This window comes from Balaenoptera acutorostrata, chromosome 6 (assembly GCF_949987535.1).
Source record: "Balaenoptera acutorostrata chromosome 6, mBalAcu1.1, whole genome shotgun sequence".
NCBI lineage: Eukaryota > Metazoa > Chordata > Mammalia > Artiodactyla > Balaenopteridae > Balaenoptera > Balaenoptera acutorostrata.
In genome coordinates this window covers 53,949,398-54,021,486 of record NC_080069.1, presented here as the reverse complement: position 1 = coordinate 54,021,486, position 72,089 = coordinate 53,949,398, and the positions used below count along the sequence as shown (strand labels likewise).

Genomic DNA, 72,089 nt, shown 5'->3' with positions numbered 1-72,089 from the left:
TTGCTTGACTACTTTTCCTTTCTGTGTTCCCCATCTTCCCTAATTAGTAACTGCTTGAGTCTGCTCTTTGGAACTCAGGGAAGGTCTAGGAGACTAAAGCTTTCTTCTACAAATAAGAAATAGGGGACATGGAGGGGTTTTTGTACCCAAGAAGACCCCACAGGGTCTTGCTTGGTTTCAATCCCCCCTTCTCTTTGATACTCCTCAATCCTGAGGGGAAAAGGGGTGGGACGAGAAAGGGAATAAAGTTTTGGATAGAGAGGTTAATCATAAACTTGGCAGGGGAACTTGGTTTTAGGGGCACTCGATTTCAAGAGTAGTGGTGAAGGGAAATGCAGTGAGCCAGCTGCTAAAATCGTTCATGCATGAAACAGAATGACTGAGTGGATAGGAAATGAAAGCAGTCTAACATAATCTCAAGGGAACTAGGGTTTCTGAAAGAAAAGTAATGACGAGAAGCAAGGAGAATACCTATTTTTCTACGCCTACCTCCAGGATCTGGAAACGTGGAGTGTGGAAGCAAAAAACAGCCATCATTTGAAAGGGCAGCAGGTAAGCAGGATGCAGCAGAGAGAGTCAGGTCTTAGAAGGTGATGGTATTCAGAGAATAATTGAGAAGAGAATTCAGAGAAGACAATTTAGGGAAGAGTTTGAAGGTAAAAGAGGTTCAAGCTCTGAGTTCCAAAGGCTGCACTGGCAGGGATTGCAGTTTGGGAAGGAATGAGAGAGTGGGTCAGATAAAGGGATATACAGAAGTGTATGGATGAGAGTCTCTATGTTGATCTGAGAGGCTTGGACTTGTGGTAATTAGTCCCATGTCCTCTCAGGGAAAGGTGGAAAAATTAATTCTAAGTATACCTTCCTTCTTGGGATAGGTTGCCTAGGTAGCATGTGGTGATGAAGCAAGTGGAGGAACTGGGTAGGTGGAGTGGGAGCCTGTGAGTCTCAAGCCCTTTTAAGTTGGACCAAGAACAGTGTCAAAAGGGGTAGGAGAATAGTCCTACAAGGTGTAAACTATGAGCCTTCCTTAAAATCTTTGATATAAGCAGTTAAATGGTCTGAATCTCAGAACTTAACGAGTTATGTTGCATTATCTATTTATGTGCCTGTCTGCCATTAGGCTTTAAATTGCCCTAGCAGAATCTTTTTTTATTTATCGTTTACCCCCTGCACCTAGCATAGTGCTAGCTACAAAGGAAGTGCTTAATAAATGCCTGATGTACTGAAATGAAATGCTTAAAAAGCTAAAGACAAGGTTTTATTGTGTCTGGAGTTAAGTATCCAAGTGAGGCACAATATTTTGTTAGCAATTCTGGATTGTAATCTTACCAGGCTGCACCTATTGCTAAGTACACTTACATTTCTAACCACAAAGAGCATTTTTTTACTTGTTAAAATAATTAAATTAAAATAGTTTCTGCCAGGAATTGGTGCCACAATATATGTCGTTAAGTAGCACATTAAGAAATCAATATTTCTAGCTTGCACTAAGTACGTTAAGCATCCCTTAATTTAGAAGCATGAACAGCGTATGCGCTTAAGATTCATTTCACAAAAAGAAAAATTAGATCCGCTAACTCAAGGACACAATGAGACCTCGACGTTGTCTTTAGTTCTAGACTTTTTGCTCTATTTGGGGCGCAGGTTTTTCCGTTTCTTTGGAATTTTGTCGTTTGGAATTGGGGCAATCTAACACAAAGCAAAAGCAAACAGAAGAGACTCTCTGCTCAAAAAATCAGCTGTCTGCTCTCAATCTCTTGTGGTAGAACCCTGTTGTATTTCTTCTGTATTTATAATAATGTGTCTCGAGAACCCAAATACCAAGTGTTTAATCTAACATGGTGATTTGCTAGAATATTATTTTTTTAAAATCTTTTTTATGCTGTATATCAAAATAAAGTTAAGAATTTATTTATGGGGAAAAAAAGAAGGAAAATAGAACAAGATCATCCTATTTGGATGCAACCCAAATGCAATAAAAATATTCAAAGGAAAATATTCAAATATACAAAAATTTATAAAATCACAAATATGTAAATCACAAAACAACAATTGAAAGAAAAAATATTTTCATCAAAAGTGAAAAAGGGTTAATTTCCATATTAAAGTGTATAAGAAAAATAACCCCAATAGTTAAATAGTCAAAGGATATGAACAACAACTTCACACAAAGAGAGATATAAATTGCAAAGGAAATAAACTTAAGATAACAATTAAAATATTAGATTACACTTATTAAATGAGCCAAACTAGATTAATAATAATCCAAATTCTAGTGAAAGTGTGGTGCAAAATATTTGCACAAAACATGTAATACTGTAATTTAGGGTAATTTTTAAAAACTTACATTGAAATGTTATTATTGTTTAACATTCATACCTTTATATTTAATACTTCTAGCTCCTTAGTAAAAAAAAAATCAATATAGTGAATACAAAATTTTCCAAGATGTTCATTGTATATTATTTACAATTGTAAAATCATAATAGGAACAATCTGTACAAATTATAACAAAGGGATAGTTATAGTATTATGAAAGGTATATGGAATCCTTGGACTACTCTGCAGAAGTACCCCCCTTATCTGTGGTTTCACTTTCAATTACCTATGGTCAACCGCAGTCCGAAAGTATTAAATGGAAAATTTCAGAAATAAACAATTCATAAGTTTTAAGTTGCACACCATTCTGAGTAGTAAGGTAAAATCTCACGCCATCTCACTCTATCCCACCCAGGATGTGAATCATCCTTTTGTCCAGCTATCCTACCTCTTAGTCACCTAGCAGCCATCTTAGTTACCAGATCAACTATCGCAGTCGCAGTGTTTGTGTTCAAATAACCCTTATTTTACTTAATGATGGCCCCAAAGCACAAGAGTAGTGATGCTGGCAATTCGAATGTGCCAAAGAGAAGCTGTAAAGAGATGCCTTTAAGTGAAAAGGTGAAAGTTCTTGACTTAATAAGGAAAAGAAAAAAATGTATGCAGAGGTTGCTAAAATCTAGGTAAGAACTAATCTTCTCTCTGTGAAATTTTGAAGAAAGAAAAAGAAATTCATGCTAGTTTTGCTGTTGCACTTCAAACTACAAAAGTTATGGCCACAGTGTGTGATAAATGCTTAGTTAAGATGGAAAAGATATTAAATTTATACCATAAGATATTTTTGAGAGAGAGAGACCACATTCACATAACTTTAATTATAGTGTATTGTTATAATTGTTCTATTTTATTATTAATTATTATTGTTAATCTCTTACTGTACCAAATTTATAAACTAAACTTTATCATAGGATAAAGTTTCTATGTACAAAAAAAACCATAGTATATACAGGGTTCGGTACTATCCATGGTTTCAGGCATCCAGTGAGAGTGTTGGAATGTATTCCCCATAAGGGACTACTGCAGTACATGACAGTGGAACAATGTCATGGAGCTATTAAAAGTAAACTTATGAAGTCTATGTAACACATGAAAAAATACTTAGGCAGATCAATGAAAAAATGAGTAAGTTTAAACCTGTATGTGCACTGAGATTATACTCAATAAAAATATGTGGAATTTGGATTAAGATTAAAAGGGACTAACATTTTTAATATAATTATTTCAAAATTAATAATAGTAGTAGCTAATATTTACTAAGCATTTACTAGTGCCAAGCACTGTTCTCAGTACTCTATGTATTTTACCTAACATAATCCTCAAACAAGACAATTAAGTAGGTATTATTAATATCTCCATTTTATAGATGAGGAAATTGGAGTTCAAAGAGGTTTAATAACTTTTTGCAAGGTCACTCAGCTATGGTCAGAAGGCACAGAGTCAGAATTCAACCCCTGGCAATCTGGCCTCATGATGACATAACAATGAATTATTCTTCTTTTTCAAGCTGCTCTATACTATGGTTGAGATATTGCTTAAATGATTAACAAAGAAGGAATTTTCTGCAAACTTTTCTACTCAGACAAAGCTAAAGGTGTGGAAAATAGATCTCTTTAATTCTTTGCCAAATTCCATGGGGTTTTCTCTAACTCTTAAGAATTATTTATTTAAAAGGAGCTTGGAAAACAAGGACAATTCCCTGTTTCTCCATTCCTACTATAGTTCCTAATAAACCAGTCTCCACTATAACTGCTTCAGGGAGAGTTAATACAGCCAGCTCTCGGGGACAATCAGCTCTATCGTGCACACTGAGGTAAAGATAAGGTTCATGTGTTCTCATCTATCTGGTGAATACTGCTACAATTCAACTGTAGAAAAACTACAATCAAATCATAGGAAATCATGTTTCCTGGGTGAATAAATGCAAAGACACAGGCTAAAAAAAGATATGTTACAATACCATATGATATCACTTATATGTGGAATCTAAAATAGGACACAAATCAACATATCTACGAAACAGAAACAGACTGACAGATATAGAGAAGAGATTTGTGGTTGCCAAGGGGGAGGGAGGGTAGGAGAGGGAAGGACTGGGAGATTTGGATTAGCAGAGGCAAACTATTATATACAGGATGGATAAACAACAAGGTCCTGCTGTATAGCACAGGGAACTATATTCAATATCCTGTGACAAACCATAATGGAAAAGAATATGAAAAAGAACATATATATGTATAACTGAGTCACTTCGCTGTACAGAAGAAATTAACACAACCTTGTAAATCAACTATACTTCAATAAAATTTTTTTAAAAAGATACGTTACAATGATTGGGGTTTTTTCCCCTTTCATAAATAAAAGCCTGTAGGAAATCCCTCCTTGAGCATTTTTGCCCATTGTCATAGCATTCTTTTTTTGCTTTCACTCAAAAACAAAGGTAAATCTGAGTGTCATCCAGCAGACATAAGCAGTTCAGATTCCTTTTAGGGGAACAATCCACTGATTTCTCTCGCATAGCCTGAGACCAGAGGGTTGTGGTAACATTTTCAGCAGACCCAGAATACTGGGTCATCACTCCAAACTAGTCCTCTTTTCTAGCTCATTCCTAAGAATCAACATTCTATTTTATTTTATTTTATTTACAAATAAGAAAAAGAGTTTATTTAGAGTCCTAAGAATTGCATTTCCAGAGGCACCGATTCGAATGGCAACTCAAATGTGCTCCAGGGTAAGTAGAAAATAGTGGGGGCTTATAAAGTCAACAAAGATATTCCAGAGAAATTACATAGGTTATCTTTACAGAACTACGATTGCTACTGGCAGGCATTTTCACCTGCTGGCAGCAGATTGGTTGCTAAGCCGTGGTCTCTAAGGAGTAAAAAAGACAAGTTCCAGGTGGTCTGAGGGTGGCTGCGTCCAAATTCTATGCTGTGTTCAGGGGTGGACATGTGTTAAGTTCTACTTCCTCCCAGCTCCATCTTAGATCACTTTGACAAAAGTGACCCCATTGTTAATTGATGTAAGGCACTGATACTTAAGAGATTTGTGTTACACCGCCTAGTACACTCAACTAACCCATCATTTATGGCCCCTCCCACAGCCACTGTTCTCGGCCTTGGAGGCCTCTCCCTCCTCCTTCAGCTCCTGCCTCCAGGACACACAGAATCACAAATTCAGTCTTCCACAGACTCTGCCTTTTTAAGCAGCAATCAATGTGACTGCTGATTAGGGCCTGAAAAGGGGGAAGGTACCCTTGGACCTAGCTATGTCCACCAATCTTCAGCCCAATTTGATTTCAAAGGCTATCCCAGGGGCACCCCTCAATAAAGGAGAGGAAAGGAAAGGGGGCCTGAAAACAGAACAAGTCTGAGACTGCCTCTCAACAGGGGACTCGGATTCAGATCATAGAGTCTTGGAGATTGTGGTAGTTGAGAGGGATCCTGAATTAGCTTCATCCACCAGATTAGGGCAAAAGCTGGTCCCTGTCTTTAGAACTTTAGAACTTGTTTAAGAGAGGTGAGTCACAGCAGCATCTAAAATTCACAGTAACATTGAGATTAAAGAGCTTCATAGGAACACGTAGGCTGCTACAACCCTGGCATCCATAGGAAACAGTGTCACCTTCGTAGACCTTCCTGAGAAAGCGCTGCTGTCTGCCTGGAGTCTGGCAGAAGCTTTCCCCAGTCTCGCAAACCCCACTGGTGTTGACTCAACACTGGAAAGACTCACCGCCTGATGAACGTGCTGAAGGCTGGTGTGATTTTTGGTGCTTGGCTTATCCCTGGGAGGAGGCATATACGCTTCTAGGCGCAGGGTCTGCACCTGAGCACCGAGGGCTCTCCCTGCCCTCCCAGGGATGGACTGTGCTGCTGGAGGAAGAAAGTCAAGTCCGTCACTGCAGCTCCACTGACCCCACTTGCCAACCAATTATCACCCCAACACCAGGCGGACACCACTGAAAATGTCCTATGCGAATGGCATCTGCAGGAGCACAACAGGTAAACGGAGTTGTATAAGGAGTCAGCACTGCCCACTCCTGCTCTGTCCCGGCTGCAGCTTCACAAAGCCTCCCCTCGCCCTCCTTCTCACCCTCCACTCTCCCTTTTCATCTGAGGAGTCAGGCTCCGAGGAGAAGCCCAGGACTCAGCCTAAAGGGAGAGATGAAGGGGGCAGGGAGGGGACAGAAAGGATGGGTGGAAGGAAAGGGGACGGGAAGACAAAGAGAAGATCAGAAGAAAGAGAGTGAGGCAAGCCAGGGGGAGACTGAGGAAAGGAGAAGAGAGGGAGCTCTTTTTTAATTTTTAATATATTATGGTTTCAATATTTCAGGGAGTTTTCCTACAAGTCTCCAGCAGTGATGAAAGAAATCTGAGACAGAAGAAGAAGGAAACAACAAACACATAAAGATTAACTTTCAGCTAAAACAAGCTTCATTGAACGAACTTTGGGTTATAAATTGCTTTCATTCTCTGGGAGTACTTGTGACTGTTTGGATTTCGCTGATTTTTTCCCTTCGATTCTCATCGGGGTGACCTGGATAGCGTATAAGATGTTCAGCAAGTTGTTCAGTAGGTAGGAGCAAGTCACTAATTTATCCTCCCTACTTTACTGACTACCAAGCAAATCCACTTAGAGGTGAAGCTGCAGAAATGCCTTCTACATGACTGACCAGCAGTTAGACAATGTGGATTCTGGGACAGGATGATGTCAGCAGCCTGTCAGGGCTAAACTTTGCTAATGTTTCTCAACTTTGCATAAGTCATTTCAACCGTCTGTCTTGCTTTCTCTTAGTGTCCAGGGGAGGAAAAAGACAATGATTAAAATCTACTCCATGGGGTTTCCCTGGTGGCACAGTGGTTAAGAATCCGCCTACCAATGCAGGGGACACGGGTTTAAGCCCTAGTCCGGGAAGATCCCACATACTGTGGAGCAACTAAGCCCATGCGCCACAACTACTGAACCTGCGCTCTAGAGCCCGTGAGCCACAACTACTGAGCCCATGAGCCACAACTACTGAGCCCGTGTGCCACAACTACTGAGCCCACCCGCGCTCCACAACAGGAGAAGCCACTGCAATGAGAAGCCCGCGCACCGCAATGAAGAGTAACCCCCGCTCAATGCAACTAAAGAAAGCCCATGTGCAGCAACGAAAACCCAGGGCAGTCAAAAATAAATAAATAAATAAATAAACCTATTTAAAAAAAAAAAATCTACTCCATGCATATTTATAAAACATTTTGAGAGTCTCCTAATGGAATTTTTTCTACAAAGTACAAAATACTAAATTACATTAACCATCTTTAATGCTATGCCAAGGGGGAAAGTTATATATATATATATATATACACACACACACATAATTTATAATATAACAAATTTAATATAGTTAAAGAGGCTATGTTGAGGGAGAAAATTTATATATAATATACATGACACATATTATTTGATGCCAATTGAGACTTCCCTTAAAAAAAACCATAGTGTCTTAAACTTATCTTTAAGAAAGTGAGTCTGCTTAGGGCATAAAGATTCATTGAGGTGGAGGATGTTTTGTAAATAAAATACGGTTCAGTGTGAAATTCCTAACAATTTGAACAAAAGTATAGGAAGGATCTCACAGACCTCAGTTTCAACATCTTAAAGTGCATTTTTTTTTCAGTCAGTGCTTTTGGTTTTTCTTAAAGTGACTGTGAAGTGAAATGGAGGATAGTGTCTGCTGTCTGGCATAGGAATTTCACTTCTTTAAAGCTATGGTAGTTTTGCCAGGATTTAACTTCTATGCAGAGTGGAACGTTAGAATATATTTACATCTAGTTGGTCCCGTCCAACTGTAAGATTCTATTAATGGCTCTTTTCCTGGGTTTATTTGTATCTAACACCTCAATTTAAGTCATGTGACTTTTCCCCAGGAAGTCACAGATTATCTGAAGATGAGGAGTTGTCTTTACAGTAAGAGTGGCTTTTAGATAGTGAAACCCACCCTTTAGAACTACTTTGCTGCTTCTCAGTATCTGTTGTTTTGTACCATCCCCCTCCTCTGCTGAAATGTATACATTCCCTTTAGCCCTTTCCAGATGAGCTAAGATATGATTTTATTTCATTATCAATTCTAAAGGGACCATCTACTGATCCTTAAAGGAGCTGTCAAACTAGATTGAGTTCTCCTGTTAAAATCCTAGACCTCCTGCATACCTTTAAAAATAAAAATAACACAGAGGTGACTGGAAGATTGATCACTCCTCCATAACAAGATTAAAGGTCCCAGTTTTCAGAGAATGGATTCTATTTACTAATAAAATTTTATAGTAAAAGCCAGTGATATTCAATTGCCCTGTTGTGTGTCCAGTCACTTCTCATGATGAAACTTTTGTTTTATCCTCCACATGAAAATGCAATTAGATCACAGTATAATCTCCTACGTAAAACATTTTAATGCTCTGAATGCCCTACAGAATAGAATCAGAACTCCTTAGCATATAATATAAAGATCAAAAACATAAATGCTGATGGGCTGGAGGTTGATGACTGTACTGAGGGAGGAGAGGCCTGAGGCAAACTGGGCAGTACACACATCATGTATGGTGCTGTGCTGGAACTTAAACAGTATTGCCAGACCCTCTAGATTTTCTAGAAAGCCTGGAATCCATATTTTTCCATGTAAAATATTCTAAATTTTAAATGTTGACACCTTATTTAAGAAAAATACTGAATGAGCCAAACAAAACCAATCTAATTTCCAAATTCAGGCCGCAGGGCCCTCTTTGCAAGGCTGGACTCTGATGTCTGCCACCTGTAGGGCTTCATCTCTCACCCCACCTGTTAAGCACATACCCTGTCCTCTGGTCATAGTCTGAGAATGGCAGCCTTCTGTAAATGCACTGCCTTCAGTCCCATGTTCGCAAGCCTCTTCTTGCGCCCTTTTCTTGCCTGCGAACATGGAAGTCATATTTCATGATTCAGCTCATTGGCCTTTCCTCAAGACATCCCTCACCCCTACTTAGGCCATACTCACCACACTGTGCCTTATACCCCTCTCTCCAAACTCTATATAACTTCTCAATTACATCTGTAATTTACTGCTCTTTTTTATTTACCTGACTCGTCCTAAGAGACTCTAAGCTCCCCAAAGACAGGGACAGTATTTTATCAATCTCTGTGTTCTCAGTACCTAATGCAGTGCCTGGTACATCACCATCATCACTAACACATATAGTACTTAACTGCATTCCTAATGCCTGACAAGTATTAACGTGAACTCTCACACCGGACTGGTATTATCCTCCTCATTTTACACATGAGGAAACTGAAGCACAGAGTGTGACAAGATTCAACACCAAATAGTCTGGAGTTAAGAGGCCACACTTCTAGACCATATTTCCTCCCATATGGAGCAGTGTTATTTGCTGGAAATCAAATTAAATCTAAGTGTCATTTCCTAATAGTTGACCACTCTTTAGTATTTCTAATCCCTTTCTTATGTATCTTTCAGTTGCCAGTCAAATAGAAAAGCTGAGAGGCTATTTTGCCAAGAAGGCAAAACTTAATTAAAATAATGGTGTTTAAGGAATCTAAACTCACCTAGACTTCTGAATTCATCTGCCCTTGATTCAGCCTTGGTGAAAAACAGAGTGCAGCCTGACCTGGTGATAACCCCATTAGGGAGTTTCTTTTGGTGCAAACAGCAATTTAAGCAAATATGCCCTTCTGTTTTTTCTAGTGCTCTTTGTTATTGTAGTAAAATCCAAGTTGAGTTTCATGTGGGAAATCAAAAAACCAAAGAAGGCGACTTTTCATTATACGCAAAATGCAATGAAATGCTTTTTATTCCCATTCAAGCACTTATTATTTACCTGCACAGCTAAGGAATGGAAGATCTAAAAAGAAACTAAGTGCTAGACTGGCCTCTGCTCTTTTACCCAGATGTAAATTTCACAGGCCTGTCTGAAGTTTCAGGGTAAGTGCTGTCACTCTCAAAAACCAGTAGGTCTGCATTTTCCTTTGCGGTTCAAGTACTCAAACTACAGACATTGTTACTGTTTTTAATCTGATTATAAATATTCCAACTAAAGTAGTTAAATGTTTAGAAAAGGTGAAGACCTGGTAAAACTAAGAGACTGAGGTACTCTGTTGACACTTAAATAATGTAGCCAAGGACAACGTAGGAAGTCATTTAGTGCTATTAATCAGTAATCTAAAAGCATTGTGTCTACGTGCATGTGTCTTTCTCTTGGCTAACATCTGTGAAATGATCATTGGAAAATCTGATAAAGGAACATTGTAAAAGTACCCAGTAAAATCCAAATGATTGCCATCAATTACAGCTCACCTTTTGTAAGGCTCAAACTTGACATTTTAAAACATTTTAATTATCACCTTGCTTCAAAATGAACAATGTACCCATGGTTAAAATTCTACCTTCCTTTCATCAAGATATTTGTGACCTAGAAAGTTCAGTCCTCTAGTTAGTATTGATTTTACTTCTGTAATTTTTAAAATAAAGATTTCATGCCCTGTATATCTTTTTTTCCCCAAAAAAATGTTGTTCTATATTCCTGACCCATGAAAAGTGCTGCCATCTGCTGGCCATTGATATATAACTCTATATAAGCAGTTTGGGGTCCTTGAGGAAAGAACTCTGAAAAACTCCGTGCGTTGTTCTACCAGCAACTGAAGCTGAGTACACTTGTCACTTTAGAATTGCCCTTTAAATTATAACACCTCTCTCACTCTCTCACTCTCTTTCTCGTATGTTGACTTGCAGGGTTAAAAACAAACAAAAAAAAGGTAATGTTTGCTGCCCCCTGCTGTTCAAATTCCTTAGCATTTCCGAGCTTTTCTCTCTTGCTGAAACTAAAAACACAATAATTAATGCATTTGTTCCTCCATTCATTCACTCATATAGCCGTTCACTCAGTTATTCATTCAATGAATGAATATAAGCCATCCTATGCACCTACAAACCATGACGTATGCAGATGACTGGGACACAAAACTGACCAATGTGACAAGGAAAGAACAAAGAAGAATTTCAAGGCAAAATTACATGAAGTCTGTTTTTAAATGTCCCTAGAATCCATCAATTCAGTTGTACAAAATCTGTGATGCCTGGGCTTAATAACAGTCTGAGGCATAGAGAATGGACTTGAGGACACAGGGAGGGGGAAGGGGAAGCTGGGACGAAGTGAGAGAGTGGCATGGACATACACACTCCCAAATGTAAAACAGATAGCTAGTGGGAAGCAGCCACGTAGCACAGGGAGATCAGCTCGGTGCTCTGTGACCACCTAGAGGGGTGGGATAGGGAGGGTGGGAGGGAGACTCAAGAGAGAGGGGATACGGGGATATATGTATGCATACAGCTGATTCACTTTGTTATACAGCAGAAACTAACACAACACTGTAAAGCAATTATACTCCAATAAAGATGTTAAAAAAAAAAAGTCTGAGGAAAAGAGGGAGAGAGAATGGAAGGGGAGGACAGGTAAGAAGTGGGAGAGGAAAAAGGAGGGTGTAAGTAGGCACAGTGAACATGATGTAATCCAGTCATGACAACTTGCTGCTTCCTCTTTAAGTCCATTATAAGCATAAAACTTTTTAATAAGGAGCTAGATGAGTTTAACGGGAGTACATTCCTTCTGGAGCAAGATCTGTGTCTAACGTTTTAACTTGCTCCAGGAAGACCAGGAAATGTGCTCTGCTCTGTCCTTTCACAGAACCTAGTGGCAGTCTCCACCCTCACCCTAACCACACTGTTCCATAAAATATCTGACTTTTCTTTGTGACTCCTCTTACCAGACAGGGAGTTCCTTAAGGGCTGAGAAGTTGTACATCTTTCTCTCTTCAGCTCTTGGCTTAAGGGCCAGCACATGGTGGGAAGAATAATATAGTAGTTAAGCATTCAGACTTTGCAGGTAAGACAGATCGAGGACTGAATCCCAAATACCCTAGTTATATAAATTTGAGAAGACTTCTTAAACGTACTGAACCTCATGTGATAACTGTGATAATAACACCTACGCGTGTGCTTTCTCAAACATCACATTCCACCTAGACTTTTATTATCTTAGTTTGTTTTAATCTCTGTAAAAGTCCCAGACCCTAAGAAAAGGTAGTATTTTAAACTGCGATTGGGCATTTAAAACTTAACAGGGGGGGCTTCCCTGGTGGCACAGTGGTTGAGAGTCTGCCTGCCAATGCGGGGAACACAGGTTCGGGCCCTGGTCTGGGAAGATCCCACATGCCGCGGAGCAACTAGGCCCGTGAGCCACAACTACTGAGCCTGTGCGTCTGGAGCCTGTGCTCCCAACAAGAGAGCCCACGATAGTGAGAGGCCCACGCACCGCGATGAAGAGTGGCCCCCGCTTGCCACAATTAGAGAAAGCCCTCGCACAGAAACGAAGACCCAACACAACCAAAAATAAATAAATTAATTAATTAATTTAAAAAAAAAAAAAAAACTTAACAGGGGGCTTCCCCGGTGGCACAGTAGTTAAGAATCCGTCTGCCAGTGCAGGGGACACGGGTTTGAGCCCTGGTCTGGGACGATCCCACATGCCACGGAGCAACTAACCCCGCGAGCCACAACTACTGAGCCCACGCACCATAACTACTGAAGCCCATGAGCCTAGAGCCCATGCTCCACAGCAAGAGAAGCCATCGCAATGAGAAGCCCACGCACTGCAACGAAGAGTAGCCCCCACTTGCTGCAACTAGAGAAAGGTCGCACACAGCAACGAAGACCAAACGCAGCCAAAAATAAATAAATAAGTAAATAAATTTATTTTTAAAAAAAAACTTAACAGGAATGATAGATTTGATGGACTTTTTGATGGGGTGTGGGGATGGGGGAGGGAAGACTGAAGGCTCCAAAGAGACAAGGAAGCATTTGAAAAGGGCAAATCAGCAAAAAAAGAGGGGAGAGGGTGAGTCAACTTCTCTCAGTCTCATCTGTAAAATGGGGATTATAACAGCATCCAGGTCAAAGGGTGGCTGTAAGGATTAAATGAAGAATATATGGTTTTCAAGAAATATTAGCTATTTTTATTGTTGCTCTTGAAGATTCTCAGAAGACAAACATGACCCCATTCCCAATTTATTTTTAAGAATTTATTTCCAGACAACACATGGATTTAGCAGGGAAAGAAATGAATGCTATTAGAGTTATTTCCTATATTTTAATTTTTTTTCACTGCCCACAGGTGTGCCTCAAGTTTTAAAAGCAGAATGAAGAGCAGAAGCCACACAAGGACCCCCCATATGAGTTTCTCGTTGTCTTAGTTCAGGCTGCTATACCAAAAATACCATAGACTGGATGGCTTAAACAGCAAACATTTTGTACAGTTCTGGAGGCTGGCAAGTCTAAGATCAAAGTGCCTACAGACTCGGTGTCTAGTAAGGGCCTGTTTCCTAGTTCATAGGTGGCCATCCTCTCACTTTGTCCTCACAGGGCAGAAAGGGTAAGGGAGCTCTTTGGGGTCTCTTTTATAACAGCATTAATCCCATTCATGAGGGCTCCACGCTCATGACCTAATCACCTCCCAAAGGCCACACCTCTTAATACCATCACATTGGGGGTTAGATAGCATATAGATGGGTCTTGTTTTTGTATCCATTCAGCAAGCCTGTGTCTTTTCGTTGGAGCATTTAATCCATTCACGTTTAAGGTGATTATTGATATGTATATTCCTATGACCATTTTCTTAATTGTTTTGGGTTTGTTTTTGTAGGTCCTTTTCTTCTCTTGTGTTTCCCACTTAGAGAAGTTCCTTTAGCATTTGTTGTAGAGCTGGTTTGGTGGTGCTGAATTCTCTTAGCTTTTGCTTGTCTGTAAAGCTTTTGATTTCTCCATCAAATCTAAATGAGATCCTTGCTGGGTAGAGTAATCTTGGTTGTAGTTTCTTCCCTTTCATCACTTTAAGTATATCATGCCACTCCCTTCTGGCTTGTAGAGTTTCTGCTGAGAAATCAGCTGTTAACCTTATGGGAGTTCCCTTGTATGTTATTTGTCATTTTTCCCTTGCTGCTTTCAATAATTTGTCTTTAATTTTTGCCAATTTGATTACTATGTGTCTCGGTGTGTTTCTCCTTGGATTTATCCTGTATGGGACTCGCTGTGCTTCCTGGACTTGGGTGGCTATTTCCTTTCCCATGTTAGGGAAGTTTTTGACTATAATCTCTTCAAATATTTTCTCAGGTCCTTTCTCTCTCTCTTCTCCTTCTGGGACCCCTATAATGCGAATGTTGTTGCGTTTAATGTTGTCCCAGAGGTCTCTTAGGCTGTCTTCATTTCTTTTCATTCTTTTTTCTTTAGTCTGTTCCGCAGCAGTGAATTCCACCATTCTGTCTTCCAGGTCACTTATCCGTTCTTCTGCCTCAGTTATTCTTCTATTGATTCCTTCTAGTGTTGTTTTCATTTCAGTTATTGTATTGTTCATCTCTGTTTGTTTGTTCTTTAATTCTTCTAGGTCTTTGTTAATCATTTCTTGCATCTTCTCCATCTTTGCCTCCATTCTTATTCCGAGGTCCTGGATCATCTTCACTATCATTATTCTGAATTCTTTTTCTGGAAGGTTGCCTATCTCCACTTCATTTAGTTGTTTTTCTGGGGTTTTATCTTGTTCCTTCATCTGGTATATAGCCCTCTGCCTTTTCATCTTGTCTATCTTTCTGTGAATGTGGTTTTTGTTCCACAGGCTGCAGGATTATAGTTTTTCTTGCTTCTGCTGTCTGCCCTCTGGTGGTTGAGGCTATCTAAGAGGCTTGATGGGAGGCTCTGGTGGTGGGTAGAGCTGGCTGTTGCTGTGGTGGTCAGAGCTCAGTAAAACTTTAATCAACTTAACTGTTGATGGGTGGGGCTGGGTTCCCTCCCTGTTGGTTGTTTTGCCTGAGGCAACCCAACACTGGAGCCTACCTGGGCTCTTTTGTGGGGCTAATGACAGACTCTGGGGGGGCTCACGCCAAGGAGCACTTCCCAGAACTTCTGCCGCCAGTGTTCTTGTCCCCATGGTGAAACAGAGCCACCGCCCGCCTCTGCAGGAGACCCTCCAACAATATCAGGTAGGTCTGGTTCAGTCTCCCCCGGGGTCACTGCTCCTTCCCCTGGGTCCCGATGCGCACACTATTTTGTGTGTGCCATCCAAGAGTGGGGTCTCTGTTTCCTCCAGTCCTGTCGAAGTCCTGCAATCAATTCCCACTAGGCTTCAAAGTCTGATTCTCTGTGAATTCCTCCTCCCGTTGCCAGAACCCCAGCTTGGGAAGCCTGATGTGGGGCTCAGAACCTTCACTCCAGCGGGTGGACTTCTGTGGTATAAGTGTTCGCCAGTCTGTGAGTCACCCACCCACCAGTTATGGGATTTGATTTTACTCTGATTGCGCCCCTCCTACCGTCTCATTGTGGCTTCTTCGTCTTTTTTTTTTTTTTTTTAATTATTTATTTATGGCTGTGTTGGGTCTTCATTTCTGTGCTAGGGCTTTCTCTAGTTGCGGCAAGTGGGGGCCACTCTTCATCGCGGTGCGCGGGCCTCTCACTATCGTGGCCTCTCTTGTTGCGGAGCACAGGCTCCAGACGCGCAGGCTCAGTAATTGTGGCTCACAGGCCTAGTTGCTCCGCGGCATGTGGGATCTTCCCAGACCAGGGCTCGAACCCGTGTCCCCTGCATTGGCAGGCAGATTCTCAACCACTGCGCCACCAGGGAAGCCCTCTCCTTTGTCTTTGGATGTGGGGTATCTTTTTTTGGTGAGTTCCAGTGTCTTCCTATCGATGATTGTCCAGCAGCTAGTTGTGATTCTGGTGTTCTCGCAAGAGGGAGTCCACATTGGGGGTTAGGATTTCAAAATATGAATTTTGGAGGGACACAAACATTCAGCACATAACATTTGTCAGAGCTCAGATACTGACACACTGAACAGAGCAGATTACGTCACAACTGTATATTAAAATATAGCTGAGCACCTATAACATCCTGGTCCTTTTATACCCAGAGCACAGAAATGCCCATGTCTCTTTTTCTTTTCTGAGAATTCATGATGTCTTTATGTTTCACAATAAGGAGGAGATACAGAGAACAATTTAATTACTCTGTGGCACATATTTTTTTAATTAACCTTTATTGGAGTATAGTTGCTTCACAACGTTGAGTTAGTTTCTACTCTACAGAAAAATGAATCAGCCATACATATACATATATCCCCTCCCTTTTGGGTTTCCTTCCTATTCATGTCACCACAGTGCATTAAGTAGAGTTCCCTGTGCTATACAGCAGGTTCTTATTAGTTATCTACTTTATACATAGTATCAATAGTGCATATATGTCAATCCCAATCTCCTAATTCTTCCCACCCCTCCCCCTTTACCCCTTGTTATCCATACATTTGTTCTCTACTTCTGTGTCTCTATTTCTGCTTTGCAAATAGGATCATCTATACCATTTTTCTAGGTTCGACATATGTGTATTAATATACGATATTTGTTTTTCTCTGCCTTACTTCACTCTGTATGAATGACACTCTCTAGGTCCATCCACGTCTCTACAAATGACCCAATTTCATTCCTTTTTAAGGCTGAGTAATATTCCATTGTACATATGTACCACATGTTCTTTATCCATTCCTCTATTGATGGTTTTCTCTGGGTATATCCCCAGTAGTGGGATTGTTGGGTCATATGGTAGTTCTATTTTTAGTTTTTTAAGGAACCTCCATACTGTTCTCTATAGTGGCTGTATCAATTCACACTCCGACCAACAGGGCAGGAGGGTTCCCTTTTCTCCACACCCTCTCCAGCATTTATTGTTTGTAGATTTTTTTTGATGATGACCATTGTGACCGGTGTGAGGTGATACCTCATTGTAGTTTTGATTTGCATTTCTCTAACAATTAGTGAGGTTGAGCATCTTTTCATGTGTTTGTGGCCATCTGTATGCCTTCTTTGGAAAAATGTCTTTTTAGGCCTTCCACCCATTTTTTGGTTGGGTTGTTTGTTTTTTTGATATTGAGCTGCAAGAGCTGCTTGTATATTCTGGAGATTAATCCTTTGTCAGTTGCTTCGTTTGCAAATATTTTCTCCCATTCTGAGGGTTGTCTTTTCATCTTGTTTATGGTTTCCTTTGCTCTGCAAAAGCTTTGAAGTTTCATTAGGTCCCATTTGTTTATTTTTGTTTTTATTTTCATTACTCTAGGAGGTGAGTCAAAAAAGATCTTGCTGTGATTTATGTCAAAGAGTGTTCTGCCTATGTTTTCCTCTAAGAGTTTTATAGTGTCTGGTCTTACATTTAGGTCTTTAATCCATTGAGTTTATTTTTGTGTATGGTGTTAGGGAGTGTTCTAATTTCCTTCTTTTACATGTAGCTGTCCAGTTTTTTCAGCACCACTTATTGAAGAGACTATCTTTTCTCCATCGTATATTCTTGCCTCCTTTGTCATAGATTAGGTGACCATAGGTGTGTGGGTTTATCCCTGGGCTTTCTATCCTGTTCCATTGGTCTATATTTCTGTTTTTGTGCCAGTGCCATACTGTCTTAATTACTGTAGCTTTGTAGAGTATAGTCTGAAGTCAGGAAGCCTAACTCCTCCAGCTCTGTTTTTCTTTCTCAAGACTGCTTTGGCTATTCGGGGTCTTTTGTGTTTTCATAGAAATTGTAAAATATTTTGTTCTAGTTCTGTGAAAAATGCCGTTGGTAATTTGATAGGGATTGCATTGAATCTGTAGATTATTTTGGGTAGTAAAATCATTTTGACAATATTGAGTCTTCCAATCCAAGAACATGGAATATCTCTCCATCTGTTAGTGTGTCTTTGATTTCTTTCAACAGTGTTTTCTGTGTACAGGTCTTTTGGCTCCTTAGGTAGGTTTATTTCTAGGTATCTTATTATTTTTGTTGCAGTGGTAACTGGGATTGTTTCCTTAATTTCTCTTTCTGATCTTTCGTTGTTAGCGCATAGGAATGCAAGAGATTTCTGTGCATTAATTTTCTATCCTGCAACTTTACTAAATTCATTGATTAGCTCTAGTAGTTTTCTGAGGGCATCTTTAGGATTTTCTATGTGTAGTATCATGTCATCTGCAAACAGTGACAGTTTTACTTCTTTTCCAATTTGGATTCCTTTTATTTCTTTTTCTTCTCTGACTGGTGTGGCTAGGACTTCCAAGACTATGTTGAATAACAGTGGCAAGAGCGGACAACCTGGTCTTGTTCCTGATCTTAGAGGAAATGCTTTCAGTTTTTCACCATTGAGAATGATGTTTGCTGTGGGTTTGTCATATATGGCCTCTATTATGTGGAGGTAGGTTCCCTCTATGCTCACTTTCTGGAGGGTTTTTATCATAAATGGGTGTTGAATTTTGTCAAAACCTTTTTCTGCATCTACTGAGATAATCATATGGCTTTTATTCTTCAATTTATTCATACAGTGTATCACATTGATTTGCGTTTATTGAAGAATCTTTCCATCCCTGGATAAATCCCACTTGATCACGGTGTATGATCCTTTTAATGTGCTCTTGGTTTTGGTTTGCTAGCATTTTGTTGAGGATATTTGCATCTATGTTCATCAGAGATATTGGCCTGTAATTTTCTTTTTTGCGTGATATCGTTGTCTGGGTTTGGTATCAGGGTAATGATAGCCTCGTAGAATGAGTTTGGGAGTGTTCTACCCTCTGCAATTTTTGGGAAGAGTTTGAGAAAGATAGGTGTTAGCTCTTCTCTAAATGTTTGATAGAATTCACCTGTGAAGCCATCTGGTCCTGGGCTTTTGTTTGTTGGAAGGTTTTTAATCACAGTTTCAATTTCAGTGCTTGTGATTGGTCTGTTCATATTATCTATTTCTTCCTGGTTCAGTCTTGGAAGGCTGTACTTTTCTAAGAATTTGTCCATTTCTTCCAGGTTGTCCATTTCATTGGCATATAGTTGCTTGTAGTAGTCTTTTATGATACTTTGTATTTCTGCGGTGTTCGTTGTAATTTCTCCTTTCTCATTTCTAATTTTACTGATTTAAGTCCTCTCCCTTTTTTTCGTGATGAGTCTGGCTAAAGGTTTATCAATTTTGTTTATCTCCTCAAAGAACCAGCTTTTAGTTTTATTGATCTTTGCTCTTGTTTTCTTCACCTCTATTTCATTTATTTCTGATCTGATCTTTATGATTTCTTTCCTTCTACTAACGTTGGGTTTTCTTTGTTCTTTCTCTAGCTGCTTTAGGTGTAAGGGTAGATTTTTATTTGAGATATTTCTTGTTTCTTGAGGTAGAATTGTATTGCTATAAACTTCTCTCTTAGGATTGCTTTTGCTGCATCCCATAGGTTTTGGGTCATAGTGTTTTCATTGTCATCTGTTTCTATGTATTTTTTGATATCCTCTTTGATTTCTTCAGTGATCTCTTGGTTAGTTAGTAGCGTATTGTGTAGCCTCCATGTGTTTGTGTTTTTTAGTTTTTTTTCCTGTAATTGATTTCTTTTCTTTTTTTTTTTTTTTATGGATGACACAAGAGACGAAGGAGAGAATTACTGACACAATATCTTTCAGTAGATGACAGGGATGAAGTTTGTTGCACAAGTGGCCTTAGAGAGAAACACGAACAGTTCTTTTTCATTAAACACTTGGGAAGGCAAGGTTTGTGGGTGTAGATGCTGATAGGTGTGTCGATGTGGTGATGGGAGCACATGAACATTCCCTTCTTTTTTTTTTAATTTATTTTTATTTATTTATTTTTGGCTGTGTTGGGTCTTCATTTCTGTGCGAGGGCTTTCTCTAGTTGCAGCAAGTGGGGGCCACTCTTCATCGCGGTGCGCGGGCCTCTCACTATCACGGCCTCTCTTGTTGCAGAGCACAGGCTCCAGACGCGCAGGCTCAGTAATTGTGGCTCACGGGCCTAGTTGCTCCGCGGCATGTGGGATCTTCCCAGACCAGGGCTCGAACCCGTGTCCCCTGCATTAGCAGGCAGATTCTCAACCACTGCGCCACCAGGGAAGCCCCTGTAATTGATTTCTAATCTCATAGCATTGTGGTCAGAAAAGATGCTTGATACAATTTCAATTTTCTTAAACTTATCGAGGCGTGATTTGTGACCCAAGATGTGATCTATCCTGGAGAATGTTCCATGAGTACTTGAGAAGAAAGTGTATTCTGCTGCTTTCGGGTGGAATGTCTTACAAATATCAATTAAGTCTATTTGGTCTATTGTGTCATTTAAAGCTCGTGTTTCCTTATTTATTTTCTGACTGCATGATCTGTCCATTGGTGTAAGTGGGGTGTTAAAGTCCCCAACTATGATTGTGTTACCATTGATTTCCCACTTTATGGCTGTTAGTATTTGCCTTATGTATTGAGGTGCTCCTATTTTGGGTGCATAAATATTTACCATTGTTGAATCTTCTTCTTGGATTGACCCCTTGATCATTATGTAGTGTCCTTCCTTGTCTCTTGTAATAGACCTTATTTTAAGGTGTATCTTGTCTGATATGAGTATTGCTACTCCAGCTTTCTTTTGATTTTCATTTGCATGGAATATCTTTTTCTATCCCCTCACTTTCAGTCTGTATGTGCCCCTATGGCTGAAGTGGGTCTCTTATAGACAGCATATATACGGGTCTTGTCTTCATATGTGTCTTTTGGTTGGAGCATTTAATCTATTTACATTTAAGGTAATTATCAATATGTATGTTCCTATTACCATTTTCTTAATTGTTTTGGATTTGTTCTTGTAGGTCTTTCTCTTCTCTTGTGTTTCCTGCCTAGAGAAGTTCCTTTAGCATTTGTTGAAAAGCTGGTTTGGTGGTGCTGAATTCTCTTAGCTTTTGCTTCTCTGTAAAGCTTTTGATTTCTCCATCAAATTCGAATGAGATCCTTGCTGGGTAAGGTAATCTGGTTGTAGGTTTTTCCCTTTCATCACTTTAAATATGTCCTGCCACTCCCTTCTGTTTTGCAGAGTTTCTGCTGAAAAATCAGCTGTTAACCTTATGGGGGTTCCCTTGTAGGTTATTTGTTGATTTTCCCTTGCTGCTTTTAATATTTTTTCTTTGTATTTAATTTTTGTTAATATGATTAATATGTGTCTCAACATGTTTCTCCTTCGGTTTATCCTCTATGGGACTCTCTGTGCTTCCTGGACTTGATTGACTATTTCCTTTCCCATGTTAGGGAAGTTTTCTACTATAATCTCTTCAAATGTTTTCTCAGGCCCTTTCCCTTTCTCTTCTTCTTCTGGGACCCCTATAATTCGAATGTTGGTGTGTTTAATATTGTCCCAGAGGTCTCTGAGACTTTCCTCATTTCTTTTCATTCTTTTTTATTTATTCTGCTCCTCAGCAGTTATTTCCACCATTCTATCTTCCAGCTCATATATCCATTCTTCTGCCTCAGTTATTCTGCTATTGATTCCTTCTAGCGTATTCTTCATTTCAGTTACTGTGTTGTTCATCACTGATTGTTTGTTCTTTAGTTCTTCTAGGTCTTTGTTAAATATTTCTTTTATCTTCTCGATCCATGTCTCCATTCTATTCCCGAGATCTTGGATCATCTTTATTATCATTACTCTGAATTCTTTTTCAGGTAGATTGCCTATGTCCCCTTCATTTATTTGGTCTTGTGGGATTTTACCTTGCCCCTTCATCTGCAACATATTTTTCTGTCATCTCATTTTGTCTAACCTGCTTTGTTTATGGTCTCCTTTCTGCAGGCTGTAGGGTAGTCGTTCCTCTTACTTCTATTGTCTGCCTCCTGGTGAGTGAGGTTGGTCCTGGGGCTTGTGACGGTTTCCTGGTGGGAGGGGCTGGTGCCTGTGCTCTGGTGGGTGGAGCTGAGTCTTTCCTCTCTGCAGGGCAGGGCCGCATCAGGTGGTGTGTTTTGGGGTGTCTGTGAGCTTAATACAACTTTAGGCAGCCTATCTGCTGATGGGCGGGGCTGTGTTCCTGTCTTGCTGGTTGTTTGGCATGAGGGGTCCAGCACTGGAGCCTGCAGTCAGTTGTGTGGGGCCAGGTCTTGGTGTTGATATGGATACCTCCAGGAGCGCACACGCTGATTAATATTCCCTAGGCCCAGGAATTCTCTGGCGGTCCAGTGTCCTGGACTCTGCGCTCCCACCCCGGAGGCCCAGGCCTCACCCCTTACTGGGGAACCAAGAGCCCACAAACCACACCGTGTGGCCAGAGAAAGAGAAAAGAAAAAGAGACAGATAAACAACACCTGGGATAAATAGCAAAAACAACAGCAAACAAACAGCAGCAACAACAACACAACACACACACAAAGAGAGTAAAAAAAACAAAAAACAAAACAGCAACAAGAACAAGCAAAGAATTCAAAAATGAGAACAGTCAATAAGCACTAAACTAACAAAAACAGAAAATGAAAACTAAAACAAAAACAGAAAGTAAACAAACAACAAAAGAAGCAAAGAAAACATACAAACCAATTAAAAAAATACAAAAATAAAATAAAAAACAAAGAACAAAAACAAGAAAAAAACTTCCAAAACAACAAAAAATAAAGTAAAAATAGAAAAATAAAAAATAAATAAAAATAAAAATATACATTAAGAAAACTAAGAAAATAAAGATAAAAAATAAAAGATAAAAAATAATAAAAGCAACAACACCAACAATTGAACAAAACGAGACAAACAAAAAAAAGAATAATAGTAGTATGAATATTTTCCTGGGGCCTCCGCTGTCAGTGTCCTTGCTCCCGCAGTGAGCCAGAGCTGATCCCGCCTCCCCGGGAGGCCTTCCAATACCTCTAGGTGGGTCTCTGGACCTGCTGTGAGCACTGTGGGGCCAGCTCATACCCTGACCTGGCCCAATTCTCACTTGTATTTGTCCCCTAAGTTCACTGCTGGGAAGGCTACACTGAACTCAGTTGTGGGGACACTTGCTGTCTATGCAGGTATTCCACAGATGCAGGATTTACCAAGCCAATCTCGGGGATTTAATCCAAGGCTTGTGCAGCTGCACAGAAAGAGTTCCGTTCCTCTTCCTTAGTCGCACCACCCCTGGGGCTCAGCTTTGGTTTTGACCCCACCTCTGCATGTGCGCCACCCTCAGGCATTTGTTCCCTGCCCAGGTGAGAGGAAGCGAAAGCAGCAGCTGCTTGGGGCACACTTGCTCACTCAGACCTGGGTGTGCACGAGTGGCCTGCAGTGGCGGGGGCCGGCAGGCAGTTGTAACCAACTGTGGCGGTTCGCTCTGGTGGGAGTCCCTCCCAGTGGCCATGGAGGCAGGAGCTGGAGTGTAGGGGTGGTGTGTGTGTGTGGGGGTGGTGGCCCTGCCTCCCTGCGTGCCTCTCAACAGTGGCACCTCCGTTTTCAGGCAGACCACGCTTCCTGTAGGGGCACTCCCAGCCTCGCATCCCCTCTCTCCCGTCACCTCTGCTGTATCCACACAGCCAACAGCGTTCCTCTCCCTGGATCAGTTCTCCCAACCCCACACTTTAGCATTCAGCCCCCTCCAACATCGGTGGACTCTCATCCCAGGCAGGGGCACCTAGGGCTGATTCCCAAGGAGGCTTTGGGGTGGGCAGCGCTCAGACCCCCGGAGCCGTCGCAGGCGGGCGGGAAGGCTCAGAAGGGAGCCCCTCCCAGTGCCAGTGGATGCCAAAGAAGCCGGCCGGTGGGGGAAGGGGTTATAATGGCGGCTGCGCCCCTTGCACGCCACTCAACAAGGATGCCTTGCTTCTGTGGTGTCCCTGGCTTTTTCTGCAGACATTCCCCTTTGTGGAGCTCCTTACTCCTGTCCCTTCAGGCTGTCTTTTCACAGCCAATAGCTGTCCCCTCCCTGGGTCTGCACTCCAAACCCCACTTTCCAGCACCCAGCCCCCCTTCACAACAGGTGACTCACAACTCAGGCTGGAATGCACAGAGCTGAGATGTAGACCCTGCCTGCCATTCTTACTTTGTCCTGCCTTCCACAGACCTTCCCCTGCGTTCTCCATTGATCCCCTGAAGGTCCTTTTCTGTCCCAGTTGATTTCCCCACCGTGAGGGAGTTTTTCTGAGTGTGGGGACCTCCCTTCACCTTCAGCTTCCTGCCAGGTTGCTGGTCCCTTTTTTGATACTCATTTTTTCTTTCTTTCGTCCTACTCGGTTGTGAGGGGATTTTTCTTGCCCTATTAGGTGTCCAAAAGTCTTCCGCTAATGTTCAGCATGTGCTCTATGAGAACTGTTCCATTTGTAGATGTCTTCTTGATGTACTTGTGAGGAGTGATGAATTCCACATCCTCCTATTCCACCATCTTGACTGCTCCTCACGTATTTTTTTTAAAGCACTTTCAAGTAGTGTCATTTTTTTATCTTTTATTTTTTAAAGTTATTTTTACACTAGGTCCTTGTTGGTTATCTTTTTAAATATAGCAGTGTGTACACGTCAATCCCAAACTCCCAATCTATCCCTCCCTCCCACCCTTCCCCCACCGCATGACCATAAGTTCATTCTCTAAGTCTGTTCCACCTCTGCTTATAACAAGATTGAACATTCTTTTCTTCACCAAGGGAAGTATATAGGGTTTAGGGTTTCATCTTGCTATTTATTTTCTTACAATAGAAATAATAATATCTAACTCAGAGAATGTGAGGATTCTGGGATTCTGGAATTCCAGGATAGATGGTCATTCTGTCGACCAGAATATGTTTTTAGTGTGCAGCATTATTCTAGGTAGAGTGGAAGACTGGTCGAGATTTTCCTTTAATAGATCCATACGTAACTGACTTGTTTCATCTTCAGTGGAGTCTCCAGAAATGAAAGGATAGATACAATTTGAAGTGAAAACTGAAGAAGAGACAAGATGACTTGGAATGGAGGCTATTTCTAGGTATTTTAGGTTCAAATGGACTTAGGATAGAAGAAAGAAATGGAGAAAACTAAAGAAGTAGAACTTGATTGGATGAAATAAGACAATTAAAATAGGTGAATCTCCAACTATCTGGAGCACACCAAGTTCAGAAGAGATGGTCACAACTGACCCTGCTTATCTCATCACAAAGCACGTGGTTCCTCCCTCAACCAAAGATACAAGTTATATGTTATTGTTGGACACTCCATTTTTATTAAAGGCCAGTATAAAGGATTGCCACCTAAAATTTGCTGTAAATATTTTTTGAGGAAGTTAACTTCTAACTCCCTTTACAAAGTGCCCTGCAATAAATGTACTATAAAAATTAGACTTAAATAATATTTTCTTTTCATGTGACACTTCTTCACTCTGATAACAGGAGAATGGAGCTTTTTTTTTCTTCGTTTACTTTTCTTTTCTTTTTTTTTTCCCCAGGGAAGTCCCATTAGAGACTTATTTTGTTTGTTTATTTATTTATTTATTTATTTATTTATTTATTTATTTATTTGGCTGCACTGGGTCTTAGCTGTGGCCCATGGGATCTTCATGGCCTTGTGCAGGATCTTCATTAAGGCACGCAGGCTCATAGTAGTGGCATGCAAACTCTTAGTTGTGGCATGCATGTGGGATCTAGTTCCCTGACCAGGGATCGAACCCAGGGCCCCTGCATTGGGAGCACAGAGTCTTAACCACTGGACCACCAGGGAAGTCCCATTTTTCTTCTTGTTTTCTTAAAGTTTTAGTTTAAGTAATGATTACTTACTGGCCTATAAGACAAGTATAAGAAATTTAGAAAGGTCAGATTAATCAGGCTTTCTGTGACAAAATAAATTCAAGTCTCTAGTTACTAAAACGTTAATGTTATATGATATTATGGACTATACTGTATGGTGTCAGAGAGAAGATACATAGCTTTAGTTTTTAAAAACTAATAAAATAGTTTAATTCATTCAGTTATTTACCACAACCAGGAGTGTTAAAGAACTTGGGGTGCAGATAAATCTTTTATATACTTACCAAGCAATACTAATTTTTAAAAAATAGAATGTTACCTTAAGGCTGGCCTAGTACATATGTGCATATCTTTTACTTCTTATCCTAATAAATACCAGGCACTGTTTCCTTTTAAGAACTGTTTTTTTCTTCTCGTGGCAGGGGAAAAAGAATTTAAGTATTTGGAGAACTGCCTATGGAAAAATTTCTCTGAACACAATTTTGTTAAGGTTTGTTGTGTCTATTTGAGATTTCTTTTTTTTTTTCCAATCACTATACTGTATGCAATGATGACATTGCAGTCTTTGAATCTGAATTTATACCAGTTGAGACATCTCTGGGGTCTTCATGTCTGCATGGGCTTGCCTGACTGGGATTTGAAGGGGCAACAATTTTAAAAATTTATTATTATTACTATTGATTTTCTTATTGTCCTCTTAAGATATTTTGTTATCAATGTTCTGCTACATCCAAAGTGGCTGCTTGTTAATACAATTTCACCTTTTTCCCTAAGCTTCCAATGCCAAACTCTAATCCACTGACAAAAGTGGTGGCCAAAATGTCCCTACCCATAATATCTGTGACACAGGAACATTGTAAAAAGATCTGAGTCACACAGAATTGGGGATCTGCAAGGACACACTCAGGTTGTTCAGAATTTTTATTTCAGCAAATTTCTACAAGGTGGTGGGGAGTTATGTGAGTTGCTTCAGCCATGACAACTTGACAGCTTTAACATGCCCAGTTGAGGAAGGGTTACCACCAGCCTGGGTCTATTTTGTAGTACCCATCCAGCACTGACACACTGGTCAGTAGCAGAGATGTGACCTTCAGTGGGAAAGCTGATATGGTCGGCTGAGATGATATATTTCATGCATTTGTGTGAACATTTCTTCTTGAATATTTGATGCTCCTGGAATGATTTAGAGAAGTCTTTTAAATTAGCATGTAATTTAGTCATATTTAAAGACATAAATCATTGTAGGTTTTTCCCCAACAAGGGAACGTGGGACATGGAAGGACCATTGCTCAAGACCTGGTGTGGACAGCTATTGGCAACACCATCTCAGTACCTTGTTGGCTAGGTGATAGAAGCTGGCAAGGTATGTATGAGGGATTACAGGAAAAAAGAGAAAGCTATTGAAATATCCATGTAGTGCCATAATCAGAATTGTTGTTAAGGTGGCATGGGTACTTTTTTAGAATTGTCTTCAGAAAGACAAGGGTACAGGTAAACAGTAGGAATTTATAGGCAAGAAGAGTAGGGCAAGATGCTACTTTCATAGACAGACGCTTGAGACTCCTATTGTCTTGTTGAAGATTCTTTATACCAATCAAAAATGGAGACCACTGATTATTAGAAATTTTGTCCTACTTTGATTCTGGGGATTGTTAAGAAAAAATTATCTAAAACTTGGAAGTAAGCCAAAAAGATTACTGTCTGCCTTTTCAAAGACATATTAAAGCACTGTTCAACAAGTCTGCCCAAAGGTCATCTGCTTCTGGGAGGGGAATGGCAAACAATAGCCCCAGCCCTCCTCAGCCAAACTAGCTCTCCACCTGTTTTTGCATAGCTTCAAATGAAGAATGGTTTTTACAATCTTAAGTGATTGGGAAAATATCTAAAGAAGATTAATATTTTGTCACATGTGAAAAGTATATGAAATTCAAATTTAAGCATCCATAAGGTTGTACTGGAATATAGCCAGGCTCATTCAATCAGATATTGTCTATGTTTTTGAGCTTCACACACTCCTCAGTTTTTGCCTCTTTGTAGGAAAGGTTTGCAGACCCTTTACCTAAGGGCTGTAACTTTGTTTTATTGTTTCTTATTGATAAGGGTTCAGACTCTGGTGGTAGACATCTTGCTTGTTAAGATAGATAAGTTACAATCTTTTTTCGAAGTTGAAGATGCAAGTGGTATCTGTTCACAGGCAAGATAATCCCGAAGGCTAGAGTTTTATTGCCTTGTAAAATATATACCAGTTTTGTATCTAATTTTTCCATCTTATTCTAACACTCTCTTTTCTGCTGTTGCAGCATCTTACATCCTCCTTTGAATCAGCTTTGTCATCCTGCTGGTTCCTTTATTAATGAGTTAAATACATCTCTGACTTGTGCCAACTATTTGTTTGAATGTTTTTAACTTTCTGAAAACTTATTTTGACATGTTCTTCTAAAATCGATTCTTTTATTAAGAAAACTCTGCAGTGGTTGTTGTCAGTTCAAATTACCTATAGCAGGCCAGTCCCATGCTTCTAATATTTGTATGCTCTTTTCTCATAATGCATAATGATGAGAACTGCTAGAGTCCCCTTGGAAGGGGTATCAATTTGTCTTGAACTCCATGCCCCATACACAAAGAACAAAATAGTGCCTTACAGTCAGCTGGTGGGTGGGTGTCTGGTTTCTGAGAAGTTAAAAAATTGTTTAAATTTTGTCTAGAAATGCTAATTTCTTCCCAGAAATGGCTTATAAATTACATCACTCGGGCTTCCCTGGTGGCGCAGTGGTTGAGAGTCTGCCTGCTGATGCGGGGGACGCGGGTTCGAGCCCTGGTCTGGGAGGATCCCACATGCCACGGAGCAACTAGGCCCGTGAGCCGCAGTTACTGAGCCTGCGCGTCTGGAGCTTGTGCTCCGCAACAAGAGAGGCCGCGATGGTGAGAGGCCCGCGCACCGCGATGAAGAGTGGCCCCCACTTGCCATAACTGGAGAAAGCCCTCGCACAGAAACGAAGACCCAACACAGCCATAACTAAATAACTAAATAAATTAATTAAAAAAAAAAAAAATTACATCACTCAAAAAACCAGACCAGACTTGGGACAATGTTCCCTTCACAGACATCACAAGTTCAAGAGCAAATGCTTGAGCCCTGTCCTGAAATTTAAAGTAGGAAAGTCCAGAAGTCCAGTTTAGCCCTGTTAAAAAGAAAACCACAAGCCCAAAATGGCATCACTTGCTTGTGCTAAAAGCCCATGAAACCAAACTTAGACTCAATACCTAACCTAACCGCAGTTTCGACCTTCCTCAGAAATAGTTCGAAATTTTCTGATCAGCACCAATGAGATAATCTGTCACAAGGGTCCTCTCCATCCACCTCTCCCTTCTCCCCTCCCCCACTACAGAGGAAGAAGAGGCAATATGCATGATAAAACCCTTGCTGGTCCTTTCCATCCAAAAAGATGTCCTGGCCTAAAAATAATCATTTCTTTTCTTTTGTTAATAGCTCCCTGCCCCATCCTTCTTCCTATAAAAACCTTCCATTGTGTACAACACTTCTGAGAGCCCTCTAGTTCTAGCTAAGTGGATGCTGCCCTCATGAATTGCCTAATAAAGCCAGTCAGACCTTCCAATTTACTCAATTGAATTTTGTTTTTAACCCTTCCGGTTTCCAACTCCTTTGTCTAGGGGTCTTCTAATGCTTACAGGATTTAACTTGTTAACAGGGTCTAACTTTCCGCAGGGAGGCAGTGCTGAGTAGAAACTGGACTTGCCGGTCACATTAAAGCACATAAGTTGGTCAAGATCCCCTAATTGTGAAGCAGCCATAAAACCCAAGTATCTGTGTCCCTGCAATGGTTCCCCTCTGAGTAGTGGGCTATCAACAATAGGACAAGCAGCAGACAGGCTCCTAGGAAACTACATTCGGGAGGAACTCCCAGCCTCCTGCTCTTTCAAAGGAGCACCCTAATCTTCTACTTTTATTCTTTGCTATTTCATTTTATGACTTAAAAGAAATAGAAGAAAAATTACATTGCAAGAAAATTTAAACCTAGAGCAAATAATGAGAGAGTGAAAGTCTTTACTGTTTAAGTGAACAGTATACAGGGAGCACCCAGACAGTGATGTTTTGAATGAAATTATGCTTCCGTCTTGTTTCAGTGTTTTACTGCTATAGGGAAAGAGAAAAGTCTACCCTTCCACAGCCATTCTCCCACCCACAGAGTAATCTGCAAAGTTTCTGTATATCAGAACATCACTGTCACCCAGTATTTTGTTGAAGAGAGTTTAATCCATCCAGGGAGTTTAAATTGGATTATCCCAGTAGGAAAGGGATGGGCATTTTGAGAGTAAGGGATTATCCCAGTGAAGGGCTGGTATAACGGGGGTGGGGGGGTGGGGGGAGTGACCAGCCAGTGATGAGTGATGAAGACATGAGTCTGGATTCTGAATCTAGTTGTCTTGGACTTTGCCTGGTGTGCGTAAGGTTAAAGATGGCCCCGGCCCTGTGGACCCAGGCTGGGAGTTAGGTAATGTTTTATCCCCTTGAAAGCCTGCCCTCAAACAGCCAGAGTGTGTAGGTCAGAAAGGTTATCCACCACCACGTTACTCTGTTTATTTTCTTTTTGTCATCCCTGAGTCTTGGGTCAACCCCACCCCTGCTCTGTCCCCCACGAATTAACAGAAAGGAGCAAACCCCCGGTTGGGTCACGGTGATAAGAAGAGCCAACCGCGCCCCGCCCCGCCCCGCGTTAGCAGCTGGAGGTAACCTCAGCGAAGAGCCTGTTCCCTCCTCTCCACGATTTTCCCTCCCGCGAGAACTTCTGCACCGAGAATGGGCCTGGTTTTACAGATAAGGCCGAGCTTGCAGCTGAGACGAAGCGCTGTCGGGAGTGCTGCTCTTCCTTCTTTGTAGCGTTCTTGTGATGGTTAACGGAGCTGATTAAAGTGCAAGGCACAGAGTCTGGAACAACATAAGTACTCAATCAACGGTCTCCATTATTCTCACTATCATGAGCCCGTTAGTTATAACTGGGGGTCGAAAAAAAATCAACGGAGAACCGGAAAGGTCTGCAAACGGGGCGGAACACTGGAACCTCGAATTGAGGGGGGTGGGGGTGGCGGGGGAGAGCCCACACCAGCAGCCAATCCAGCTGTCCCGGGGAGGAAGAGGAGGAGCCACAGCCGCCCCCGGGACCTCGCTGCTCAGCCCCGGGCCGAGCGCCTGAAACCGCTCCGCTCCGCCGCTCCACGTCTCCACCCAGCCCGAGGCCGTCGCTCCTTCCTCGCGCAGCCATGGCCTCAGGTGCCACTCCCGCGGCCGTGAAGGTGAGATTAGTCGTCCCGGCTGCTGCGGTCCTCCGTGCCCTGTACGATCCCGCTCCCACCCGGGGAGACCGCGCCTCTGGGCCGTGCGCCCAGCCAGTGCGCCCCCGCCGCGGCGGGGAGGGTCTGAGGCCGGTTAGCCCAGGGGCAGCGGGCGGGGGAGAGAGAACAATTGCAGCGTCGTCCCCCAGCCTTTGGTCTCAGCTGCATCCGCAGCGCGCAGGAGGTAGGCAAGCCCTTCAGAGAGGGACAGCGGACCGGTGCTGCGCCCGCGCCCAACCCTTCCCGAGCACCTTTCTGGGCAGATGCGTCTGGCCGGGGCTAGCGGGTGTGCCAGGTGGGTGGGCACCTGCAACCGCTGAGACGGGCTCCTTGAGCCCTGACCGACTTCAACGCTTCCGCTCTGACTTGGCTCTCTGCCCGCGGCCCACGTGGGAAAACTGCATGCTTGATCTTTTGCAAGCTTCCGGCTTTTTTGTGTGTTCTAAACTTAGGCCTTCTCTGCTTTGAGAACTCTTGAGAGTTTTTTAGAACACCGAAATGGAGTATGGGAATACTGGGCCACTCTCTGTTTGGAGGCCTCTGGCTTTAAACTGCTTTGTTGGCAACCTTGAAAGTTAGGGATCAGTTTCCTTGTGCCCTTGGTCCTCAGAGGTCTCGGTACAAGGCATCATTGTGCAGTGGGAGCTTTGGCCGGAGGAGGGCACGAGTTCCGAGGATTGCAACAAGTTTCCCTGGGGCTTTGACGCACTTCTTCCTGGTTGATGCATCGCAGGGAGAGACTGTAGAATTACAGTACACAGAAATAAACAGGATCAAAGTTAAGATCTCTTCCAGGCTGTCTATGATCAGCTAAAAACTCAGTTGACTTGTTTGGCTTTAGAAATTCTTGGCCGTGAGATAGGAAGGTCCGTCGCCTTCAAGTATCTCTCTTGACTCCGCGTTTTGTGTTCAGTTCCCCCTGGAGAAGGCAAATCTCTGAGATCAGTATGTAATCAACCAGAGTGATTAGCTTAGTAGGCCCTTGCAGCTTTCAGACACTTGATGTCAGGGGGTGGGTTGGGGAGAGTTGCAGTCACATTTAGATACTATATTCCCTTTGCCATTTTGAAAAGAATCTTGCATTAAACAAATATTGTAGAATGCCTCTTCCTTATCAGTCATGGAAAACAAAGCAGAATTTTTATGAAGCTCTTTTTCATTTCAGTAAAATGGGAACATTACCGCAGGGTTTGCTGAGACGTTAGAATTGTATTGTCTTTCTGGCACATGGCTGAAACTTATTAAATGGTAGTGCTTCTAAGTGAGGGAGCTGAGATTAATTTTGAACATCTTTTCTCCAAAAATTAAATTATGATAGGCCACAGCTTTCAGTGGACAAGCAGGAAACTATCGCCTTTCCCTTACAAGAATACACTTAGAGTGACATTAAAAATAGAGAGCAGTGGTATTTAAAACAGTCTCACTTTAACCTGGTTTCGCATTCTCCCTACCACACAGTTTCCCTGTAAAATTAGTGCAGTGCATTTAAGTGCAGAATGGGCACTGTGATTACAGCCCTGATGTAAATATTGAATGATGTATATTTTTGTTCTTGGCCAGCTGCAGAATATAAAATTAATAGGTACAAATAGTGCTAGGCCTGCCTGCTGATTTTTCTCTTTGGGGTTAGAACAGGTGAAAATTTTGCTGTTCCAAATCCATGATTCCTACACCATTTCTGCCAGACTGCTGAGGCAACATCCTATATAGAAAACATGAAATGCTAGTGTCCAGCGCAAAATAAGCTAATGAAAACCGTATCCTATCCCCAGATCATAAAATATAGAGCTGGAGTGTTCCTTAAGACCATATAACCACACAAACCTCTTTTTGTGGACATAAAGCTGAGGCCCAGAAAGGTCACCTAAGGAGTCCAGAATTATAGTTGGACCTAGATAGTGATAGAATTGGCTTAGAGCCTGGCATTCCACCAACTAGATGTTGTGAGCCATTTCTGAAATCTGACATGTGGTCCCTGTGCCCTGTTTTATTCTGTTGACAAAGGTCATGCAGCCTTAAGGAAAAGGGATTGTAGAGTGTTTGCATGAAGCAAGCTGCCTGCCGAGTGCCCAGTGGACACTCTCCCATAGTATTAGTAGCAGCCACTGTCTGGGAGGACCTCAGGGAGACAGTGTCCTCCGGCAACAGCCACGGGCAGTGGCATGCTTGGCCATGTAGAGGGCTGAACCGATCTCTGGCATTCTGGAGGGCTCCTGTAATGGGCCATGGCTCCCCTAGGCAGCTGCCCAGCTTTTACTCTGAGGGATTAAAAATAAGTCTTGTTTACATGGTTGCTATGACAAGGAGGGGATATGGTCCCATCATAGTTGGGTAGTGGGCTATAAACAAAATGGTATCAATATTAAGGGGGACGGTCAAGTCTAGACTGGAGAACAGGCCTTTGAAGCTCTCTTTTTCGATGGCTGAGTGCGGCCAGCAAAGGCCTTCACACTGAAAGTCCTTGAGTGACCTTGAGAAACTGGTGGACAACCCACAGGCCCCAGTTAGAAACCAAATGACCAATGAGCCTTCATTTTTTGCCTAGAGACACAATGCCATTTGGGGCATGACAATTCCTCCCTTAGTATAACTGTCCTGAGCATTGTAGGACATAGAACACATCCTGGGTCCCCTCTCCCCCAAAAATGCTGGTAGCACTCCCTCCAGTCATTGTGGCAGCCAGAAATTTCCCCGTGGATTTCCAGGCACCTCCCAGGAGAGCCTCAGCACTTGGTTGAGGACCCCTGGGCTATAAATCCCTGAGACAGAGACCGCCTGGTGAGGAGATGAAGAAGCAGCCAGGTTGGTGTCCTGAGCAGCAGAGAAAAACAGAGATGGGGGCTTTTTTGCTGTTGTTGCTTTGAGAAAGGTGTGTGTGTGTGCGTGCGTGCGTGCATGTGTGTGTGGCTGCTTTGGGTCTTCATTGCAGCGCGTGGGCTTCATCTTGAGGTGGCTCCTCTTGTGGAGCACGGGCTCTAGGCACACAGGTTTCAGTAGTTGTAGCACGTGGGCTCAGTAATTGTGGCTCACGGGCTCTAGAGCTCAGGCTCAGTAGTTGTGGCGCACAGGCTTAGTTGCCCCGCGGCATGTGGGATCTTCCGAGACCAGGGATTGAAGCTGTGTCCCCTGCATTGGCAGGCGGATTCCTATCCCCTGCACCACCAGGGAAATCCCTGAGGAAGGTTTTTTGATTGTGATTATAATCATGGTATTCTAGTCTGTGCCTCAAAAGCATCTAAAGCAGTAGTTCTCAAAGCCTGTGCTGCATCTGCACCCTCCTGGGAATTTGTTAGAAATGCAGATTCTTTGGCCCTTCCCCAATCCTGCTGAATCTGAAATGGGGAGGTGGGCAGCAAATTGGATTTTCAAGAGCCTCAGTATATTCAGGTGCCCGCTAAAATGTGATAACCATTGGCCGTGGAGCTTTGAAAAGGCTGGGCATCTGCATTTTTAACAAGCTCCTCAGGTGTTTCTTAGTGAACTAGTTTCCTTGGCTGCTGTCACCACCACCACAAACTGGATGGCATAGAACAACACAGGTGTAGTCACTTAACAATTCTAGCAGTCAGAAGTCCAGAATGAGTCCTATGGAGCTAAAATCAAGATGTCAGTAGGGCAGGTCCTCTTGGAGGATCTAAGGGAGTATCTGTTTCCTTGCTTTTTCCGGCTTCTAGAGATCACCAGCGTTCCTTGGCTCTGGGCCCTACATTACATCGCCTTTTCTCTCCCTGCTTCCATCATCACATCGCCTTCTTCCTCATTTGACCTTCTTCAAAGGACCCTTGTGATTACATTTAGGGTCCACCCAGATAATCCAGAATCATCTCCCCATCTCAAAATCATTAATCACACAGGTAACATGCACAGGTTGTCATAACTAGAATGCTGAGAGGCTCTCTTGCAGGAGCCATTATTCAGCCTATGATGCTCAGCTAGCCCAGATTTTAGAAATTATGATCTGGGCCCTAGCGCAAGGGTGCTCAATTATGGCTACACGTTAGAACCACCTGAGGAGCTTTAAGAAAAATAACTCTGTCTTGCTCAATTAGAATATCTGGAATCTGGGACCTGGGCTTTGGTACTGAAAGCTCCCCTGGGGATTCTAGTATCCAGCAGCTGACCCAGGAGGAGCACCAGGAAGAATCCTATGTCCTTCCACAAGTGAAGGAGAGTGCTACAGAGTACAGTAAGCTTGGAGGAAAATCCTCCTCAAAAAGTCACTGACCACTTCAGGAGGTGAATTGTATCTTCAAAGAGGGTGTCTACCCATTAGAATAATATCTTGACTTTGCAAGGAGAGGTTGGTTAAATAAAAACCACGGATGTTCTGAACCTGAAGTTATTTTGGATTAGCACTCCCCCCACCAAGACCTCATTTAACTTTAATTACCTCTTCAAAGACCCTATTTCCAAACATAGTCAAATTCTGCTCTTTGATGATCGCTAATCATCAAAGAAAGGCAAATCAAAACCACAATGAGATCATCTCACACCTGTCAAAATGGCTGTCATCAAAAAGTCTACAAATAACAAATGTTGATGGAAGCAACCTAAGTGCCCATGAGCAGATGAAAGGATAAAGGAGTGGTATATATATACACAATGGAATATTAGCCATAAGAAAAGAATGAAATTCTCCACTTCATGGAGTGCTAGGTTCCTCCATGTAGTATAAAGTGATGGTGAGCGGCTGTTTAAACCAAGTGGGGTATGTGAAATCTCCTGTGGCTGGTACCAGGGGAAGTGGACACAGGGTAGGGGTTGGTGTGAACCCTTTTGGTATCGTTGGAAGTAACCATTCTGGCCGGGTAAGACAACATTTAGATAAAATGCTTACACAGTCTCAGAGAGGAAGTCAAACCATCTCTTCTTTTTGAGGCGTTTGGCTTTGTGGTCTGCAAGTGGAAAAGTGTGGGATGAATCAACTTGCTGTTAAAATCTAGCAATGGCCTTGATGGACCAGGGGGTCCTTATTTCAGAACTTTATCTTGTGTAGTGAAGAAGTCCTGGCTGGGCAGAATTGGCCCAGAAATTCCATCTCAGACCTTGAACACTTTTCCTAAGCATTTCTAGGACTGCTTGGACTGAGGGCGATGCCTCTGGCCTAGAAAGCCTGGTAAGTATGCATGAGGTCTTGCATGGACAGCCCCCTCCCTTACAAGGTGGGTCACTCAGCTGCCGAGTTGCTGTTTCCATGCTTGCTCTGTGACCTTCGTCCAGAACTTGGACTCTGAGGATCAGTTTCTTCATAACATGGAGACAAATTTCTAATAGGTTGTGGTGTTTATCAAGGATTCCAGGGGATACTGGGAGGTAGTACATCATAGTGGTTGAGTATGAAAGACCTGGGTTCCAATCCCAGCTTTGCTCTTTACAATTTGCTCTTTGGACAAATTTCTTTTAAGTTTTGTGTTTCTCTTTCCTCTTTTATAAAATGGGTGTTATACTATAGGGCCCATCTTACAGGGTGGATGTTAAAATTAAATGAGGTAAGGCCCCTGGAGAACTTGGCCACAGTGCCTGTGACATGTAAATGCGAAGACACAGTTACTTTATCAAGGCAGGTACTGAGCTGACCATTTGAATTTAGAGGCTGGAGGGGAATGACAGGCCACTAGTGCTTGGGAGTTTCGTCCCATAGTTATACTTTACCATGGAGCCAGCAGGTGGCGACATTGCCACATCTTGGCACTGCTGGCCTCCGTCTGCAGCAAGAAAAAGGTTAGCGATGGAGTTCCCTAGTGTGGCTGTACTCAGTTGTTACACTTGTCCTGTGTCCCTTCCAAGATATGGGTTTTGAGAAACAACTTGAGCCAGTTTGACTGGACGGGCTCTCCTGCAGATAATTCCAGTGCCAGAGAACACATCCTGGCCTTTCTGACGAGCTGTAATGGCTCTTGTTTTCACACCCAGTACTAAATATTCCTCACTGAGGGCTGAGTTAACAGCTACCCAGTGCATGGTCATCATGCAGCCAGCGTGGTTTGGGCTGAAGCTTGGGGCTGCTGAGGGTGGGCTCCAGGGCACTGAACTTCAGCAAGACCCCAACTGGCATTTCTTATTCACTGCTGTGAGGCTGGGCTGGCTTGCCTAAACAGAGGGTGGTTTCAAAACCAAGTCTGGTTTGTTTTGTATATACGAGTGTGAATCCAGTGTTAAATCCAGAATGCGAGATGCCGTGGCCCAGGGGAACGGCCAGAAACAGCCAAGTCAGAGTGGTAGTATTTAAAAAAAAAAAAAGGAAGCAAAAAAACACCAAACATTTCCATGAGTAGAAGAGTCCCCAGAGGTAGGCTGAGAGTAATTTCAAAGTCAGCAACTCAGTTCGGTGGTCTGAGGTGATGACATGGGCTGGACAGTTCATTACACCCCCTACCCCATCCCAACTATGATCTGTGGTGCTTCGGCCTTACATGAAATGATAAAGACACCAGCTACAGGAAGGGTTAGGATTTCATAAAATAGTGTGATTTTAAAAATTTCTACTGAACTGAAATGAATTTAAACCCACTGACTTAAGTGAACACTTCTGTTGATTTGAAAACTGCAGTCCTGTATTGATTAGTCTCTACCTACGATGTTAAGTTGTAACAAAGAAAAATGTTGACTTGCTGTAGAATATGTAACCTGCTGTGGTTTCAACAATGTACCACAAGGTGGCAGCAACTTCAAAAACTGGTTTAGCCACTTGAGGAAGTCGTGGGATGCTTTCCAAGTACTAAATCATGCAACCTGCAGTTCTTTGTAAAAATCTTACTCAGTCGCCCTTTTTCTTATTTTGTTGATTTATTTTTCTAGGAAATAGGGCCAGAGAGGTAACTATTTTCCCACATACTAGTATAAATCAACTGTGTAACCTGATCTCAAAATTATTTAATTCAGATGTTCAGTTAATTTTTAACATTGGAGTTTTGTTCTCAAGGAGCTACTTTCTTTGAGTAGAAATTTTACTCAAGTGACAATAGATTTAAAGCTGTTCATTGAAAAAAACATGCTCACGTGACTTTTTATTAGGTTTCTAGTAAAGAGTCATCTCTGTAGCCTGTTGCTGACATTTAAATAGTATTTTTCCTTTAGGAAGTATCAACCCAGGGAAACCTTCCTAATGATTTCAGTTATTTCATTTTTAGTTAACAGTTTATTAATATATTTAGTTATCTCTGTAATTGTTTTTGTTCAGGTGTCTTAATCATCAAATTAGATTAACTCTATAGGGTAATATCAGGGTTTTTAAACTCAAATTACTTCCTGAAGATGAGGACAATTAAGTTAATGTCTAGAAAATGCAATATGACACTTAAAAATAATTTGGAACTACAGACCTTTGAATTACTTACTTACATTTACATGTATATGAATGACAGTTGGATTTCATAAATATAAATGAGGCTAACTTTTCATGCTATTCCAGATTCCTCTATCTGTGATCCCTTACAGCTCTGATTTTAGTGGCATAGGAAAGAAAATCTCTCGTTTCTTTATCAAGTACGGTAATGAGGAGAAATCCTTACCAAATGGAAATGCTGAATATTTTCTATCCTAGTTGTTTTTTGAACATTTATTCCATCACGCATTTAGTAGAGATAATAAAATTGGTTAGAAAGTACTTTCTCCAACCATATTTACCTATTTTTAGGTTTGGCTTTATGATTTAAACTAGTTGAAGTACGTTTCCATGCTAATTTGTTATTCAAATAGTCAGCAAAAATGTGATTTAGTCCAAAAAGATGACTCATGCTTTGGTTATTTCTGGAATATAGAAGGCTTTCGAATGTTTGGTGAATAAATGACTGCTTTTCAGGAATGTTCAGATTTTTAAAACAACTAGGGCTTAGCAGGAATGGAGAAGAGCATATGAGTATGGATAAACGAATTTGCTTAAAATAATCATTTTGTTTCTACTGCAAACTGATCAAATGTGATATCTTTTTATTGTCTCCTTCAGATTGGAATAATTGGTGGGACAGGCCTGGATGATCCAGAAATCTTAGAAGGAAGAACCGAAAAATATGTGGACACTCCATTTGGCAAGGTTAATATCCAGTTAGTGGAGACATACTAGCTTTTTTCTTTCTCCCTGCTGCCTTGATTTTTAAGTTAAAAAATTTTTTTTAATTGCTTTTGTCTTGGCAGCACAGGGCTGCCTGCCCCAGGCTGAGAGAGGCCAGGAGTTCTGTTATTGGGTTCTGCCAACTGAGACAGTATCCCTGAGATTGCCTTGGACTTGACTACTGAGAACATGGCTTTTAAACGTGTACAAATAATTTCTTAATTATACCCCTAGAAGCCAGATGCTCATTTCAAACACAGGAACTGTACTCTCCAGATCACTGCATTCAAATCAGCTTCTAATTTGGGGCCTATCGGTCATACCACAGTCTTTAACAAATGGGAGGAAATATCTAATGGCCTTTTCTTAGTACACCCTGGCCCAAAGGGGGATTTTGGGGGGACTGAGAACACAACTGCATAACTGAATTGGAAATAAAACACTCCTTTTCTATTAAAAGGAGGCTGGGGCTTCCCTGGTGGCGCAGTGGTTGAGAATCCGCCTGCCAGTGCAGGGGACACGAGTTCGAGCCCTGGTCTGGGAAGATCCCACATGCCGTGGAGCGACTAGGCCCATGAGCCACAATTGCTGAGCCTGCGCATCTGGAGCCTGTGCTCCGCAACAAGAGAGGCCGCGATAGTGAGAGGCCCGCGCACCGCGATGAAGAGTGGCCCCCACTTGCCGCAACTAGAGAAAGCCCTCGCACAGAAACGAAGACCCAACACAGCCATAAATAAATAAATAAATAAATAAAATTTAAAAAAAATAAAAAATAAAAATAAAAGGAGGCTGTTTAGTTCTCCCAGCCCTTGTGTCATCCAGCCAGGGTGAGGGTGTCTGCCTTCTCCTAACTCCATAGGGCTACTTCCAAATGCTGTGGTTCCTCTGATCCTCCTGCGAAGATCCCTGTATTTGTCAATCCCAACCAAACCCTCCTTTTCAGCCAAGTCCTTAGATTTGATCCCGTATCCTCCAAGTCCTGCTGTCAGCTTGCTCACTTCTTAGCCTCATGTTTTCTTAACCTCCTAGGTTCTCAGACCTTTTCCTCCATTACCTGAGGTCATCTTGTGGCCATCTTAGACCTGGTTAACACAGCAAATGGTTCCAGTGCTGAGTTCTTAAATTCCCTGATAGTGGCCTCCTATTCCTTTCGCATTTCACCCACACCTGTTCTTGAACCTGCCAAATAGCCTTGACACATCTGTGTATGATCAGTGTGGTGTCAGAGTCCCCAGGGGTGCTTGCTACAAATAGATCTTACTAAATGGTACCTACCCACGCATGCTACTAAGTCTTACGAATCTCTGTACTGGTAGAGAGGGCTCAGTAAACATTGAGTGACTAAGTTGATCCATCAAATCTAGACTCTTTTACTTCTTTGAAATATACCCTCAGACCCCAAGTTTCTATGACTCCTACTACAAGTGAACAATTGAAATGGCAGCTTTTTGATTGTTTCTATATGTGTTTTTTTTTTCAAAGAATATTTTGATGACTCCAATTTTTTTTTTTTATAGCTACTTTATTTATTTATTTATTTTATTTTTTTGACTGTGTTGGGTCTTCGGTTCGTGCGAGGGCTTTCTCTAGTTGCGGCAAGTGGGGGCCACTCTTCATCGCGGTGCGGGGACCGCTCTTCATCGCGGTGCGCGGGCCTTTCACTATCGCGGCCCCTCCCGTTGCGCGGCACAGGCTCCAGACGCGCAGGCTCAGTAGCTGTGGCTCACGGGCCTAGTTGCTCCGCGGCATGTGGGATCTTCCCAGACCAGGGCTCGAACCCTGTCCCCTGCATTAGCAGGCAGATTCTCAACCACTGCGCCACCAGGGAAGCCCCTCTATATGTGTTTTTAAATCACTGACTTGTAACCATTTTTCACTATGTGCAGCCTTCTGATGCCTTAATTTTGGGGAAGATAAAGAATGTTGATTGCGTCCTCCTTGCAAGGTAATGTATTTCAAGCTTTTGAATGTTACTACCAAAGGACATTTTAAATTTAACTTAAATTCTGAAAAGAGTAATGATGCAGGTATGAGTTTTTAATGTGTTGGTGGAGCCATAGCATCTGAGTCATCTTTATCGCTTATGGTTTCGGGGTAGGTTTTACTGACTTTGGAGATTAAAGATCTTGCCCATCCCCCCTTAGGTTGGGAAAATGTTTAGAACAATCCAATGAGTGATGCAATGATTTGACTAAACTTGAAGCTCTGCTTTCAGTTCTAGCTGCAAGAGGAAATGTTTTCTTTTGTTCTTTTCTGTCTTTTATCTTCTAGTTAACAAGATCAAGAGAAACTGCTTCATTCATGACCCCTTGTGTAGTAATAGTTCTAGACTTGTGGGGAGTGGGTTTCAGGTCGCTGAAGTGGGTTCTCTGTGGTGTCTACACCCTTATTGCCTTGACAAGGCTCGTGCTGTTCCCTAAAGACAAGAGCAAGTCATTTTATCACACAGTTAGAAATTAGTCAGACTGCATGTATTAGCTTTCTATTGCTGCATAACAAATGACCACAAATTTAGCAGCCTGAAACAGCATACATTATCCCCCAGTTTCCAGGTAACCGGAGTGTGGGCACAGCTCATCTGGGTCCTCTTCAGGGTCACACAAGTATATATTGTGTCACATGGGTATATTTAAGTGCTTGTTCTTATCTGGAGCTCCAGGTCCTCGTTCAAGCTCACGTAGGAGTTGGCAGAACTCAGTTCCTCAGGGTTGAAGGACTGAGGCTGTCAGTTCCTAGAGGCTGTCCATGTTCCCTGCTTTGTGGCCCTCCCCGTGGGCAGTTCACGAGACAGAAGCTTGCTGCTGCAAGGCCAGCAGGAGGGCCAGGTAGCGCATGCTGGCAGGCTGGGGCCTGATCATGGGAGTGACTCCCAGCACCTTCCGCTGTGTTCTGTTGGTTGGAAGCATCTCAGGTCCACCCACAGTCGAGAAGGAAGGAATTATTCAGAGCATGAAAATGAAGACCACCCTAGGGTCTGTCTGCCACACTGCATTTTTGAAACGGAAGTGGCTTTGCTGAGTCCAGTAAAACTAAATTTTAGTTCTAGATGGTCGCATAGGGTTGATTTCAGGCAACCTTCTTTGTTGGTCTGTGGTCATTACTGGATAAACGCTTAATTTTTTCCAGACTGTAAGAGAAAATGGTTCGTGTTGTAGCCCCATGGTGAAAGTTTTATACTCTTGCCAGCTGAACTGAAGTGTGTCGGACTGTGAACCACTCTATGCAGTGGTTCTTAACTCCTTTTGATATGTGAATTTCTTTTGAAAATCTAATCAGAGATTTGGAGACCAGCCTTAGAAAAATGCATGTACAGGAGTCCCCTCTTATCCATGGTTTCAGTTACCCATAGTCAACTGTGGTCCAAAAGTATTAAATGGAAAAGTCTAGAAATAAACAATTCATAAGTTTTAAATCTTGTGCCGTCCCACCCCCTCTGCTCGGGTCAGGAGTCATCCCTTTGTGCAGCGTATCCACACTGTGTACACTACCCACCTGTTAGTATAGGAAAAAACATAGCGTATATAGAGGTCAGTACTATACGCAGTTTCAAGCAGCCACAGAGGGGTCTTGTAACGCATTTCCTGTGGATAAGCGGGGACTACCATACTTTCTGGGCATTCATGGACTTCCACCTTCCGAGAGGTCGTTTATGACCTTGGGGTAAAAACCCTGATATGCTAATGCTTGTCTGCAATTATGTACAAATTATTTCCATATTCTTAATTCTGTTGTTGGTGATCAGAAGAGACATTAAAGTTTATTTCAAAATATCAGTATGGAATGATACAAGGGATATTGGATAGCAACCCTGTGGTGCAGGTTTTTATTATCCATTTTACAGATCAAAAAAAAAAAACACTGGGGGCTGAGAGAGCTGAGTGATTTTGATGAGGTCACACAGCTGGTATGTGGCAGAGCTAGGATTTGAACCCAGGCAGTTTTACTTCAAAGCCCAAACTTTTAATCATTATCGTACAAAGTGAGATTTTTGTGTGTTGTTACTTCCTTGAAAGCCTGTTTCTGCATTATCACATGTGAAGACCACTGGTCTCTTGACACTTAGCCTTCCTGTGGCAGAACATTACCTGTGATGTTCGTACTTTTTCAAGCAGCTCAGGATAATTTTAACTCTCTGTGAAATACTGCTTATAAATATACTCTCTAACATGTGAATTTTTTAAAATAATTTTAGAAATCAAGTTCCCGTTACTGGCTGTTTACTGGCACACTGGGTGGGTGGGTGTGGGGGGGTATGTGTGAGAGAGATAGGGGGAAAGAGTGTGTGTGTAAGTACTCAGTTTTTCGTCCAACAGATTGAACTACTCATATAGCAAGTCCAGTTCTAGGTACCAGCAGGGAAGACAGATAAGGGCCTCACCGTCTCAGGGCTGATGCTAGTGGGAAAGATGGACACTGAGAAGGAAATATATAGTTTGAGTGGCCAACAGGTGCCAGAAAGAAAAATAAGGTCAGGGGGTAGTGATGTGATGGAGATGCAGTGGTCGTGGAAAGCACTCCTCTGGCGAGGTGATGTGCGAGCCAAGGCTGAGCAGGAATGAGTGTAGCTAAGCAGCGAGGCCAGTGAGGCTGAGCCTCGGTGGGAAGGGATAAAGGTAAGGACTGACGTTGCCGTTTGTAGGCTGGGCCCAGATGATACGAGCGCCATGGCAGAGTATTTGGATTTTGTTTGAAACGTGACACGAAATCATCAGCGGTTGTGTTAAGTGTGGTGGGGCTGCCATAACAAGGTGCCACAGACTGAGTGGAAACAGAAATTTGTTTCCTCACAGTTCTGGAGGGTAGAGGTCGGAGATCAAGGGGTCAGCAGGGTTGGTTCCTTCTGAGGTTGGGAGGGAAGGATCTGTTCCGGGCCCCTCTCTTTGGCTTGTACCTGACTGTCTTCTCCCTATATCTTCACATGTTCTTCTCTGTGTATGTCTGTGTCCTTTTATAAGGACGCCATTCGTGTTGGATTAGGACTCACCCTAATGACTTCATTTTAACTTAATTACCTCATTAAAGACCCTGTCTCCAAATATGGTCACATTCTGATGTACTGGGGGTTAGGATTTCAGTCTAAGAATTTGGAGGGGACATAATTCAGCCCATAACAGTAATGATGCGTGAGGTGATCCATTCTTGGACCATACCTGCTGATGTCAACATAAACAACTGGGAAATCTAATATTTTAAATGTTTCATTAATTTATTTGGGTGATCGGGCAGAAAAGAATAGAGAGATTAGACTGGAAACTTGAGTTTCTATTTTGGGTGTTTCTTCCTTGGCACCTCTTGTTTTCCGTGTCATGAGAGACCAGATGCCTCAGATTCTGGGGTGTTGGTGCCCCACAGGATAGACATGGCACATTTTACTGGAGAGTGAATTCTAAGTAAGCTGTTACCTACTCTTGATAGGAAAGTAAAATATGAAATGTAAATTGAGTCTGCACTTTATTTATTTTTATTTTCAGCTGCATTGGGTCTCCGTTGCTGCGTGCGGGCTTTCTCTAGTTGCGGCGAGCAGGGGCTACTCTTCTTTGCAGTGCACGGGCTTCTCATTGCGGTGGCTTCTCTTGTTGCGGAGCACGGGCTCTAGGCGCGTGGGCTTCAGTAGTTGTGGCACGTGGGCTCGGTAGTTTTGGCTCTCGGGCTCTAGAGCGCAGGCTCAGTAGTTGTGGCGCACGGGCTTAGGTGCTCCGTGGCATGTGGGGTCTTCCCGGACCAGGGCTCGAACCCGTGTCCCCTGCACTGGCAGGCAGATTCTTAACCACTGCACCACCAGGGAAGTCCCGAGTCTGCACTTGAAAACCAAATAGTTTATACTTAAAGTAGGCTGGTTATTGCCTGGCCTGTTCTCACTCTTCCTCTGCCAAGGAAAGCATTTTGGTGGGAAGGGCTGGAAGGCACTGCTGTAAATGAGTTTTCTTTTCCAAGAGTATTAAAAATGCCCTGCTCACTCCTCTACCATATTTAATATATTTACTCTCTTTCCTTAGGCATGGGAGGCAGCATACCATCATGCCTTCGAAAGTCAACTATCAGGCGAACATCTGGGCTCTGAAGGAGGAGGGCTGTACACATGTCATAGTGACCACAGCTTGCGGTTCCTTGAAGGAAGAGATTCAGCCTGGTGATATCGTCATTATTGATCAGTTCATTGACAGGTTAGCAGTCATCTAAAATGCTCAGGCTCCTCCTGTACGATCGTTCCCAGCTCAAGTGGACTATGTGTGGGGACTTGGGGGAAAGGGGACACAGGCCCACAGATACAAAATAGAAGAATCATCATGAACGCTCAAGTTCCTAATTCCCAGCTTCAACATTTATCAGTTTGTAACTTTAAGAGAACTCTTTAAAAAACAAATTACTTAATATTTCCTTAGTATTAGATGTCTAGGCAGTGTTCTCTTTTTCCCTATTGTCTCACAGACTTTTTTTTTTTGTAGTTGGTTTGTTGAAATGAGGGTCCAGAGAAGCCTTTTTTTCTTTTTTGTCCTATAGTCTCCCCACATGCTGGATTTTACTGATTGCATCCTTAAGTCTCATTTAGTGTCTTCCCCTGTCCCCTGTGTTTACCGTAAACCAGTGCTTAACTCTAGAGGCCTGATCGGAACCAGGTTTGAATTCTTGGTGAGAATCTTTCTGCATCATATCAGGAGGCACGTAATGTCTGGTTGTCTTTTCGTGATGTTAAGATCAATAGTTGGTTCCTGAGCTAGGGATTTTCTGTTACTTAACTGCACAAGGAATCTATAATGTTCCTTTACCAAAATATTGGACTGCCAACAATAATGGACTGCCAAGATCCTGGGCTTTCTCTGCATTTAGAAGTAGTTGAAGAAGTCACAAGAAAATGGGTGGTCTCCTAGGGACCCCATCCTCATGCTGCTCCCACCTCCCATTCCTGGGGGAAGTAACCACTTCCCAGAATGCTCTGGATGGAGACAGGTAACTGCAGTCTGCTACTTGAGCCAGAGCGGTGGGGAGAAGTACCACAGAGAGTAAACCACTTGGTAGCTCCTATCAGCATTCCCCATCCATTCACCCAGACCATCACCTCGGTCCATCCTGCTCTTCCAGTCTGTTAACTCTGGGCTCGCTGTACCCAACGCCTCTCCTACCTCGTCTGTGTGTCTTCTGCTTTTCAGGTATTTAAATATTCCGTAGTCCATCAGAAGCATTGAATGTTTCCTGATGAAATGAAGCTATTAGCTTGAACCAAATGAAATTGCCTGTTCTAAGTTAGAAATGGTTGAATATCAGTAATTTCATGTGGTTCAACCTAATAAATAATGAGGGTAGACTAAAATCATTACATGCCCCTCCCCTTTCATTCTTCCTATCATTTTTCTGCACCTGACACTATATGTTTTTCATCTTCCCCTCTAGAATGTAAACCGTGTGAGGGCACGGACCCCATATGTCCTGTTTGCCACTTTATCCCCAACACCCACCATACTACCTGGCCCGTGGTTGCTCAGTCAGTATTTTTTGAGTGACTGAATGAACATGATTGTTCGAAGGGAGAGGGAGGCTGGAGTTTGTGTTTAGGGGACATCTTGATCAAAATCTCTATGGCCGTCAAAGACATGTGTTTGGAGGTAATGACCTAAGAAAATGGGTGCAATGTGGTTTTTTTAATAATGCAGTGCACAAAACTCTAGAATGATGTGGATTTATAAAGTATGATAGATGGTACTGGAAAGAAAAGTTTGGCTTGGATACTAAGCCTGGGATTAATTTGTTACTTACGTGGTGTAACTGTACACTGTTGCATTTCCCAGATCTTTTTCTCACATGTAGTAAATGTAGATGTTTCACATACTGGCTCTCAAGAAAGCAGGTGGGGCACAAAGAGAATAGAAAGAGAACAGGCGTTGCCATCAGATCTGGTTTCTTTCTGCCTTGGCACTTATTAGCTGTGTAACCTTAAAATCTTCTGGTATCTGTTTTCTTCTATGTGCCATGTCTATAACCTGCCTCCTTAGTCTCGCCTTGGGAGTTCTGAGTCCCTAGCAAGTGCCTTTTATGGATCTAGCATGTGGTACCTGTCCAATAAATGCCTTTAGTGTGAGTCTGGGCTGGAGTATGTCTGCTAGTTAACATCACTTGGTAAAAACAGAAAAAAAGGTCTGTTAAAAGGAGGATCCCCTAAGTAAATAACATTTAGAATGAAATCTCAAATTTTGTATCAGTTACATATTGCAACAATAACATTTTTGATATATTAAGTTACATAAGGTACTAAAGCTCATTTTACCTGTTTCTCTTATACTGTTTTGATGCGGCTGCTAGAACATTTTAAATTACGTATGTGCCTTGCGTTATTTTGCTATTGGAGAGCATCTTCTAAGTGTTACTACTGCTGTGTTGAGCTGTGTGGTTTCTGTTAACCAGGCTTGAGAATGTCTTACAGGAGAGGAGAATCAGAACTTTTTGCCTTGTGAGAAATGCCCTACATGTGTTGTACTGACAGCACTTTTTTATTTTAACAGAGTAAATCCTGGTGTGTTGAGGCAGGCATCTGAACCTCCACTTAGTGCTGTCATCAGACATGAATGGTGAGCTGCAGGCTATGCTGTTTGCAGCCTCAGTGCCCATAGCTGTAACCACAGCCCCAGAATGTTTGATAGGACTGCAGCATCCTGCAGAGGTGCACAGAGGATTAGAACTGTGGGAGCAGGAGCACTGAACTCTAGAAGGGTCATCTTGGCTCTGTTTGGCCTCAGGCAGATCACTTTACCTATGTGGGCCTTGGTCCTCTCTTCAAAATTACAGGTTGAACTCCATCACTTAAGCTCCTTTTCCTTGCACTGTCCATGGGTTCTTCTCCAGGGATTGATCTGGAAACACGTATTTGCTTACTACTGCTATAACTTTGCCAGCACATCATCTTAGAAAAAATATCCTATCCTAAAGTGTCTTCAAAGACTAGAGGGACTGTTTTAATCTCCCTGACATACATTTGTGATAAAGAATCAAAATGGAATAGTATGGCTATTCTTTTTGAACAGATGGCAGAACTAGAGCATCTTGCTTTCTCTGCCCTCAGTGCTCAGCATAGGGGAAAAAAACACCAACCTGGCTTGTCAACCATGCCGTGCATACCTTAGAAGTCATTAAGATTTAAGAGTGACAGGTAGCTTTGATTTTTATGGTTGTTTTAAAAATCATTAGATTTCTATAAGCTGAAAATGAAAAATACCCTTGAAGGTGTCTGACAGGCTGAAAGCTCTTTTAAGAAAATAAGATCATTCTCTTCTGAAAATCATTGGGTTTGCTCATGCTACATCCCAGCCTGTGAAAACTTGAAAGCCTCGGCGTGAGAAAAGGGGAATCCTGGGTGTGGCTGACCTGGAGAAATCAGGACAGCAGACAGGTGGGGAGAGGAGTTGGTTCCAGTATTTTTGGGTGTGTGTACTCAGTCCTTGCATCTGTTTCTCAAACATGCAAGGAAATAACCTTTGCTAATATTTAAAGTGAAAGTAATCTTTCATTTGTGATTAGGGCTGCTGTAGAAAGGAAAATGTATGTGGATCTAGAACTTAAATGCTGAAAGAATGTGTTCTCTGGTCATTTTCCCATGTGTATTTGCACAGTGACAGGTTTCCTGACTCTTCCCTTATCCTGGATCCCATGTGCAATATTCTTCACAAACCAAACATTTAAAATAGTAATTCATACCAAGAACTTGTAAGAGGCTCGCCCACAGTAAGTGTCCTCAGTGCCTGCCTTGGGTTTCCTGATGTACTGGGTTTGATTAATCCCTTTCTTCTACTTGGTGGAGGTCCCCACCATCAGAGCCATAAGTCATTTGGCAATTCATGATAAAACATGGTTAAGAATGGGGCTTGTTCTGCTTCTTGACCATTATTAAACAGTCCATGTGAACTGGGGAGAGAATGTGTCTGACCTTTCATCTGTTTTAGGATTGTGAGGCTATTTCTACTTTAAAAGGATCTTATAAGGGAGACACTCCCAAGATTCATAATTTGGGGTAGTTCTCCTGTGGTACAAACCTCTGCCCGTGCAGGGTACATCTGGCTCTCACAGTGTCTCTGGTGGGGAAGCAAGACTGAGTGATGGAGAGAAAAGACCTCATAGGGAATCCAAGTTGATCCCCCTCCCCAGAATCTGGCTTTGCACATGAAACTGAGACAGAAATCTGAAAGCTTAGCTACTCTCAGGGTTCCACTAAGGCTTTTCAGATTGTTTCTCTACTGTGCTTTATACCTGCCTGCATCCGTGTGTCTTCTTATCTCCTGTATCTATTTGCCACTGTCCAGGAAGCAGCTGGGACAGCCAGCGGCTTTACTTGCTCAGTGGTTCTGCTGAACCTCCCTTCCTGCTGGTAGAAGCACCTCCCTCCTTTGAGCCCAGCAGGATCAGTGGTAGGTGTTTTATGAAGCTGGATCCTCCCTGCCTGTGGTTTGGTGAGGGCTCCATATAAGACTAACCAAATTCTGAGACAAGACTTAGAAATTTAGAGGCATAACTATGCATTTACTTGGCTTTTGTTTTGTTTTGTTTTTCCTTTTCAGCCTTGCAGGTAAAGACATAACCATCCCTCGCATCCCACCCCACTTTTAAAGCCTGACTTTGATGATACATTATAAAGTGGAGTATAGAAGTGATTTCTAGTGAGATTTTTGCTATTATAGAGCAAGCAACACTGTTTCCCCTAGATGCTTTTTTCAAAGCATGAGGCATTTTGTTGTCTCTTCCTGTTTTCCTTCTGTTGCACATACCGTCCACTGTTGACCCAGTTATTGTTAGATACTCCTAGAAATTCATTTGTCTGTGGGGGGTGGGGACTGATTATATGGCCTCTCTTCCACCCCAGACTAGTAACTTTCCATGCCGTGGAAGGTACACATGGGCAGGGGATTCTAGCAACTTCCACATATGACCTTTCTCCTTTCACCATCAATCCTGATTATCATCATTGAAGGGAATTCAACTCACCTTATTTATCATTTGTTTGTTTATTTTTAAAGAATTTGTTTATCAAACAAACAATTTGTTTATTTTTAAAGAATAAGTTTTATTTATATATTTATTTTTGGTTGTGTTGGGTCTTCGTTGCTGCGCGCAGGCTTTCTCTAGTTGCGTCAAGCAGGGGCTACTCTCCGTTGCAGTGCACGGGCTTCTCATCGTGGTGTCTTCTCTTGTTGTGGAGCACAGGCTCTAGGCACACAGGCTTCAATAGTTGTGGCACATGGGCTTAGCTGCTCCGCAGCGTGTGGGATCTTCCCAGACCAGGGGTCGAACTTGTGTCCCCTGCATTGGCAGGCAGATTCTTAACCACTGTGCCAACAGGGAAGTCCCTCACCATATTTATGAAAGGAACAATTAGATATGCAGAGTGTTTGAAAAGATGCCCACATTATATTAAGTTTAAAAAAAAAAAAAAGATGCATACTAGTAGGGTCACTTAAACTGCTTCTGTCACTACCAGAAATATCTCAAGGTGAGGCTGGGTAACATCTGTAAGGATGAGAATAAGATTCTTTCTTTTTAATAGCGGCCTCTATTAGGAATGTTCAAAGTGTTTTTTGGTTTTTGTTTTTTTAACAATGAGAAAAGTATGACCAAAAAATTAAGATTAAAAAAAGGCAGGATGTAATTCCTAATGCCAGGTGTTTTCTGCAAAATGCTGTTAACACACTGGCCTGAGGCCCCTGGTTAGGTTCTACTAAAAGAATGTGGTGGAAGAAGCCCCAGCTTGGAAGTGAGGACATCCAAAATTGTATCCTGGCTCTGCCCCCAAATTCCTGTGTCACTTAATGTCCTCATCTGCTAAATGAGGGTGTTGGATTGATTCCTAAGAGTTCTGATGTCCACCCTCTTAAGAGAATTATTTTCTCGCTAGAATCAGGAGAGGCTGGGGGTTGGGATGAGCTTTGGCTGGTGATGCACACTTACTCATCAGGAAAGTCCCGCTGTAACCACAGGGGTAAGGGATGATGTCAGTTTATTTCCCTCTCCCAAAGACATAGCCCTGCCTTGGGCTTCCCCCGGGGTTTAACAGTGCAAAGTTCTTCTTACCCACCCTTGGAAGGTCGGCCTAGAGGTTGAGGTGTGTAATGATGTCAGTTTCTCAGTCTTTCAGCCTCTTGGGCACGGGGTTTGTTCTTACCAATAGAACAACAGAAATGGAGGTTTATGATAAAGAATTATACAGGAAGCCTTTGCTCAGCTCTTTCTCCCATTCCTGTCAGCAGCTATTTTGAACCCTTTCTGTTCTCTCACAGCTTCCTGCCCATATCCTTCGCTCTTGGTTGAGAACATTGCCTCTTTACAAGAAAACAGATGCTATTCGGCACAAACGCGCCATCTTCCTTCACCCTCCCTTTCACCAGTTACTTGCATCCCTGTTCTTCTTTGTCATCTTGCTGCTGTCCTTGAAGTGGGGGCAGCTGTTCCCTGTGTGAGGTTAACTCTCTGTTCTTCAAACTACCTTCTTACCTTATATCCTTACTGTTATTTAAAAAATGCTGTAAGCTCCCAATGTTTGAGTTCCTACCAAGTGCCACAAATCAATTAACCCTATTTACCACATACACGGGTCGTTTCCTCAGTTTAAATTGAGGGAACTTAAGCTCAGAAATATTGGTCATTTGCTAGTAAGTGGGACCTATGGGGTTTGAATTAGGTTCATCTGCAAACCCTATGACCTCAACCACTCCTGACACATGGACTTCCAGCTCTGCCCTCCCCCCTCGAGATCCACACTGGCTCCTAGATACAGGACAAGGTCCCAAAGACACCTCACACTTTGTAATTCACACTTCATTAATTTTCCCCCTTGGTTGTCTTCTAACCCCACACCTTCCCCCGTCTCGAGCTCCCTCTTCTCCACTTGGTAAGTTGCTAAGTTGGTAATACCATCGCACTGCCATCTACCAGGTGACCGCTGCTGTGGATCTGTCACCCCTACATCCAGTCAGTCTCTAAGTCGTGCCCATGTGTGCCTTGAATCCACCCTGTCGTCTGTCACCACTGCCCTCATCTGGGTTAGTTCTTAACATTTTTACTTCTCCCAGCTTGACTCCCCTCAAAGCTGGTTGCCATACTACTCCCGGAAAATAAAACAGGAAGGAAGACACAGTCACAAGAGTGCTGGAAACCAAGCTCAAACAACTGCTACCCTCTGGGAGGCCTTGCCCCGGAATCTGTTACTGAGCATCAGCTCGTGTGCAGACTTCTGAATAAGCAGCACAGTCTAGAGAAGGGCTGTCCCTGTGTAGAAGACCTTAGCTACTCAGCTCTTCCTGTAATTTGATGTAATTTTTTCCTAGTTCCTTTTGTCATTGATGGTAATGATCTTTGATGTGTACTTAAAACTATCTTGTCCCCTTTGTGGTGGTTTCTTCACTGCTTTTGTACTTTGCATCCTTGCTCATTTCCCTTTCCCCAATGAAGTATTACTGTTTATTATCTGGTCATCTCTGGTCTTTTGAACATGAAGTCAAGTTATTTCTGGATAATTATGAAGGGAAAGAAAATATTAAGTTCTTCCCACTTGTGAGATGCTGTTAGGCCCTGGATAATTAACGCACATACCTATTACTGGTAGAGATGGTTAGAATCGTAATAGAAGGCAATCTGACACATTACTAAAGTTTTCAATATGCATGCCTTTCCAACCAGCCTTCCCCTTTTGCAGCTTGCAGTGCTAAGAGTAAATGCACCAAACAATGCATTTTTCACTTAGGGGCACTCATGAGATGGACTGTTTGGATAGACTTTAAGTGATGTGGGTAGAATCATTTCCCCGAAACCAAGCTGCATATGAGCAGCCCTTGGCCTCGCTTTGCCAGTAAATTAACCGCCTCGTGTTCCTGTGTGCTGAGGCTCGTGGACATGTGCTGTGCTCCAGAAGCACCTTGGAAATGTGCGGGTGTGTTTGCTTCTGCTGTGGGAAAAGTGTTTTCCCTCATCTTGTTTGCAACTCAGCATTTCCTCAAAGGAAAACTATTAACAGATGGCTGTCTTTGTGCCAATTCAAGGATCTTGATCCAGAAAGAACCTACTGGTCAGTCTTTCTCTGGGCTTTGTTCCCCCACTGTGTCTGAAAGTGCCCGGTATTCTCTCCCTGATGGCCTTGAACTCATTTCTCTTGCCAGTACACAACATCATTTTGTCTTCTTCACTCTTCCATACGCAGTTTGTTGTTTGTTTTGCTAACTTTTCTCATCACATATCCCCGTTTTGGGGGTACCCTTGACTTGAGACCCGAGTACGTCTGCTCTGAAGTTGGCAGACGAGAAGTACAGAAGCAGATTTTCTACCAGCAGTAGTTACTCGGACTGAGCACTTGCTTCATGTGTTCTCATTCAGTCTTCACACTGACTGTATTTACCCTTCATACTTCCCCATTTAAAATATGAGAAGACTGATAAGGTGAACACAGGTCAGAGTGACTCTCTCCTGGAGGCACAGAGACAGCCAGGGAGCAGTAAAGCCAGTCAGTTGGGCAGTCCCTGAAGTCTACTTCCAGTGGATATCCCAGGCTGATGGTGGAGAGGGGGGTGAAATTAGCAGTCCCTTTGCCTCGCTAGGAGGCTTCACCAATTGAAGCAAGAGTTAGGGGCAGAGTTGCATTGCGTTAACTATGTTAAACCACATGAGCACATGTATTAGCTTCCTACTGCTGCTGTAACAAATTACCACAAACTTAGTGGCTTAAACAACACACATTTATTATCTAATTCTGCAGGTTAGGAGTCTAACATGGGTCTCAGTAGGCTAAAATCAAGGGCTGCATTCCTTTCTGGAGGCTCGGGAGAATCCCTTTCCTTGCTCTTTGCCGCCTTCATTCCTTGGCTCCTGGCCCCCTTCCATCTTCAAAGCCAGCAATGGCAGGTCAAGTCCTTTTCATCACTAGTACTGACTCTTCTGCCTTCTTCCACATGTCAGGACTCCTGTGATTGTACTGGGCCTACCTGGTTAATCCAGGATAATCTTTCTAAGTCCAGCTGGTTAGCAGTCTTAATTCCACCTGTAACCTCTGTTCCCCTCTGCCATGTAAGGTAACATATTCATATGTTCTGGGCATTAGGGTGTGGATATTCAGGGGTGCAGGGGGGCATTATTTTGTTTGCTACCACATGCCACTTTCACAGCGTGGTAGGACAGAGCCGCCACCCCCAAACTCTCATCCTTGGTCTAGGTTGCTTCTGGAAGGTGTGTGATCCTTCCTGTTCTTCTCACCCACAGCCTAAAACACAGCTTCCCAATGGATCCAGCCAGTCTGACGATGTCTAGGCTAATTGTTTCCTGTGGCCCAGGAAGAGATTCCAATTCTATCTCTTGATGGAAAGAAGAAGAGATCTCATTAAGGGCCCCCTTTATCAGGGAAAGGTGCTCACCTAGGCACGGCTGCACACCTAGTTTCTGCCCTCAAGAAAAATCTGCAAGCGTCTTCCACTGATGAGCTCCTCCATGTGCTTGCTTCTGCTGCACCTGTGTCCATTGGTAATGTGACTTGGGTGAATACTGTGGGCCGGATGCTGCGTCTGTTCCCTCACTGATCCTCAGGCAATAGTAGTAGCACTTTGCAACAATTACTATTTATCCCCAAACACACATTTGACATATAAATGGAGGAGTTATTGCATCAGCCTATTGGGATGTAGCTACCAGAGGTTCTTTGCGGCCCTGTTTTAAACAAGGGTGTAAGTGGATGTTGCTAATACGTTATGAAGAAAGAACTCAGGGAGGTTAAGTAATTTGCTCAAGGCCACACGAAAAATCAGTAACAAGATTGAAATCCAGGTACAAAACTACATTTCCTATATTTTCTCCATATCCGTCAGAAAACTCCACCTGAGGGTGAACTACTATTTTGTTTATAGAAGAGCTCTTTTGACTGGAAATTGGGAGTGAACAGGCAGGAACCCCCTTCAACACAGGCTCAATGAGGTAACAGTCCCCACCATGTGGGACGTCCCTTGCTTCTTGCTGCGTTACAGAAGCTCTCACTTCTACTTAAAAACTCTCAGGGGGAGGACAGGAGATCTTAAAATCACATATATTTTCATTTTAGAATTTCACTTGGGTGGTGTCCTTCAGTCACTTCACTTGTGATTGCAAACCCCATTGCTCTTGGTCTGAATTTCATTCAGCATAATCCTACCTCATTATTTTATGCAGCACAGGAGTATTTATAGTGATTTAAATTAGATCATTACTTTTCCTTGAATATGTCACTGTTTGAATTATGCAGAACACCACAAGTAGGTGGGCAGTCTGCGTGAAGAGATGTTTCTTATCGGCACTTTCCCTCCTGGGATCTTAACAGCATAACCCTGAACCTATTAGAAATACTGGTATTAAAGTCCCCATTTCTTCCTCGGGGCTACCCCTCCTGCAAGGTTGGGTGCTCTGAGGCCCCATTCTCAGCTACAGCTTCTCCTTGGTGCTGACTCCCAATTCAGTCTCTAGCCCAGACCTCAGTTCTGAGCTGCCGTGGGATATCTGGGCATCAGGGCTGACTTAATCCTCATAACACTCTTATAAATGGGTGGATGAACACTACATTTTATAATTGGAAAATGAAGAATCAAGAAGATATGGTGGGGGCTTCCCTGGTGGCGCAGTGGTTGAGAATCTGCCTGCCAGTGCAGGGGACACGGGTTCGAGCCCTGGTCTGGGAAGATCCCACATGCCGCGGAGTGGCTGGGTCCATGAGCCACAACTACTGAGCGTGCGCGTCTGGAGCCTGTGCTCCACAACAAGAGAGGCCGCAACAGTGAGAGGCCCACGCACCGCGATGAAGAGTGGCCCCCGCTTGCCACAACTAGAGAAAGCCCTCGCACAGAAACGAAGACCCAACACAGCCAAAATAAATAAACAAATAAATTTTTAAAAATTAAAAAAAAAAAAAAGAAGAAGATATGGTGGTTTGCTATAAGCCTTAGAGGTGGGATTTAGGGAGCTTTGTTTAAAGAGAAAAATGTAAAATGTTCCAGTTGAGAGGGAATTAAAACTGTAGGCAGTTAGTATCACATGTATATAGCATAACATAAGGAATAACTAATACATATTATGTCTTAAGGTAAATGTTCAGAACAGAGAGGAGTAATTAGGCAAAGAAGGGACGGAGATAGATAAGATGGGGGTGTTACTGCATAGATGTCTGTTGGGGTATAGCCACTGAAGGGTTTTGTGACCCTGTTTTCACACTTAATCATGGTTGTAAATAGGATTTTTGCTAATACTTGACTCATTGAAGGCTGAAACCAAGCCAAAGCTGGAATATGTGGCACCATTTTATTAGTCAGTTTTACAAAAAGAGAAAAGCCTCTGTTTATACAGGCTGGAAGAGTCGTTTGACCTGTTCTTCAATGCCATCTGAAATTGCTCTGGGGTTAACTTAGCCTTTCCCTTAAGACACGTACGATAAGGGGTTGAGAGGAGCACAGACTGGGTTTTCATTCCCCCCAATCTCTGAGGCCTAATCTCTGAGCAAGGTGGCTTTGGTGCCAGCTAGTGTCACTGTTTAATATGTGATGGGGAGGAAGTAACAGGTTAACTTTGATAAGTGGACACGCCAGCTGTGTAAACTGAACCAGAATATTTCTCCATGCCGTTCCCTACCCTCCCACCCCCGGAAGCAGAAATGAAGTGATTTGCCTTCACCTGTTGGTTTTCCCTTGCCCCGTCCCTCCCCTGCTCTCCCCTCTCTAGGAAAATGAGGACTTTCTTTTCTATATTACTCATGAGTTCAAGTTTAGAACAATATAATGGATATAGGAAGTGCTTTATTCTGAAAACTTTGAGAGAGAAGTTGCTGGGTGATTTGCCACTGGCTTAATTTTACCCTCTCTCCTACAGATTCAAAAATGTTTTATCAGAAAGTTAACTTTAGAACTTTCATGAGACTTTAGAACTAATTCTGGCGGGTAGACACATAAGCTTAAATAAGGGAGCTAAGAGACAGATGATTCTGAAATGTGGAGCTGGATGAATGGCTGCTTTCTTCAGTGGGTCAAAGGCATGAAAAAATAAGGTTGAGGGCAGAGGGCAGGAATTACTCTCAATTTAGTGACAGGGCAATCAAATGCAAAGTTTGGACCATGTTTGGAACATGAAACTAATCAAGCAACGGTTTAAAAAAAGTTTTTTTTTTTTTTTTTGAGGACACCAGGGAAATTTGCACATGGTCTATATATTAGGTGATACTGAGGAATTAATGTCATTTTTATCAGCTGTGATAATGACATTGCCGTGGAGAATAATCCACATATTCTGGTCCTTCTGAAGTAGGGGTGAAGTGACAAAGTCTGGGATTTGCAACAGATGAAGCAAGTTTGACAAAATTTAGGAAATTGTTGAATCTAAGTGATAGATATATATGGGGTTCACTATACAATCCTCTACATCTAAGATGATGGAAAATTTTCATATTGACTTCTTAAGTGTTTTACCTGGCCTCCTGAGCCCACAGTTGAGTTGCATCTACAGTTCAGTGTGGTTATCCTATCACAGCCACCAGACCACAGACACTTTAATTCCTGTTGGGAAGCACGTTGCCACCAACCCAGAGCCAGAAAAGCCAAATACCATCCAGAAGCTCTTTTTCTTGTTGTTGTTGTTGTTTTTAAAAAACAAAAAACAGAACAAAAAAAAACCAGTTTCCTTCAGCTTATCCAGAACTATTGATTCTGGAGTGAGGACCAAGATATCGACCTAGATACAACTGATTACCAGCCCCCAGAGGGGGGAAAGGTGGCTTTTTAAAAACTACCCTTTTTTATTTTATTTTGTAGGACTACCAGAAGGCTTCAGACCTTCTATGACGGAAGTCATTCCTGTGCCAGAGGAGTGTGTCATATTCCAATGGCTGAGCCGTTCTGCCCTAAAACAAGAGAGGTTCGTAATATTTCTGGAAGGTGCACCAGAATAAATCATGAGGGCTTGGGGTGGCATCTAGACGTAGATTAACTGGCCAAGCATGTGGTCTCTCTTCCCCTCTCTAGCTTGCTGCTTACTCAAGGTTTTATGAAGAGTTGTTTCCCTTTGCTAATAATGCCTCCACTACTGTCAGTCATTGGTAAGCTGAATCACTCAAAGTTGCAACCTATTTTTTTTTTTTTCTTAAGTAAGTTTTGATTTTGCTGTCAGGATACCTTTTAAAATAATTTAGAGTAGCATAATATGTCCAGAGTATACAGTCTGGAACCAGATTTCTTATGATCAGGTCTTTACGCTTCAGCTTAATTGTTGTGTGTCTTTGGACCAAAACCTCGGATTTGGTTTCCTCGTTTATAAAATAAGGTGATGATAACATGTACCTCATAGGACTGTGAGGGATAAGAGTTATTTACTTATAAAGTGCTTTGAGTGATGCCTGTTAGTTATAAGACATCCAGTGACTGTTAACTGCTTTTATGAATTAAGTTATTAATAATCTGTAAATTGTCAGATTGGCATCATTTGCCTTTGAGCTGAGTTTGGCTGTTACTCTCCAGCTGCCTCTCCAGGATTATAGTAAGATCTCAGGACTAAAGGGGCAGCCCTACAAAAGCCAATGGTGATATAAAGTGAGGAATCACAGCCTTAGCTTTCAGACAATAAAAATGGCTACCACAATTCAAAAGTCCATCCATGGTACTTTTCTTATAACTCAAGATTTGAAAGTCAGGTGCAACCCAGTAGGTCAGAAGTTATTGTCAGAGACAAACTGCCTAGTAAAATCTACTTTATAAAATAACTTAGACAATACATGTTAACATGTTAATCATTCAGGTGATTTTAACACCTGAATGTGGAAAGTAGTACATGTTCAGCCTTGTATAATCATGTAAAACTAGCTTCCTTACAGTTAAGAGCTAGGGCACCTTAACCTCACTCTGGTCTCAGAAATCTAGAATCCAAAGCCAGGTGTTGGAGGGAGCCATTTCAGATATATCACTGCATGTTGATTCTCTGTGACTTCTGTGAAAGCACCTTTTTTACTTCTTTAAAACAAAAAAAGGGCAGGTTAAGTTTTAAGTGTGAGTTTAGAATACATTTGACCCTTGAACAACGTGAGGGGTTGGGGCACTGACCTACCATGCAGTTGAAAATCTGAGTATAACTTTACAGTTGGCCCTCCTTATCTGCAGTTCTGCATCCAAGGATTCAGCCAACCACAGATTGTATAATATTGTAGTATGAATTTATTGGAAAAAATCCATGTATGAGTGGACTGCACAGTTCAAACCTGTGTTGTTCAAGGATCAACTGTGTATGTTCCTGGGTAGTTATCAGCAGAATATCAGGACAATGTAAGTCTGAAACTCAGATCTGTCCACAGAATAAATCTGCTCTCCAGGGGAAGTTAGATGTGTGCAATAACATTTTTGTCCACTTCAAAATGGGGGCAGCTTGGGAAGAAATAGACTAGGGAGAGAATATGCATGATAGTAGGAAATCAGAGGTACTGCCCCAGTGATTTGGGTACTAGGAGTAGAGGTGGGTAAGGGAAGTGCTAATGATGTATGCAGAGCACATGTAAATGTGGTGGCTGGGTGATAGTTTCCAGTAATGCAGTTTGGCCTCCCTTGAGACCAAATTAATGCAGCTATTATTAGTCTAGTCAAGCTAAGGACCCTCACATAAAGACTTTAAAAGAGTGCTGGGGAGGGCAGTTTAAGAACATGGGAAAATAAGGCCTTCAGAATATTACTTTATTCTTATATACCCTAAAAGAGATTTTAAAATATTGTCCAAAAAATGTAAAGAGTGGGTGGTGTTGCCCCTTCGTAATTATCACTTTAACTTTCAACATCATTGTGATCTTTCATGTACCGACGACAGATTGTCAAGTGGCAAGCAAGGTACACTATGGTTGTACTATATCTTACCATTTGTGTTGAAATATGTGTATGTAAAAGAGATAAATATGAAAATATTTATATGCAAATAAAGTGTTTCTGGAAAGTTGACCAAAGAACTGCTAACAGTGGTTTCCCATGGGGAAACTGGGTCGCTAGTACACAGGTAGAAGAAATACTTGTCACAGAATAATATCCTTTCGTACTGTTTACATTTTTGTACCATGTGCAAGTATTACCTATTCCAAAAATAGTACTTCTAGTCGAAAGGTAATCTGAAACAAATTCTTCTAAAGTCCTGACACAGTAAAGAGACATCTCAGCCTGTAGTTTATATTTCTGGCACCTTACGGTGGCGTTATCTGTTCGTGTGGGAGTGCAGAGTACTGGTCCAGGTGGCAAGGGCCCAGGGTCTGTCACTGGCTGGCCCACCCAGGCCCATAAGCCTCTACTTCCTCCTCCCCAACGTGGCACCCACTGCCCAGGGTGATGGTGAAGACTTACAAGCCACATTGCCACTGGCCTGCGATAGTTGTGATCTTCCTTCACACATCTCTAGAAGCACTCTGAAGTTTGGCCGAGACATACAGCTCAGTTATTTGGGATTTTTAAAGACATTTAATGAAGACAGGACTGGGCTGGATATATCTTAATTTTGAAAGTAGGGGGGACAGCAGGGGTAAGAGTGATTTAATAAGCCCTTGTATTTATACCTATACTCCTTAAGGAAAAGTTTTGATTTAGCATAATCTTATTTTCAGCATGTATAGGATAAATAAACATGATGTAGCATCAGCTAGTCATCTAGGGCTTGTCGTAGTTCTAAATTTGGAGTTGCCGAGGCTCTTGTTAAAATTCTTTCTCCTCTTGCCATAGCATAATGTGTTATTTTTAAGGAAATAGGTTAATTTGCTTATGTGGTTCAGACATGTGCAGGCAAGACCTTGGCCTAGATTGGAGCCTTCTATTGACTTTGAGTCACTCCATTTTATATATTGGTATCATAGGAAACTTGACAAATTATTTGGGAAATGTGTAGAAGCTGCCAGTGTTAATAATTAGAAGGCCAGTTAAGCATTTAGATTCCTTGCTATATATACTCCTTAGCTCTTTTAATATTCACAGTATCGGGGCTTCCCTGGTGGCACAGTGGTTAAGAATCCGCCTGCCAGTGCAGGGGACACAGGTTCGAGCCCTGGTCTGGGAAGATCCCACATGCTGCGGAGCAACTAAGCCCGTGCGCCACAACTACTGAGCCTGCGAGCCACAACTACTGAAGCCCCCGCGCCTACAGCCCATGCTCCGCAACAGGAGAAGCCACTGCAATGAGAAGCCCATGCACCGTAGCAAAGATTAGCCCCCGCTCGCTGCAACTAGAGAAAGCCCACATGCAGCAACGAAGACCCAAAACAGCCAATAAATAAATAAATAAATAAATAAATTCTAAAAAAAAACCAAAAAAAACACACACAACTTCACAGTATCTCTGAGTTATATAATATTATTATTCCCATTTTACAGATGAAATAACTAGGATGTACATAAGGGTAAGTGAATTCTTGGCAGTGCTTTAACAGTTAAGTTTAAAAGACTAATTTTTTTTTTAATTAAAAAGGAATGTTTAAGCACAGGCTAAGAAAAAAATGAAATTAGATTAGATGTACATTATTAGACACTAGAAAAAGTGATCAAACTTTTAAATAATGTTTCTAAACTCATGTGTCGCCTTGCCTCTAAAGGGATGCCAAGATAAGTTTCTCTCTGGATAGAAGAAATCAGCACAGCCCCATTCTGTTTTTTACTGTATGTCTTTAGAGAGGCAGCAGGCAAGAGAGATTATGAAATCACTTTCTACCCCCAAAAAGCTTTCACAAAAGCCCTCAGGTTTTGTATAAAAGAGCAGTGAGAATGAGTTTCTCAGGAGCTTGAAAACAGTTCACTCTGCACATCTCTGAGATGTGAATGAGGAAGGCATCTTAGTGTAGCCTTGGAGGTTAAGAGCTCAGGCTCAAGCCCCCTTTCACAATCCATGATAGTCTCTTAAAGTTGTTAAGAAGTGAGATTAAAGCATGTAAACAAATGCCTGGTGTGTAGAAAAACCTCACTGTTTGCTCTTGTACCTGTGAGCTAGGGGCTGGGGCAGGACAGAGCACTATGTAAGTGGGTAAGGGTCTAGGAAACACCCTTCTGTGATTTCCTAGGTTCTCTTCGAGGGCCTACAGGTACTAGGTATTTATAGTAACAATCTTTTAAAGTATCAGAGGAAAAATATATTAAGCTGAACTTCTGTTTGTGTGTTTTGAGTTTGGTTCTTTGCATTCTAGGTCCTCATAGAGACCGCTAAGAAGCTAGGACTCCGGTGCCACTCAAAAGGGACAGTGATCACAATTGAGGGACCTCGTTTTAGCTCCCGGGCAGAAAGCGTCACGTTCCAAACCTGGGGGGCGGATGTTATCAACATGACCACAGTTCCAGAGGTGATTCTTGCTAAGGAGGCTGGAATTTGCTACGCAAGTATCGCCATGGCAACAGATTATGATTGCTGGAAGGAGCATGAGGAAGTGGTAGGTGAAATTCTCTTTGGAACATGTATGGCCTGGGCTTCCACGTGCCGTGTGAGCCAGTAAGAGAGTGTCTTAACTCTTTGTTTATATTACATTAGTTCCAGAAAGTGCCATTCTACCAGGTTTTAAAGTCAGCTTTTTATACACTGTCATTAGGTATTAACAGATTTTTTCTGTAGTTCCCACTGGAAGAACAGAAATCTTCATAGAGAATAAAAAGACACTTTTATCCAAGGATCAACAGGGGAACAGTACATTGTAAACATGTAGGTGTGTTGGGAATTATATTGAGACTTGGCCCTTACTTTAAGGATAAAGACTTGGTTATAAGTTCTTTATGCTGTGCTACTGTTTATTATGTAGGGGGAAAACCCTACTATCATGTACCTCAACCTGGTAAGAGGACTCTGTATTCATGTCTGTCTGTATTCATGTCTGTCTCACCTACCATGGCTGGGTACTGTGCTTGGTATAATAATATGATAGCAGACAGACAAGTCCATAAGGAGCCAACATTCTGGGTTTTATGGGGCTGGGTAGAGGCCAAGCAAACCAATGTGAGAAGGCGCAGGGTTATAAAGAAATAGTGTGATAAGGTACAGAAGTACATATCAAATTGGCCCAACCAAATACTTGAAATCCAGGAAGCCTTCCTGGTTTAAGTGTGATGGGAAAGATGGCCGTGCCTGAGTGGAGTGGAGAGGAGAGGAGGGAGAAGAGGCAGGCAGGGCCACGTAGGCTGTGTAAGGATTTCAGATGGGAGGTCAATGAGGGTTTTTGGCAGGAAAGACAGCAAGATCCAGCTGGTATTTGAGGACACTGGGCCACAGAGGTCAGGCTTCCAAAACAAATATTTTCTTTGTGGAAAACTTTGAACATCTACAAAATAGAGTCTAGTATAATGAACCCCCAGTTACCCATCACCAAGCTTTGCAGAGTTATCAGCCATGTCAAGTCTTGATTTATATGCCCCTACCCACTTTTCTCTCCCCTACCCTAATTATTTTGAAGTAAATTTTTCTAAAAGGCCTCTCTTTTAAAATAATTTTTTAAAACCACAACACCATTGTTGTATGAAAAAATATTGATATTAATTCCTTAATATAATCAAATGTCCAGATTTGTCACATTTTCCCTCGTTTCATAATTTTTAACTGTTCAAATCAGGATCCCTTATAATCCACACATTGCATTTGAACGATATGCCTCTTAAATCTTTTACTCTAATATTCTCCTCCCTTTTCATTCCTTGCATTTTACTTGAAAAAACCAGATCATTTGTCTTGTCATTTATCTCATTTTAAAAAGAGAAAGTGATAAAACTACAGCCAAGAAATTTTGAAGGAAGAAGTGCTGGAGTGGCGGTTCTGAACACACTTAGGGGAGGTGACATCTTCTCCAAAGGGACCTTACCACCATCTCAGGCTGCTTGTTTCACCATCCAATTTCATGTAAAATGGAGTAAGATATTCTAGCTGCCTGTCCATCCGTGGGTATGGAGTTTGGGTCGTAGATGAACCCAGATTCTTTGAATGAATGTCTTATCTTCACTCTGCAGTGTAATAAACTGTTGCTGACTACTAGGATGTTCGTTATGTAAGAGATTTGCAAATCCTGACCCAAAAAAGTCCCTGACTTGGCAGCTTTGGTCATCTAAGGGACAGCTCAACCTCATGATGTTGAGAAGCTGCTTCCAATTAATAGGAGACTCCAGCCTCTGCCACTCCCCAAGAGCAGACTGCTTCCTGCCTGTGGCTTTCTGCTCGGTCTAGTAACATTTGTCTCCCATGCAGAGCGAATGGTACTTTCGTTTAGTAGCCCACAAGAGGTTTGGAAAACAGTCAGTTGGAGCTACTTCAGTTAAAAGCAAAAAAAAAAAAAAAAAAACCTAAGCTCTGTGTAAGTGGTAAGGCACGAAAGCAAATAATATTAAATGCCACCAGGAAAACATAGACAAAGATGGCATCATCTCAGTCAGCTATGTGTGTCATTGTGCTTTAAACCAGATGTGTGGCCTGGCATGGCAAAAAGGTTTTAGAGTTGCCTAAACACTTCCTCAAATTCCTGTTGTTCTTTTTACTTGTAATACTGGGTGAGTTATTTAACCCGTTCACGTGGGTGGGGGTTGTGTAGTTACATTTCTGACCTTGCAGGATTATTAGGAGAATTAAACCATATGATAAATGTAGAGCATCTAGTATAGTGCTAGCTCCTAAGAGGGTGGTCATCAGATGGTAGGTGTGATGGAATGGGGGAGAGGGATAGTTTCTGAAGAAAACTTCTGAGATTTAAGCTGGATGTTGAACAGGTTAGAATTTATTGTGAGGAAGTTAGTAGAAAGGACATTTTGGGTGAAGCACAACAGCAGAAACAAAGAGAAAAAGGAGATCAGAATCTGTATTAGTCACAAAGTGTGAGGAAAAGAGTAAAATACAAGGTAAATCTCTTGGATGTTTCATGACCCTGCATTTGAAGATTCATAGCTGGCAGGCACCCAGCAAGCTGGTCACCACCTTGTGCTGTGATCCCCTCGCACAGTGATGGGACTCCCCTCTGCTACAGTGCTCATCATTTTGTTCTAAACACATGTCAGTGTTGTGGGAGGGGTCTGGACTTGATACTCCAGGAAATAGAAAGGTGTAATCATTGTGCCCCTGAATCTTGGGTTTCTTCTAAGCATAGTGAAACATGACAATTACTCTTTCTGATCATCTGTTTTATACTCAACTTTCTTCAGCTTCCTTATGAAGCAACTTCAGTCATACACAGAAGCAGACAATGGTAATGAACGTCCAAGAATCCAACATCCAGCTTCAATCATAAACATAACTTAAGGCCAATCATATTTCATCTATACTCTGATCCATAATTTTATCCATAAACATTTTAGGAAACATTTAACATAACCACATTACCGTTATCGCATTCCAACAATAATTGCTTAATATATCCAGGCAAAGTTCAATTTTCTAGTTATCTCAAATAGCGTAAGTGATTTTTTTCTTCCAGGTGTTTTTAAAAGAAACCAGGTCATTTGTCCTGTAGTTTCCCACAGTCCGAATTGGTGAAATCATCTCCTTAGGGTGGTTTATCCAATTTCTCAGTGCTCTGTTATTTTCTGTAAATTGGCAGCAGGATCTAGAGATTTGATCATATTCGGTCATCATAATCCACAAGGAAGCTCATTAAAGTGGACTGTTTCTTTGTTTGGTTTGGGTTTTTTGGTTCTGTGATGTTAACAGCCCATCCATTAATTCACTGGGACTGTAAAATGGTTGATGCTTTGATCCCATCGTTTTTCTTTATTAGCTGGAAGACTTCTCTAAAGAGAAATGTGCTTATCTTCTGATTTATCCAGTATAGCAACAGTTTTTAAAACTGGAATCCATTCTGTGGACATGAGGAGAAGAGCCACAATCTTTCTAGGCCATGCTAACACATTATACATCTGAGAAACTTTCTCAGATGCCATACTGAAAACCAGCAGTGCTTTTCAGAGATGTCATTGGGTTTCTCCAAGAGCTCTCCCTGATACATGCAAAGCTTGGGTCCAGGGGATTGAAACTGGGGTAAACTGACTTTAACAGATCAGGTAGGAACTCAAGAAAATGTTCTGTGAAAAGCAGTGGAATTTTAAATTGCTGTTAACATCCCATGCTATTGTTTCTCTAGGTTTCTGTGGACCGGGTCTTAAAGACCCTGAAAGAAAATGCCAATAAAGCCAAAAGTTTACTTCTCACTACTATACCTCAGATAGGATCCATGGAATGGTCAGAAACCCTCCATAACATTAGAGTAAGTATCCTCAGCCATCTGTAAGCAGACAATTCCATAGACCCTCAGCTGCCTTTTTCTCTAATTTGCATTTCACCCTTGGCCCATCTCCTTATGTATTTTATACTAGGCTAGATGTTTTCTACAAGTTTTCATGCCATTTACTACTACTAACCATAAATGGAATAGATATACATTTTGGCTGGTAATGCAAGAGCACTGGAAGTTAAGGTGGGGAGAGTTTTATTATCTAGTCTACCAGGTTCTTTTTTTTTTTTTTTATGGCTGTGTTGGGTCTTCGTTTCTGTGCGAGGGCTTTCTCCAGTTGTGGCAAGCGGGGGCCACTCTTCATCGTGGTGCGCGGGCCTCTCACTGTCGCGGCCTCTCTTGTTACGCGGAGCACATGCTCCAGACGCGCAGGCTCAGTAATTGTGGCTCACGGGCTCAGTTGCTCCGCGGCATGTGGGATCTTCCCAGACCAGGGCCCGAACCCCTGTTCCCTGCATTGGCAGGCAGGTTCTCAACCACTGTGCCACCAGGGAAGCCCCTCTACCAGGTTCTTAACATTGTCCTGCTTTGCAGTATATCCCTAAGTTTTACTTCAGAAGATTGGTAATGTTTGCTCTGTACATGGATTATGCTGCAGACAAGGCTGTTTTCTCTTTGGCAGATCCATGCAAAGTGTTGGCAGCCTTTAAAGCCAAAACACTGACAACAGCAATACTGAAATGGTGCCAGGGAATGTCTACTTACAGTTAATGTTGCGTCAAACTAAGATAGTAATTAATGATAAACAAGTGATGGGTTGCAGATCGGTAGCTCTTCAACTCTAGTATTAATTCCCAGAATATAATTTGAACTGACTACTGAGCTCAGAGATGTGTGGTTTTTATCTGGACATCTTGAGACTCTCTTGATTAACCACCTTGGATAAGGAGTTGCCTGAAATTGATCAGATGTTACATTCACCTAGTAGCCAGTATATCCTAAGGTCCTAAGTATATCCTAGAACACATCTGTACTCTTAGGTCTTAAGAAAAGATTCGAAAAGTTGATAAAAGCCCTCTCTACCTGAATTACCACTGAGGAGCCCTGGAATGAGAGCCACTGTTTTAGTGTGACAAGGACACTATGTGGTAGTAAATGATTGCCAATTGCTGGGCATGGAGGTGCCATGATTTGTAGTGTTTGCTGATTGCTGTGGTATAAATGCTCTTGCACAGCCGACTTCAAGCTACTAACATGAAGCCACTGGTAAGCTGGGAAGTGATGTACATAATCAGGTTTTTACAAGCTGGTACAAGCAGGCTCCAGCACATCACTGTAATAATATGCCTCTCAGCCTTGAGGACTGGCAGTCAGGAATATTGGCATTTGTAATCTATCTTCCCTACTAGACTTTAAATCCATAAGGAGCAGGAAACACATCCATTGGTTTCAGCCTATATACCCAGGAGATAAATGTTCTTTAATGAGTAAATGTTAGGCCCTTCCCCCCATGAAGTATTTCATCATAATTGAAATACAGGCAGTCCTTATTATAAGGATAAAGAAAAGGGGAACAGAAAACAAATTCTAAGAATTGGAGAATGTCACTTTAAACTAGAAACAGTTACATTTAGCTAAACATAATGAGTGTAATGTGATAGAGCAGCATGACTTTGGCTTGTCTAAATAAACACACTGTGATTGGCAGGAAATGTGACTCATACTTTTGCTGCTGCTGAGGGTATAACCTGCAAGATGGGAAGGTGTGTTTTGGGTTTGTTTTTTTTGGTTTTTTTTTTTTAGGTTTCTGACCCCATTTTGACCATAGTCCCTTGAACTTAAAGATAATTTGTCAAGCAATAAATTTATTGTTTCAGCTGCATTTTTAAGTAAAGATGTTTGGATAGTAGAAATCGGTATTCTCCTTTCTTTCTGTGAAGCTTCTGAAAGTGTGTGTAAAGTTGTGTGTTTCTGTATGTATGCATTTTTTAAGAGGGTTAATATGTGTAGAAAAGAGAAAATGAAGAATTGCTGCTCTAGACAAAATTGAGAATTATGGCCTCCATTCTATAGCATTAAGGAACACCATACTAATAATCCCTTATTCCAGGGCAGTATTTTCAGCTCTCTCAGCACTGAAGTGTGCATCATTAATTCACTACACTTAGTGAGCACCCACTATATGTCAAGATATGTAAGACGCTGTAATGAAGAAGCTCCTATTCTATTTGGCGATACTAACGTTGAAATTTCAATGACGTTTTTCAGTGGAATAAGGCGAATGATGGAGGTTGCATAAACAACAATCCAGGCTGGAGGATGGTGTATAAAATATGTCCTAGTGGATGTAAAGGCGGGTGGAGATAAGTGAGAATCAAAACAGTCCTCTGAGATAAACATTCTGAACCTCACCTTACATGAAAGGAGAATGAAGAACTAAAAGTTAGGAGTTACACTCAAAGTCCCATAATCTGTGCCTGCTTTCTTTCAGAAAATGGCCCAGTCTTCTGTTATGTTACCAAGACATTAAAATAGCATGGCTGCTCAGAAGACAAGGTAACCTTCTAATTCCAATCATTTGGGGAATTCCTGCTTGAGAAAACACAGAAGAGACATGCAGCTTCTGTGTCCTTGCCCCCTAAGGAAGAACAAGTGATAAGACATTGCTCACATCAGAGATGCCTTCTAAAAGACTTGGACTGCTTCAAATAACAGAAGGAAAGCAAATAACCAGTAAACATGTGGGGAAATATTTACACATTAGAAAAAAAGAAGACACCTTTCACCATTCCCCCAAATTTGTAACAGTAAAGGTAAGCAGTAACACTCCTATGTTGCCAAGGAATGTGAAGAAATAGCTCTTAGACTATTTACTGATGTGACTGTAAATTGGTACAATCTTTTTGGAGGGTATTTTGGTAAAATGTATCAAAAGGCTTATAAAATACCCTTTGTGCTGGTTACTTTACTCCTAGGAATTTATCTTTAAGAAATTATCAGAGATACATACAAATAATTATGTATAAAGAAGGATGTAGAACATAGTTTTAATAGCAAATATTCAAAACAATCTGAATATCCAACAACTGGAGGTAATCACGGTTAAGCTCTAATTAGATTGTGAAGCAGCCAACTGAACATCATGGTTTCACATAATATTTAATGTACTAAGGAAACTTGCTGTATAATATGAAATGGGGATATGTAAGCATTTTACAGTACTAATTTTGTTTTAAATATGTACAATGAATAGAAAGAAATATATATACTCTTTTGTTATTGTATTTGGGGGGAGGGACACTGGATAAATTTTTAATTTTCTTTATATTTTTCCTTATCTTCACATTTTTCTACAATGAATATAATCAAATAATGAAGTTTTAAAAATAAAAATGGGCTTAGAAAGATCCAGTTCTTGAAAACACACTGTTTCTGGTAATGCAGCAAAAGTTAAAATGGCAATACTAAGAGGAGTTCTGTTTGAGTTCAATCTTTATTTTTGTTAAAAAAGATAATTAATGACTATAGTCAGAACAATACTTGGGTTTGCAACAATGTGAGAAAAGCTGGGTGTTTAATATGGAGCTAATCTTAAATTATTTAAGAGACTGTATACGCACATTATAGTGTGTCAGATATTCTTTAAATTGACATTTGACTTTTTGTTTCTACTCCTTTTTATGATCTGATGAATTATTTTACATGAGTTGGTGATTTTTGTTTTTTAATAAAGAAAATGGAAGCTTGCTTCTTACTGTTTTTTATTGTCAATTTTTTAGGAATGTGGTTTGTTTTCTTATCACAGGGAGATCATTCTTCCCTCAGAATTACTCCTTCTCACTATGGTCTGTTACTGGGTCCTTCAGTGATGTATCTCGTCTGTTTAAAGAGATTGTAGAATGAATGTGTTTGTGTCTAAGAAACTGTCTTCAAGATAATGAGCTGCTAATTGTAAACAATAAACTAGTTACCCTTCAGCATTAATACTAAGCTGTTTGGGTTGCATGTGAGTATGGCTCTTGGATTCTCTGAGGCAGTGGTTTCAACTCTGCATATGAGGGAGCCTCAGAGGACCTGATGGGTCTGAACCTAAGGTTCTCTGGCTCTATACCCCATGATTGTTTTTACTACCCTGTACTATATGCTATGCCTTACTTTCCTTCATTTTTGGTAGGTGTCTGAGGATGTCAAGGCCAAAATGCAGGCATTTTTCTTGTTGCCTTCCCAAAGTACAGTGCTTCCCAAGTTAAAGAAGTTATTTTCTTGATCCAGTAGCCTTTTCTTGCAGCCTCATTTTTAGACTTCTCAAGTGGAGTACATGGTACTCTTGTTTTGTTACCCATCATTTACTCCTTAAACAAAGCCAATAATATAATTTTCCATCTACCTCATTCTTGAGGACTTTGCTGACCATTTCTTCCCAGAACACTTCCCACTTCTATGATACTTCACTCCTTTTCTTAGCTACAAAAATAAGTGAACACTGTGATCAGTTTTGAGCATTTTGAAGTTTCCCCAGTGGATTATGGGCATAATGGGAAAGTTCTAGCTTAGTGACAGCCCCTTGGAAGAGCGCTGAGTTACTAATTAGTACATCTGCATCTACTTAGAAATGTGTATTGGCATTGTGAGCTGCTTATTTTTGTTCTGCATTGTTGTTCATGATTTTGACAATTAGATAACCAGAATAGTTCATATTCAGTGTTAACCAAATAGAGTGGAGAAGGCTGGAACAGCAGGCTTACATTTGAGACCTGAAAATACTTTGCCAATTAGCTTCAGTGCATCCTGGACTTGTTCATAATAGGCCAAAGCTTAAGAATGGCTAAAATTCTCAGTGGTGCGGGGGAGCGGGGGGGGGTCTAAATAAGGTGCATTGATTCAAATAAATAACGTCTTTATGTGCCAGTATAAAACAATGTCGGTGATAAAAGTGGAAACCAGAGAAATACGTAAAGTAAAATAATGCAGTTTGTGTGGGTGTGTGGATAGCATATTTATGCTTTATGTCCACAGAGTTTCTGGAAAGAAGCTGAGTGATAACCTCTGAGGTACAAGCCAAGAGACCTGCTGTCTACCTCGTACCTTTCTGTACTCTTTGGACTTTTTACCATAAGCATCTATTCTTGGTTTATTCATTTTGAGGAATGGAGAATAGGGGAGGCCTTGCTCTATAGCAGTTTATATAAAATAACCTCTTTAACCTGACATTGAATTCTGTGAGGTCATGTCCGGGACAGTGACCAGTGACTTCTGGGCACAACACTTTCAGGGGAACTCTGACCACCTGAAAAGCACCGAAAGAAGCGTATGGGAACTGGGAAGACCATGCCACGTACGTAATGGTTAAAGGGACTGAATGTGTCTAACCGTTTAAGAGAAAATCTTATGTGAGCATTTCGAATATTTAAAGGGCTGTTCAGTTGTGGACTAACCTCTCTCACTACAGATAAGCCTCCATAAAAGCAGGAAACATCTTTTTTTACTTATTATGGGATCCTTTGTTCCTTGTACTTATCACAAGATCAATGAATACCTGCGTTAAGTGACAATCTGATCCTATTTTTCCTACATAAAACCTTCATCAGCTCTTCATACACCTCCTCCTCCG

The 72,089-nt window shown here is 41.9% G+C and overlaps 1 protein-coding gene across 1 annotated transcript; it reads left to right on the top strand.

The window, feature by feature from the left end:
* Nucleotides 1–31,077: 31,077 nt before the first annotated feature.
* MTAP (methylthioadenosine phosphorylase) lies at nt 31,078–70,225 on the top strand. The gene is made up of 8 exons (XM_028165115.2): nt 31,078–31,238; nt 39,223–39,309; nt 41,214–41,272; nt 45,324–45,491; nt 58,104–58,206; nt 62,477–62,716; nt 66,389–66,511; nt 68,970–70,225. The coding sequence occupies exons 1-8, from the start codon at nt 31,206–31,208 to the stop codon at nt 69,006–69,008; spliced, it is 852 nt and encodes a 283-aa protein (XP_028020916.1). The 5' UTR covers nt 31,078–31,205; the 3' UTR covers nt 69,009–70,225.
* Nucleotides 70,226–72,089: the final 1,864 nt, after the last annotated feature.

Coding starts and splice junctions, on each gene's coding strand:
- MTAP (XM_028165115.2), top strand. CDS start 31,206: ATGGCCTCAGGTGCCACTCCCGCGGCCGTGAAG. Junction 62,717..66,388: donor GGAAGGAGCATGAGGAAGTG/GTAGGTGAAATT, acceptor TTGTTTCTCTAG/GTTTCTGTGGACCGGGTCTT. Junction 66,512..68,969: donor AAACCCTCCATAACATTAGA/GTAAGTATCCTC, acceptor GCTTTCTTTCAG/AAAATGGCCCAGTCTTCTGT.